Source organism: Tachyglossus aculeatus, chromosome 10 (assembly GCF_015852505.1).
Source record: "Tachyglossus aculeatus isolate mTacAcu1 chromosome 10, mTacAcu1.pri, whole genome shotgun sequence".
NCBI lineage: Eukaryota > Metazoa > Chordata > Mammalia > Monotremata > Tachyglossidae > Tachyglossus > Tachyglossus aculeatus.
Window position 1 is genome coordinate 11716408 of NC_052075.1, and position 72089 is coordinate 11788496.

A 72089-nucleotide genomic window follows, 5' to 3' on the forward strand; every position below is an offset into this window, starting at 1 on the left:
GATGCTGCTGTTTTTCACTGGACCCACCCAGGGTTCAGATTAAATCAAACTGGCCGTATCGTACCCATGGCCTGTGGTTTGGACAAGCCCGGAGAGAAGAACTTGGACCGTTCAGTATTGAAGCAAAAAGGCTTAGGGGCAGGTTAGTAGTAGAACCGAAGTAGCTGAAGCATCCCTTCAAGCTGATGTTGGTGGCCAGCTGTTCCTTTTCTTTCTTGAGGATGAAAACTTGGGAAAATTTGTGTTGGTTTAATCAACAACTTGAGAGATCAGCTGTGATACAAAGGAGACACTCCTGATGGGGAGAAGTACTAAACCCTGAAATGGAACCGTACGAGAGTGAGGAATTTCCTTTTTGGGTGCAGGGGGAGGTGGTTGGGAGGGAAATCTCTACAGTGGGATCATATTCTCATTAGCCCAGGTTGGGCTAGTTGTGAAAAACAGTGTGACCTAATGGAAAGAACACAGGCCTGGGAGCCAGGGGACCTCTTTTATTATTGAACTCTCCCAAGCACTTGGTACAGTGCTCTGCACACAGTAAGCACACAATAAACGTGATTGTATTTAATCCTGGCTCTGCAGCTTGCCTGTTGTATGACCCTGGGCAGGTCAATTACCCTTTTTGTGCCTCAGCTTCCTTATCCCTAAAATAGGGATAAAGGACTGATTCTCCATCCATCTTAGACTGTAAGTCTCCCACCATCTTAGATTGTGTACCACCCGATTATCGTGTATCTACCCCAGTTCTTAGTACAGTACTTGGCACATACTAAGTGCCTAACAAGTACCAAAGTTATGACATGGTCTTGCTTGAAGATGGTGGAAGAACTGGTAGTTGTCTACTTCCAGCCCTAAAATTCTCTAATTCTAGAAGAGCATTCCTTTCCCCCTCCCTACTTCCTCCAGAGAACAGTGGTTGTAATAAGAAATGAGTAGAATTGTTACCCCGGTAGCCAAGAACTAGGCAGGGAACATAATAATTCAGCAGAAACACAAAGGTCAGTCTGTTAGGCCCATTAAACGTGGTCTCCTGGAGATGAGTGAGTCTACTTACACGGCTGCTAATAGTTTGTCTAGAGTTAAGGACTCATTAGCATTTCCATTTGTGAGAGTTTGTTTTCTTAGTTCCTTGTACATAAGCACGGACTCCCCATTTAATGACACGGATAGCTTTCTGCGCTTTTCCCCCTTTCTCTCCTTCCCTCTTCTTGGCTCGGGAAAATTCGAATAGAGTCATTTAGCATTCCTTTTAGAAATTTCATCAGGAGAAGGGTTTTCACGAGGGAGGCACTTGAAAGAAATAAATGAACCCTTGGTACGTGGTGATGTAATCATTTTCTAATTCACATTTTGTGCAAACAGATGGAGGAGTGAAAAACCCTCCAACAGGAATGGATAAAGTTTACTCTGGAAACTGGGGTCATCTTTGTCCTTCTGGAGAAAGGATGTAGATGTCAGGATTTGCAGGTCAGAGCCTAGAGGGAGGTGATAGGTAGATGGGAATGGAATAGGATGGGATGAGATTCCTTAGGAAAGTTGTCCCTTGACATCTGTGGTGGGTGGGACTCTTGTGTATCAGTGGTTAGGGTGGCCAGGCATTAAACCAATCATGGGAAAGATCTTTGTGACTAGACTGTAAACTCATGATAGACAGGGAATGTGTCTGCCAACTCTGTTGTGTTGTACTCTCCCAAGCTCTTAGTACAGTGTTCTGTACACAGTAGGCGCTCGATAAATACCACTGTTTGATTGATTCCCTACTTCGGGATCTGTCCAAGGTCCAGTGTATTGACTGAGAACCTTCTGTGGGCGATGGTATTTATTGAGTTCTCACTGTGTGCAGAACACTGTACTAAGTGCTTGGGAGAGTACAATATGACAGATTTGGCAGGTGCATTCCCTGCCCACAAGGAGCTTACAGTCTAGAGTCTGAATGTGAGGGCATTCAGAAGAGGAAAGAGTCTTGGTTAATGCCTACAGGGAATTTACAATTCTCAATAGGGGAGACAGTTGACATAGATTTCCTCTAAACTGGGAGCCCCATGCCGGACGGGCACCTAATTAACTTTTATCTATAGAGCATTTGGTACAGTGTTTGACTCATAGTAAGGTTTTACAAATGCCATACTTATTATACTTTACGTGTGAGAGACTAGGTATAAATAATTGATACTAATGAACAAATAATAGGAGACGACACATGAGTGCTGAGGTAGTTGATGGACAACATGACTGGGAAAAACGGAGCTACTCTGAGATCTCTCATCCCTGCTTCTCTATATTTAAGAGCCTCAAAGCAGAAACGAGGGGGAAGGTGAGGTGGGAATAGGGGGTGCATGGGCAGAAAGGGTCTATTCCATGGGAGGGGTGAGCCTTTGGAAGCTCCTGAGCCAGCCTAGTGACAGACAGGAAATAGTATCTTCTTGCTCTACAGGGGATGGAATGGCCTATCCCACTGGTTAAGGGAATGCACCTTGGTTTTTGATTTCATAAATATCAACAGTGATAGTGTTCTGTCTCAGGGCTGGGCTGGGCTGAGAGGGTAGTGACTGAGGTGGGGCCCCCAGAAGTGACGTCCTGAAATCCTGAAGTGAAATCCTGTAGTCCCTGCCTCTGCCATGAGTTGGGCATTTTTTTCTTCCTCCCCGAGGACCCAGGCTCTCTGCTTCTACCCAGGCTTGGTTGTCACCAGCTGCTGCACAGCCTCCTTCCACCATTCCCTTCATCTGCTCAGCCACCATTACCATGGCTTGTCTGGGAGACTGCCCTGCAGGGAAGTGAGGGGATGGGGAAGGAGGAGCTGATCCTTCTTTGGAGTGGTGGGAGGAGACACAATGGCCATGACAACCGGTGCAACACTGTCAATGGATGAGACCAAGGCAATCCCACAATACTGTTCAGGGATAAAAAGTATCGGACCAAGGTTATGCTCCTTCCTCAGTGGATACCTGGATTGTGCCTGGATGAGAATGAAGGCAGTGTGATCTGGACAATCACTCCGGACAGCATGGTGACCTCCCCATAGTCCAGGACCACTCATCCTCCCCAATTAGGCCAGCCTGGCAGACCCATCGGTATGTAGGGCACAGCTTCTCCGTGTAATGTTTCTGCAATTGCATCAACATTGTATTTACACTTCCAGAGACTCAAATGCTACTTCAGCATATTGTTAATTAGGACACCACCCTAGGCGAGTGTAGAATAATCTCCTCAGATATGCTTACTGTATGTAGTAATCATGATTAATTAGTGCACAAGATTGGTTCAGATTGAGAGCATTTTGGGGAATTTCGTTTTGTTTGTCTCCCGTTGGGCATGCGATGCGGAGAATTCCAGCTGAGGCAACCTTTAGCACAGCTTCTACTAGCTCATCCTAATAGGTACTGGGCTGATAGGTGATCTAGGAATGATAAATGGACAGACCCTTTCAATTACCCTTGTAAAGCTGCTACTTATGGACCACTAGGGTACTGGATCAAAGCACCGCAGTAAAAACAGGCATGACTCCCGTCGAGCGGAGTCGGGCTACGGGAAGAAGGAAGAATAGGAATATGGTCTGGTGTCCTGGCCACTTGTTGCTCATGTAGACGTTTTCATTCCCTCTTTCCCAAGGGCTGCCTCAAGGTGACCTCTGGGGCAGCTTTCTAGAAATGTGGAGATGCGTATTTGCAACGGTGATCTTCCTCAGGCAGATCTGCTACCCTTTGGATAGTCCTTTTCAGTTTTTTGTTTGTCTTATGCTATTTAAGAGTTGACTATGTCCTAGGCACTGAACTAAGTATTGGTGTAGATATAAGTTAATCAGGTTGGACATGGTCCATGTCCCACATGGGGCTGATCCATGTATCAGACCATAAAGAACTGCAATCAGATGATTGGTTGCATCCCTCCCATCTAGCAATCAGTGGCATTAATTGATTAATTGAGTGGCTACCATGGAGCAACACTTGGGAAAGTACAGTACAACAGAATTGTAGACACGTTCTCTGCTCATACGGAGTTTACGGCCTAGTAGGAGATTACGGTCTGTATTCGTTCATTCAATCGTATTTATTGAGCACTTACTGTGTGCACAGCATTGTAGTAAGTGCTTGGGAAGTAAAAGTTGGCAACATATAGAGACGGTCCCTACCCAACAATGGGCTCACAGTCTAGAAGGGGGAGACAGACAACAAAACAAAACAAAATATATTAACAAAATAAAATAAATAGAACAGTAAATATGTGCAAGTAAAATAAATAGAGTAATAAATCTGTACAGGTGCTGTAGGGAGGGGAAGGAGGTAGGGCAGGGGGGATGGGGAGCGGGAGTATATAGGGAGTATATAGCCATGGCAAGAGGGAAGTTTATTGTGTCCACACAACCAGTGGATGGTACCTTGTAATAATAACAGTGACATTTATGTGTATACTATGTGCTATACACTATGCTCAAGACTATGAGAGAGGCAAAATAAACTTGTGTGTCTCTTATGCCTCAGAGTGTTCATTCAGTCATGCTCCTTCCATTGGCAGGGACTAGGGACTTTGGTGCAAAAACTCCTCCTCCCCATGCTCAACCAAGTAGTTTATTATTTGCGACCCTTCAGTATGACTGCAAAGAGCCTGGTTTCTCACCACAGCAGCCGTGGCGCTTGAGAGGTCACTGGCTCTAAAGGCGCGTTTCATTGGCCGCACGCAAGAGGGATGTAGAGGGGAGAATGAAGAAGACCTAACTCAGCAGGTGGATCAAAATAGATTTTCCGAAGTCAAAGATAGCTTTGGCTGAGCTAGCAGAACCCAGCAGGATCCAGCTTGGCTTTTCTTGGAAGAGCTCTAGAGAAGCAGAAAGCCGCCTTTGTGTGTAGGACTAAACCGGGGAAAAGAACTAAAGTCCATTGGGAAGGCTAAGAGCTCATTAGGCAGGAAGTAGAGCACACACACTGATCTCTGGGATGCTAAGATTTTAGGTGGTGGTGGTGACAGATGTCTATTAATGGGACCTTCTCGCCCCTCTGCAGAGCCAAGCCACCACTCCCACGTGAAGATGGCTGCGTTATTCCCCTGTTGGAGGTCATATCTACATATCTATTCTATTTATTTTATTTTGTTAGTATGTTTGGTTTTGTTCTCTGTCTCCCCCTTTTAGACTGTGAGCCCACTGTTGGGTCGGGACTGTCTCTATATGTTGCCAGTTTGTACTTCCCAAGTGCTTAGCACAGTGCTCTGCACATAGTAAGCGCTCAATAAATACGATTGATGATGATGATGATATGACTGCCCAAAGTCAGACAATCAGTCATATGTCTGGTAGCGGGACTGAACACCTATGGGCCCCACGCCCTGTAATGTGGCTGCTAAAAGAGGCACTGAGAGAGAGGCAGAATGCTTTAAGTAGCCCCAATATTCCCCTTTTTTTTGAGTCTTCCAAATTAGTGAGAGAATGATAAGCATAAAATAAAGAGGGCTGAGAAGGTTAGTCCGGGGAAGGCCAGGAAAGAATAGCTTGATTTAAAACCACCTTGAAAGTGTATGGTACCCTGGGCCCATGTAAAACTCTTTAAATTCCCACATATTTCTCCCTGTTCATGTATCTATTGTAAATTTCAGGACTTTGGTGGAATTATGGAGTCGTCAGTTCCCCCCCTTAATTTTGCTAATGAGGAAAACTATTTGAGCTCCCAGGTCAATAGATAGCTCCAAACTCAAAGAGTACTCAAACTTCGGGGAGCAGAGTGTTCTCTATTCGACCCTGAAACATCCCAGCCCAGATTTAAATGCAGGATCACCCTCATATTGGAGCGTCCTTCTGTTGGTGGAATTGTCTCGACCCAAAGAGAGAGTGATGGGGGTACCCAAGCCAAGAAACAGATACTAGAGAAGCAGCAGGGCTCAGTGGAAAAAGCACGGGCTTTGGAGTCAGAGGTCATGGGTTCAAATCCCAGCTCCGCCAATTGTCAGCTGTGCGACTTTGGACAAGTCACTTAACTTCCCTGTGCTTCAGTTACTTCATTTGTAAAATGGGGATTAAGACTGTGAACCCCCCGTAGGAAAACCTGATCACCTTGTAACCTCCCCAGTACTTAGAACAGTGCTTTGCACATAGTAAGCGCTTTTTAAATACCATCATTATTATTATTATATTACTAGCAGTTGCTATTTAATTTCCAGAAGGAAGCTAATGGTGGTGAGGGAAAATTGACCAGGTATCAATTTCTTTCCCAAACCTTGTGTTCCTATCACTTATCTTCTGTATAGAGCATCATATGAAGTGTTAGAGCATATAGTAAAAGTAGAGTAATAATAATAATAATAGTATTTGTTAAGCACTTAATAATAATAATGATGGCATTTGTTAAGTGCTTGCTATGTGCAAAGCACTGTTCTAAGCACTGGGGGGATACAAGGTGATCAAGTTGTCCCACGTGGAGCTCACAGTCTTAATCCCCATTTTACAGATAAGCTAACTGAGCCACAGAGAAGTTAAGTTACTTGCCCAAGGTCACACAGCAGACATGTGGTGGAGCCGGGAGCACTGTTTTAAGCCCTGGTGTAATTACAAGGTAATCAGGTTGTCCCATGTGGGGTTCACAGTCTTAATCTCCATTTTACAAATAAGGTAACTGAGGCACAGAGAAGTTAAGTCATTCACCCAAAGTCACACAGGTGGCAAGTGGCGGAGCTGGGTTTAGACCTCATGACCTCTGACTCCTAAGCCCGTGCTCTTTCTACTAAGCCTCACTGCTTCTCAAGACATCCTGTGCCCTCAGCTAACATTCTGATGGGGTTTACAGTCTAATTGAACAACTTTATGGGTTAATAATGATAATAATGATAATAATAATAATGACATTTATGAAGCACTTACTATGCGCAAAGCACTGTTCTAAGCGCTGGCGAGGTTACAAGGTGATCAGGTTGTCCCACGTGGGGCTCACAGCCTTAATCCACATTTTACAGATGAGCTAACTGAGGCAAAGAGAAGTGAAGTGACTTGCTCAAAGTCACACACAGCTGACAATTGGCGGAGCTGGGATTTGAACCCATGACCTTTGACTCCCAAGCCTGTGCTCTTTCCACTGAGCCGTGCTGCACTGGGTTGTGTAACTGAGGGTGTTTTGGAAAATTCTTTAAGGAGGATCTTTTGAAACAGAGTAGGCATTGGTTAGCGCTGAATCCCAGGCTCTGTGGAGAGGAAGAGAGCAGTTCCCAAGTGCTTAGTACAGTGCTCTGCACACAGTAAGCACTCAATAAATATGATTGATTGATTGATAGTTAACATCTCATTGGCCTTCTGGGACCTTGTAAAGGTAAAGGTACAGTCTGAATGGCTATTGGATATAAAATGGTGCCGTTCTTTCAGTAAATTGGTTTCTGAAGCCTGTAAACTGCTGCTAGATTGAAAGCTCCTCATGGGCAGGGAATGTGTCTCATTTCTCTCCCTCACAGGTGTTGCTTCCCAACTACTATTTTAGCACTTGGATATTCACACCAGGATATATATGTATCCACTTCGTCTTCCTCCTATCTATAAATGATTTTAGTGTCTGTCTCTACCAGCAGACTGAAAACTTCTTGAGGGCAGGGTTCACATCTTCTAACTCTGTTGGGCACTTCCAAGCACATAGAATTGTGCTCTGCCCACAGTAGGCGTGCAAGCGCTTAGTACGGTGCTTTGTACACAGTAAGTGCTCAATAAATACGATTGAATGAAAATGCTACTGATTGATTGAAGTTAGAGGCAGAAGATACCCCAAAACCCTGAACTGAGAAAACCACATAGTCCCAAATCAGCCAAAAGAGCAATACTTAGTACACTGACACCAGCCAGGACATTTTTCAAGTGCTTTGAAATTTAGAGCCAAAGTTGTAAGAAAGCTCATACCTCTGTCCCTGACATCTCACTAGGTTCAGCGTGGAGTTTTTCAGATGCACACCATTTAAAGATGGGCTCCTAATTTAGGATACAGAATAGGACCAGCACACAGATGTTTTGTTCCAAATGTCTTCCCCAAGGCTTGCTGGCTGTCGATGACACCTTGCCAAGTTTGTCTTTGAGCTGGATTTTTGGCTTTCCATAGAACAAGATACTGCTGGGCTGCCAACATCCCTGGACATATCCTAGCCGGAGTGCATCTTTGAGAAGAGAAGTAGCGTGTCTTAGGGGAAAGATCAGGCACCTGGCGGCCACAGAACCTGAGTTCTAATCCCAAATCTACTATTTCTTCTCTCCCTAAACTACTTTAATCTACCAACTCCTGCTATAGACTCTAAACCCCTTAAGAGCAGGGATTGCGTCTTCCGTCTCTCTTGCATTGTATTTTCCCAAGTGCTTAGTACAGTTCTCTGTGTGCAGTAAATGTTCAATAAGTACCACTGATTGATTGTGAGCCACACTTCTAGACTGTGAGCCCACAGTTGGGTAGGGACCGTCTCTATATGTTTCCAACTTGTACTTCCGAAGCGCTTAGTACAGTGCTCTGCACACAGTAAGTGCTCAATAAATACGATTGATTGACTGATTGATTAATTAATTGAGCTCTGTTGCTTGCCTGCTGTGTGATCATGAGCAAATCACTTAACTTCTTTGGTCTCATTTTTCTTGTCTGAAATGGAGATTCAATATTTATTCAATCTCCCTCTTAAACTAGGAGCCCCACGTGGGACAGCGACTGTATCTGACCTGATTATCTTGTATCTACTCGGTGCTTGGCACATAGTAAGTGCTTTTACAAGCCACAATTATTATTTTTTATTATTATTAAAGGCATTTCCCTCATACCAGCTGGATAGATCCGTTGTTCAGTCAGCATCCTCTTACCAACCCCTTTGTTCAAAGTTTTCACACAGTGCCCCTATCTGCTTTGTCACACCCCCTTCTAGACTGTAAACTCGTTGTGGGCAGGGAACATGTCTTCGTGGCTCAGTGGGAAGAGCACAGGCTTTGGAGTCAGAGGTCGTGGGTTCAAATCCTGACTCCGCCAATTGTCAGCTGTGAAACTTTGGGCAAGTCACTTAACTTCTCTGTGCCTCAGTTACCTCATCTGTAAAATGGGGATGAAGACTGTGAGCCCCCTGTGGGTCAACCTGATCACCTTGTAACCTCCCCAGCGCTTAGAACAGTGCTTTGCACATAGTAAGCGCTTAATAAATGCCATCATCATTATTATTATTATTCTAACTGTTATATTGTACTCACCCAAATACTTAGTACAGTACTCTGCACTCATGGTAAATGCCATTGATTGATTGATTCTCTCTTTTACTCTCTGAGTCCAGCCCTGCAGCGGTCATTTTAAAATTTGAGGTCAATAAACAAGGTTGTCAATCACACTGGGCCATCTGTGTTGGGAGATGTTGTTTTCTTGGGCCAGGGACTTCCAGGATGTGGGTACGTCATAAACTCAGGGCCTTCCTTATTTCACACCAAAAGATATCAGTAATTTGCCTCCTTGTTTTGTGTTAGTTGTCTGTCTCCCCCTTCTAGACCCCTTTTTTGGGTAGGGACCATCTCTATATGTTGACAATTTGTACTTTCCAAGCACTTAGTACTGTGCTCTGCACACAGTGAGTGCTCAATAAGGATGACTGAATGAATGAATTTGCCAAAGTAAATGATAGAGTAAAGAAGGAGAGCTAAGTGAGGTACAAAGCTAAATGAGGAATTGGTTTAATGCTACCTCCCAGCTTTGTGGGAAGGAAGCAAAGGAAATGAAATATGAAAAGTGGGTGCAAATTGAGGGGATAGGAAATCTTGCCAATGGATCTCAAATTGAGTGTCCTATTTGAGAAAGGCCCCTTCTCTTGAAAGACCATACAGTGCCCCGGTATTCCTCTCCCATACCTTCAAAGTCTTGGCAGGGGAGGCAAATGAGCTATAAAAGACCAGAGTTCAGGGAAGTGGTGTAGTCTGATGGAGAAAGCATTAGCCTGGGGTATCGGGGGCCTGGGTTCTAATTCCTGCTCCACTACTCATCTGCTCTGTGACCTTGGGCAAATCACTTCACTTCTCTGTGCCTCAGTTCCCTCACCTGCAAAATGGTGATTCAGTTCCTGTTCTCTCTTCTACTTGGACTGTGAGCCCCATGTGGCACCTGATTATCCTGTATCTACCCCAGCTCTTAGTACCGTGCTTGGCACCTAGCAAGCATTTAACAAATGCCACAATTATCATCATTATTATTGTTAAGGTACTGGGGGTATTTTGTTAACTATTTACTAGGTGCCAAGTCCTATACTAACCATTGAGGTGGATACAACACAATCAAATCCGACAGAGTCCCTGTTCCACATGGGGCTCACAGCCTATGAGGGAGGGAGAACGCAAATTTAATCCCCATTTTACAGATGAGGTAACTGAGGCACAGAGAAGTTGTGACTTCCCAAAGTTCACATGGCAGACCCAGGGTTAGAATCCGGGGCCCACTGAGTTCTTGGTCATGTTCTTTCCACTAGACCATGCAGCTTCGCTCAGAACATGAGCTCTCTCCAGCCCTCTTAGCCTCAGAACACTCATGTCAAACATGGTGTCCCATTTGGAGAAACATACCTATCCACAGGCCTCTCCACCTGGTATTTGCACATGTTCACAATGGGCTAATTTACTATTGTACTACTTTGGAGGACTGGGTTAGTGGATCCAAAAATTCCATCCTGTAAAAACTGAGCAGTGGAGAGATGGAGTCTTATCAGGATGGTTGGAAGGTCAAGAGAATATAATTATATTGCCAGGGGTTTGATGGTTGAAAGTTGACCTCGTTCAGGAAATAAGGTTGCTCTGTGGTTGTGGTTAACTTCTGGAGAACTAGAAGTCGGGAAGATTTCTTATTTCACCCTGAGGATGGCTAAGAGAAGAAATATTTCATTATCAGAACATCTCTAGCTGACTGATAATGTCAATAGAATAGACCGATATTAGAGGCTAATGGTCTCCTGCCGCTGGATTAGTATTGTGCTAAAGCCCAGATGATTGCTTTCAAAGCAGGGGGCATCGATCCTGGGACCACATCCTTTCTCAAGGATCATTGTGCCATTTTCTGAGATGGATGTTGTTGGGATTCTTTTGCCTAATGGATGTGGCTTGGTCAAGTGGAAGAGACATAAAAAGCCATTGTTCAATCCAGCATGGAAGCTTGGATTTCTTCCAAGAAATTGGTGCTTTTTCTTGCACTGAAATAACCCCAGATGCTGTCCAGAAACATGTCCCTTAAAGTTTTCTAGGCCACTTGAGCCCCTCAAAGTGAGGCTGAAGCAGAGAGGAGAGGTCACTGAGAGGGGACTTGGCCATAAACTTCTTTCCAAATTTAGAGGTCATGACTACCATCTTGACTAATCCCTCATTTCTGCTTCTCAGGTTCCTTTCTGTGTCACCTTTGCAGTTGGATATAAAGCACCTTCTAAGTGCTTTATATTCATCCCATCTTCAGCCCCACAGCGTTTATATACCTATCTGTAATTTATTTTAATGTCCGCCTCCCCGTCATGACTGTAAGATCCTTATGGGCAGGGAACCTGTCTACCAACTCTACCGGTTTGTACTCTTCCAGTACAAAGAGTACTCACAAACAGTGTTCTAAAGCAACTAAAGTGGTGCTTTTTATTTGGTGGACCCAAACTGTGATAGGTGTTTCTCAGTCTTCTTGTAAAAATAATAGTTCTTCAATTTTTGGATTATTAACCAGGTTATAGATTTTTTTGGTTTTACTACAACCCCACCCTCTAAAATTTCATTTGAAAATTCAGATTAAGCTAGAAGAAGTAAAGTTTTTTGTAATATATTGACTGCTAAATTAGAGTCAAGTCGATTTAAAAATCCATCCTACTTTTGTCCCAATTAAGTTAAATTGATTTAGCCCATTTGTGTGATGAACTGGCAGGCATCAACATTCTCCTTAACAAGTTATGTTGAGTGTCTACTGTGTGCAGAACTCTGTATTGGGCATGTCCTAAAGGCAGAGCATATGATATTCTCTCAAGCTCTTAGTACAGTGCTCTGCACACATTAAGCTGTTACCCGGGGATGGGATGGGGAATGTAGGGTGTCTCTGTTTGGAAAACAAAAGTTCCCAGTTGGGCGCACGTGTGTGTGTGTCTGCATGTACACATGTGTACTTGTGTGTACCTGAGTGCCTCAGTTGTGTGCCCCTGTGCATCAGCCCGTGTGCTGTCTGCTTGCGTGCTTATGTCCGCATGTATGTACCTGTGTATACGTTTGCCTGAGTGTGTACGTGTGCATGTGTTTGCATGCTCATGTATGCACACACGCGGGCGCCTGCACGGTCTGTGTGCACATGAATCCCCATCACCTCCTCCAGGAGGCCTTCCCAGACTGAACCCCCTTTTTCCTCTCCTCCTCCCCATCCCCCCAACTCTACCTCCTTCCTCTCCCCACAGCACTTGTATATATTTTCACAGATTTATTACTCTATTTATTTTACTTGTACATATTTACTATTCCATTTATTTTGTTAATGATGTGCATATAGCTATAATTCTATTTATTCTAATGATTTTGACACCAGTCTATATGTTTTGTTTTGTTATCTGTCTCCCCCTTCTAGACTGTGAGCCCATTGTTGGGCAGGGACTGTCTCTATACGTTGCCGATTTGTACTTCCCAAGCGCTTAGTACAGTGCTCTGCACTCAGTGCTCAAAAAATATGATTGAATGAATGAACGAATGAATTAAGCACTTAATAAATCCAACTGATTGATTGATTGAAACTCTGGGGAATCTACAAAATAAGTAGGCACTTTAAAACAGGAAGCTGTGAAGTGAGTTTGTTTTACCGTTTACAACATTCACAAAAGCCGGAAAGTTGTCTTACCAAAGAAATGCTTGCTATCCAGATACTGTATGAGAATCCTAAAAATGAAAGCTAAAATGAAACCCCAAATTAATACCATTTAAACATGATTTTTACATAGGCATTTCATAGAAATCAAGTGCAATAATTACACCCAAATCATAGCTGAATCACGATTAAAACCCAGTGCTCAGCTTTCAGTCTTTCTTGAGTTGACCCACTTAATTTTGAGATATTACCAATTATGAGCTTTTCCTTTGTCATTTTGAGAGTAATTAGAAGTCTAAAAGCATACTCCTGGTTGTTGGCATAATTGCCATTTTACTTTCAGGAGAAGGTTATGTAAACCATTTAAAGGTAAACAATAGCTCGATCCTGAAGAGGAAAAGAACATTTTATCATAAACACATTTCCCTTGCAATTCACCTAGTAAAACTCTCGTGGCCCCTTCCTTCCGGGTTTTTGAATTTTTTGAATGTGGTTATGATGATATGACTTTAACCAGCTTGTTTTGTCTTTTATTTTCAATCTTGGACAATTGAAGTTGGCCTACTTATGTTTTGTTCCCAGTGTAAGGAAGGAAAGCTCCACAGCATTTACATACATATCCATAAACAATCAATGGTATTTCAATCAATGGTATATATTGAGCACTTACCACTTGCAGAGCATTGTACTAAGCACTTGGGAGAATGCAATAAAGAAGGGTTGGTAGACACAATCTCTACCCATAATGAGTTTATGGTCTAGAGAGTTTTTTATTCATATTTATATCTGTCTCCCCCTATAGACTGTAAGCTCCTTATGGGCAGGGAATATATCTCCCATTTCTGTAGTACTGAACTCTCTTAAGTGCTCAATATGTGCTTAGTGCCCCCAGAAAACCCTCAAAAAATACCTTTTATTGATTGATTGGTAGAGGTGTCATGATTTTTGAGCATTAGTTAGTCAACCATCAGGTAGTTATTGAATGTGTCCAGTGTGTGTAATTGAGAGGTTTGTGTTTGTGGATTTAACGGGGAGAGAAAATCATAATGAGATGGCTCTTTGGATGTGGGGGTGAGAAAAAGGGAGATCAATTATCTTCTTCTCCTCTCCACTCCTTGTTCTTAATGCTTCTTCAGAATGTTTCGTCCTTCCAGGGACGTATTATGTAGTCCAGGTCATCACCTTCATCGTGGTCGATGTTATCACTGTTGTCGTCATCATGATCAATATTTATTGAACATTTTCTGTGTACAGAACTGTGTACTAGGTCCTTGGAAGCATAAGATAGAAATAGAAATCACATTCCTTTCCCCGAAGGAGCTAACATTCTAAAGGTTAAATTAAAATGAAAAATAAAAACCAATTCAAAGTAGTTTTTATCTCTTATTTTAAGGAATACGACTAGGAATCTGGCCACCTTAAATGAGATTGGTGGGGTATCTATTTACCAAGCACTCTACTAAGTCCAGGAGTAGATACAAGATAATTAGGTCCCCCATGGGGCTCACAGTCTAAGTAGGAGGGAGAGTAGGTATTGAATCCCCATTTTGCAGATGAGGGAAGTTAACTGATTTGCCCAAGATCACACAGCAGGTAAGAGGCAGGTCCTTTGACTTGCAGGCCTGTGCTCTTTCCACTAGGCAAAACTGATTTCTCTAGGAAGAGTAGCTCCCGCAGTGCCTCATGTTTCCTGTTTTAGGCAGTTCACAGAAGGTCAGAGGCACTTCTCGGGAATGACACTTAAAACTGTGTCCAGAAGGGGCTATATGTGAATCAGGATCCCTGCCAGCTCTCCCAATGCTTCATACCCACTATCATCAGCAGTGACAGGGAAAATAGTTTGAGTGGTGCAGGGTGATCTGCTCCTCCACTCCTTTGTTTCAAATTGCTGAAGCGAAGCATCACTGTTTCTATTTGAACTGCTCTCTCCGTACCTCAGTGGGAGAAGAGGGTTCAATGTGCACTGTACCTGCCCATCTGACTTCAGGAAAATCTGTAGTGAGAAGAGAGTTACTCTCCCACCCCATTGTATGAAAAAGACACCTCAGGTTCCCTTGCCTTGCAAATCTCCTGATAATTCCTATTCAGATTGGGTCTCTTCTTCGGTGGTTACCTCCACTGTTATTTGTCCTTAGTGGAGATTTTGGATTTCAAAATTAATGGGCTGAGTTACCAGTAAAGATAATCAGAATCATCCAATTTCTCTGAATCATATGTTGGAAGGAGATGCTAGTGACCGTAGCCTTAAAGAATGCTTTCTCTGCCCTCCTTGCTTTTGGTTTCCCTCTAGACTGAAAACTCATTGTGGGCAGGGAGTGTGTCTGTTGTACTGTTATATTACACTCTCCCAAATGCTTAGTACAGAGGTCTGTACACAGTATGAACTCAATGAATAAAATTGAATGGCTGTCTGACTTTCCCAACTCAGCCTTCCATACAGAAGTTGTTTGGATTGCTAGCAGTCGCTCATCCTTGTAACTGTGTTAAGCTGAGCTTAAGCCTCTAAATTGCAGGAGAGTGGTTGCCATTTTACCACCCCATAGGTAGGTGAAGGGCCTGGTGGTTGAGCTCTATCTAATATGCATGTTACCCCTGGGCATGATTGATTCAGTTCAACCCTGTTCAGTATCTCTCCGTATCAGGATTCATCACTAGGACTGTAAATCCCTAAAGAGTAGAAATAGTTGAGTGGAACGAGGGTTAACACAACTGATTCCAGCTTTCATCACCCTCAGTAGGGAGTACAAAATGAAGGTTGAAGGGACAAGAGGCAATTTCACATCTCAGGCTTCATCCCGGGCTTTCTGATTTAAAATGATTGTAATCAGGATGGCATCAACAGTTAACACAATGTGATAGCAATGATATCTCAAGCTAAGACATCTGACAAACTCTTTGTCCATCCATTCACTTGTTGATAATAAGTGAAGTGTACAATTAGATTAATTTTTTTGATGGTATTTGTTAAGCACTTACTATGTGTCAGGCACTGTAATAATAATAATAATAATAATAATAATGGCATTTTTAAGCACTTACTATGTGCAAAGCACTGTTCTAATAGCTGGGGAGGATACAAGGTGATCAGATTGTCCCACGTGGGGCTCACAGTCTTCATCCCCATTTTACAGATGAGGTAACTGAGGCCTAGAGTAGTTAAGTGACTTGCCCAAAGTCACACAGCTGACAATTGGTGGAGATGGAGATTTGAACCCATGACCGGTGAATCCCAAGCCCAAGCTCTTTCCATTGAGCCACACTGCTTCTCTGTACCAAGCATTGGGACAGAAAAAAGATTGTCAGGTTGGACAGTGTCCATGTCCCACACAGGCCTCAAAGTGTTAATCCCATTTTATATTTTACTGAGGCACAGAGAAATAAAGTTACTTGCTCAAGGTCACACAGTTGACATCCAGGTTCTCTGACTCCCATGCCCGTGGTCTTTCCACTAGGCCACAGTGCATCTCTAATTAGCGTAGAATTAGCTCGGTTTGTCTCCATGACTTGGGTCTGAGCACAGGTCTAGGAAAAGATTGACAGCATAAAATAAATGAGGATCCCCCTTTTTAAATTATTAATATATTATGGACCACAAAAAGATTAAGGACTCATTTACATAACCCAGGATGAAAGGAGGTGAAATATTATAATGATCTTTTCAAGCTAAATCTGCACTGCCATTTAAAATTAACCTATGCAAATGACAGGTTAAACCCAAGGAGAACTTCTGATCCATAAAAATCCACTCTCAATCTGAAGCATGTTTATAAACTGGTCAGTCCATTATCCATTTGCTCTAGAGGCACAGAACAACAAGTGGGAAGTCATGCTTGGCACCTGGGATCTTTCCAAAACTCTTCTTCCATGGTCATGTTCTCGGAAAGCATTTAATTCAGGTTTCAGGGAAAACTAAATGAGATTGCTTCGACTGATCCTGGTTAATCAGTTTTTTGTATTGTGTCAATTGCTAAAAAACCTAGGGCATTCTTATATCGGACAGATACAATTAGGTTAGTATTTAGCTGTACACCATGTCCATGAAAGCCAAAAGCAGTAGAGCATCTGAGAATGTGAAATGTGTAAATGAAAGAAAGTACTAATATTCACTGGGTACTTAGCATTGAAAGAAGACACTTTATTGACTTTATAAGAACTTCTCCCTCCCTTTATAGTTTGTTATAAAAATATTTCTGGGTCAGAAATGGACTGCATTAGGATGCTGAGAGGCAGAAATCAATCAATCAATCATATTTATTAAGTGCTTACTGTACGTAGAGCATTGTACTAAGTGCTGGGGAGAGACCTGTTCCCTGCCTATGATGAGCTTACACTCTAGAAGGGGAGAAAACCTGAACCTGACAATGATTTCAATAGAAAAGGAATCCAAAGGAAATGTGAAATATCCTTCCAGCTCACTGGAGAATTTCTTCAGTGAACTATACTGCACGTGCTTTCTCTCTGTAGTACCTGGGAAGAAAGAAAAATATTCCCAGGGCCCAGTGACACAGTGATGATAATAATAATAATAATAATAATAATAATAATAATAATAATAATAATAATAATAATAATAATAATTGTTAATCATGTATTGCTGGTAAGGTGAATGGATGAAGTCTATGGTCAAAGAAGAGAATATCAGCTGATACTACTGGGCTCTGGCCCATATGGTAAGCTACCATTGAGTCTGATGGAGAGGCCAGTAAGTGCTCAATAAATACGATTGAATGAATGAGGGAAATAAGAAAACAGCAGGAGCTTCAGGGCAGTGCATTGAGACTCAAATTAAAAGGAACCTTTCCATCCTGTCTCATGTTTCATTTTGTAGGCAAGAGTGTTTGTTTATTTTGTTTTATGGTATTTGTTAAAGCACTTATTATGTGCCAGGCACTGTTGTAAACATTAGGGCAGTTGCAAGGTAGTCAGGTTGGACACAGTCCATGTCTCACATAAAAATAATAATAATGATGGCATTTGTTAAGCACTTACTATGTGCAAAGCACTGTTCTAAGCGCTGGGGGGGATACAAGGTGATCAGGTTGTCCCACGGGGGACTCACATTCTTAATCCCCATCTTACAGATGAGGTAACTGAGGCACAGAGAAGTTAAGTGATTTGGGGAAAGTGCACACAGCTGACAAGTGGCAGAGCTGGGACTTGAACCCATGACCTCTGGTTCCCAAGCCCGTGCTCTTTCCTCTGAGCCACACTGGTTCTCTAAAGCAGCTCACAGTCTTAATCTTAAACATGGGTCTCACAGTCTTAATCTCCATTTTACAGTTGAGGTAACTGAGGCACAGAGAAGTTAAGTGACTTACCCATCACGTAACAGACAAGTGACACAGCCAGGACTAGAACCCAGGTTGTTCCAACTTCCAGGCCCATGCTCTATCCATTAGGCCACTCTGCTTGCAGTATTGATGACAGAACTGTTCCAAACCCACTGAATCAAAGGAGCACAAAAGAGGATGCCCAGGAGAGGAAAGGGTGACCTTGCTAAAAGTGGGTGAAGCCAGTATGAATCTGACTGGAAATCTAGAATTCTCACAGGCCTGGAGCAACTTGAAACTTAGTGGTAAGGCTGTATGATAGAGGAATCAAAGGGGTTCAAATCCCGGCTCTGCCAATTGTCAGCTGTGTGACTTTGGGCAAGTCACTCAACTTCTCCGTGCCTCAGTTCCCTCATCTGTAAAATGGGGATTAAGACTGTAAGCCCCATGTGGGACAACCTGATCACCTTGTAAACTCCCCAGCACTTAGAACGGTGCTTTGCACATAGCAAGCGCTTAATGAATGCCATTATTATTATTATTATCATTTCCGATTCACAGCCACTCTATAGTTATATTTTCTCCAGAACGTCCTGTCTTCTGCCATAATCTGTAACCTTGCTAATGGTTCTTTTGTTATTGCCATGGTTTCTGTCATTCTAGCTGCTGGTCTGCCTCTTCCAAGTTTTCCCTTAACTTTTCCTAGAGTTAGTGTCTTTTCCAGTGAGTAAGTCCTCCTGATTATGTGTCCAAAATATGCTAATCTAAGTTGAGTCATTTGGCCTTCCAAAGATCACTTTGGTTTAACTTGCTCCAAAATCCATTTGTTTGTTTTTTGGGTAGTCTGTGGTATTTGCAAAATCCTTCTTCAATGCCACATTTCAAAGGCATCAATAATAATAATAATGATGGCATTTATTAAGCACTTACTATATGCAAAGCACTGTTCTAAGCGCTGGGGAGGTTACAAGGCAATCAGGTTGTCCCACAGGGGGCTCACAGTCTTCATCCCCATTTTACAGATGAGGTAACTGAGGCCCAGAGAAGTTAAGTGACTTGCCCAAAGTCACACAGCTGACAATTGGTGGAGCTGGAATTTGAACCCATGATCTCTAACTCCAAAGCCCGTGCTCTTTCCACTGAGCCATGATGCTTCTCTCTTTCTCTTTATATCCTGGTTTTTCACTGTCCAGCTTTCATATCCATACACTGCCACAGGAAACACCGTAGAATTGACAACCGATGTTTGAATAGCAGGCGAGAAAAGGCAGAATGTGAATGGAGGGTGTTATTTCATGTTACAGGCTAGGAAGAAGTATTCACCATTAATCAGTCATATATATCAATCATATCTATTGAGAACTTACTGTGAGCAAAGCACTGTAGTGGGCTCTTGGGAGGGTACAATATAACAGATTTGGTAGACATTTGGTAGACCATGGAAGGTCTGACTTATTTTAAAGGGCTGTTGGCACCGTATCATTGTGAAATCAGTTGCAGCAGGATGACGTGCAGCCTTCCTTCCTGAGCCCCAACTAGGCTGCAAGCAAACTGGATGCAGGCGATCAACATGCTGAGAAATCACCCTCAGCAGCAGATGCTGCGATAAAAGCAACGTGGGTGATTGAAAGAATTTTCCCTCTAGGACTGGAAGCCAGCAGATCCAGGAAAAGCGTATTTCCTCAGCAATAGAACCGGTGGTAAAAGGATAATCACCAAACCATAGAAGGCTGATTTTCCAAAATGTTGGTTTAGCCACCACTTTATTTATTTTCTGCTTCTTTCCTGGGAATTGTTTCTGGTGATTTCTAGGTTATTAGAAAAGGGTAGGACTCGTTAAAACAGGAGTGCTCAAATAAGCAGTGAGCAGTACCCGTTTCTCTTGCGTTCTGGTGATGCTTCTTACAGTTAATTTTAATCGGTAGTAGTAACTGCCATTGCTTACTGACTCGGAAATCGGAAGCAATTTTCAATACATCAAGGGGAAGTAACATTTATGGGTGGTGGGTGAATGAATACTCTCTGGGTAGCATTTCAGTTCTTTCCCAGCTGAATGTCAGAGATTCAGAATTGATCGTTTTAGCTAAAGCAGAGGGTGCATGAGTGTTATGCTTCACAATTAATATAAAGGAGGCTCCAAATGAAAGATAATATGGTGTTTTATAGGAAAGACAATTAGCATTTTGTGGCTCCATATTTCTGCATTGGATATAATGAAGAGATCAGGTGTTTTTATTTTTTATTGCATCCGAGTCTGCAGTTGATTAATTAAGTTACCATCCAGCTGTAAACAACCCATCTCAGTTGCTACTCCTTTAATAAAGCTTTAAAATTGTATCAAAATATAGTCAACATTACCAGGATGATAGGTAATAACCAGGGAATAGAAGAAAAGAGGAGCAGAATTTCACGCTTGAGTCTCCATTTAGTTCAGTTATGCAAGGTGGGCCCTTCACATTAAAGAATCAGTCAGTCGGTCGATTAATCAATTGTATGTATTGAGCGCTTACGGTGTGCAGAGCACTGTACTAAGCACATGGGAGAGTACAATATAACAGAGTTAGTAGACTCATTCTCTGCCCACAAGGAGTTTATAGTCTAGAGGGAGAGATAGATGTTAATATAAATGAATAAATTATGGATATGGCCTTAGAGTCAGGAGGACCTGGCTTCTAATCCAAGGTCTGCCTCTTGTCTACTGTTTGACCTTGGACAAGTCACTTCACTTCTCTGGTCCTCAGTTACTTCATCTGTAAAATGGGGATTAAGACTGAGAGCCTTACGTGAGACAGGGACTGTGTCCAACTTGATTAACTTCTATCTGCCTCAGTACTTAGCAAACTGCCTGGCACATAGTAAGTGCTTAACTTCCATTAAAAAAAAGATGCTGTGACCTGAGGTGGGGGTAAGGTGTGAATAATGTCTATTTACTTGTTTTGATGTCTGTCTCTCCTGTTCTAGACTATAAACTCCCTGTGGGCAGAGAATGAGTCTACCAACTCTGTTATATAGTACTTAATGCAGATTTCTCTGAATAGGAACCTCTCAATTAATTTGATTGATTGATGTAAGCAGGGAAAATAGAACAAACTTTAAAAAATGTGACTGAACTGTAAACTCATTGTGGGAAGGGGTTGTATCTACCAACTCTATTATGGTGTACTCTCCATGTGCTTAGTACAGTGCTCTGCACACAGTCAGTGCTCAATAAATATGATTGAATGAATGAATGAATAAATAAAGGGTGCAAATCCAAATGCAAGGGTGACACAGAAGGAAATGGAAGAGGAGGAAATGAGGGTTTGGTCAGGGAATGCCTGTCAGAGGAGATGTGCTTTTAATACTTTGCCAACTTGTACTTCCCAAGCGCTTAGTACAGTGCTCTGCACACAGTAAGCGCTCAATAAATACGATTGAATGAATGAATGAATGGGGAGACAGCTTGGCCCATCAAAGATAAATCATTCACTCAATGTATTGAGTACTTAGGCTTGGAAGAATACAGTAGAGTCAGAAGACACAATGCCTGTCCCCAAGGAGCTTACATTTTATCAGGGGAGAAAGAACATGGAGAAGGAAGAGGGAAGCTGTGTGATCCTAGTAGATAGACCACAGGCCCGGAAGCCCAGATTCTGCAAGAGTTTAAACATATTGAGAAGGGCAGTGATTTGCAAAAATATAAGAGATGTATGGGGAGGAATTAGGTTTCATTGCTGTGCAAGAATGCTGTGTCTTTTACTGTTAAGGGCAGAACTCTAACAGCTAAATTGAAAAACCTGATGAAGAAAAAAAAAATCCTGTCCTGAATTCATTCAAAGAAACAATTTCACCCTTTTTCCAGTACAGATTTACTTCAGGAAAAAGAGATGAGCAAAAATATAATTACAAAGGTCATGGGTTCAAATTCTGGCTCTGCCAATTGCTAGCTGTGTGACTTTGGGCAAGTTGCTTCACTTCTCTGGGCCTCAGTTCCCTCATCTGTAAAATGGGGATGAAGACTGTGAACCCCCGTGAGACAACCTGATCTCCTTGTAACCTTCCCAGCACTTAGAACAGTGCTTTGCACACAGTAAGTGCTTAATAAATGCTATTATTATTATTATTATTTCATAAAGTTTATACAGTTTGGCATGGTTGGAGTTTAGTTTAATCAATCCATCAGTGGTATTTATAGAGCACTTACTGTGTTCAAAGTACTGTACTAATAAGCACATGGAGAGTACAGCATAACAGAGCTGGTAGGTACATTCCCTTCCCACAATGAGTTTACAGTTCAGTCACATTTTTTAAAGTTTGTTCTATTCTCCCTGCTCACATCAATCAATCAAATTAATTGAGAGCTTTCTATTAACAGACATCTGTATTGGAAGAGTTCACCATAACAGTATATGTATATATGTTTGTACGTATTTATTACTCTATTTATTTATTAATTTTACTTGTACATATTTATTTTATTTTGTTAATATATTTTGTTTTGTTCTCTGTCTCCTCCTTCTAGACTGTGATCCCACTGTTGGGTAGGGACCGTCCCTAGATGTTGCTAACTTGTACTTCCCAAGTGCTTAGTACAGTACTCTGCACACAGTAAGCGCTCAATAAATACGATTGAATGAAAGAATGAATGAATGAAATCGGTAGACCAAATTTAGAAATGAAATAGTTCTAAAGCAAGGTCTAAGCACATCTTGGCCCAATCCTCGGGTGGCTCTGGACTGAGAGCTTCCAACCTGGATCATTTTTGTACTGGGGGCCCTCTCAACCACTGCTCCAATGCTGATCTAGAGTTAATTCTAGAGAAATGGGAGTCTAATTGGATTTTGCTTTGTTCTGGGCCATCAGCCCCATGTGGGACAGGGACTGTATCTATCCTGATTACTTGTTTATACCCCAGCACTTAATACAGTGCTTGATATGTAGTAAGCTTAACAAATACCACAATTATTATTCCAATTTTTGTCAGTTTTGGACTGACGTGGGTTCTCATTTATTGTCTCACCTGGGGTCATCAATGCATCATCACCATCACCATTCTCTCAATCATGAAAGACAGCAATCATAGTCACTGTTATCCTCACCATCGATATCATCATCACCATCATCTTCAGCATGCCATCATCGTTATCATCATCACAATCTCTGCCACTATCATTGCTGTCTTCAGTGCCATTAGTAAATTTCATTAAATGCTAGCTGCTTTCAGAGCTGTGTATTAAGCCCCCTGGACTTAAATAGGAGAACATGGCTTTGTACCTGTTCTCATTAGGCTCCCATTTTTCAGAGAAAGCCAGGGTGGGTACCCTCAGCTCTGGTACATGACAAACAGTAACGGCTACGAACCTTAGCTTGTGTTCTTCAGCCAGAGAAATACACATTGCTGTTGGATGTGCTGGAGTGATTGGGATCAACAATGCCAGAAGGGATGCCAGGGAAGTCTTCCTGGTTCATTGAGAGTAGCGATGTAGCGGAGGAGAGGAGAGAGTCTGGAGTTTGGCAGAGAGGAGAGGGGAAGCTGGATGAAGGACATGACATATGAGATTGGAAGTCCAGAGGGAACAGGAAGGTCCCTGAGGCTGTGGCATCTCTCAAGCTATCATCTCCTGGCTTTCACTGCCTCATTTTCTTCTCATCTCTCCTCTCCCCATGCTCTTGTTATAATAATTGTGACATTAGTTTAGCACTTACTGTGTTCCCGGTGCCAGGGCAGATACAATATAAGCAAATTTGACACAGTCCCCATCCCATGCAGGGCTCACACTCTAAGGGGGGAGAGAGAACAGGGACTTAATCCTCATTTGAAAGATGAGGAAACTGAGGCACAGATAAATTAAGTGACTTGCCCAAGGTCACACAGCAACCCAATGACAGATCTGGGGTTACAACCCAGTTCCTCCGACTTCTAGATCTGTGCATTTTCCATGAGGGCAGGCTGCCTCTCATGCTTTTCTCTCCCCCAAATCCCTCCCTTGCAAGTCTTTCCCTTTGTTTTTATTCATTCATTCATTCAATCATATTTATTGAGCACTTACTGTGTGCAGAGCACTGTAGTAAGCAGAGTACTATAACAGTAAACAGCGTGGCTCAGTGAAAAGAGCACGGGCTTTGGAGTCAGAGGTCATGGGTTCAAATCCTGGCTCTGACAGTTGTCAGCTGTGTGACTTTGGGCAAGTCACTTCACTTCTCTGTGCCTCAGTTACCACATCTGTAAAATGAGGATTAGGACTGTGAGCCCCCCGTGGGACAACCTGATCACCTTGTAACCTCCCCAGCACGTAGAACAGTGCTTTGCACATAGTAAGCGCTTAATAAATGCCATCATCATCATTATTATTAAACAGATACATTCCCTGCCAATATCAACTGGTGCCCTTCCTCCTCCTTCCCATGCAGCAAAAAAGTCAATACACCACAGTGTTTGGACAGATGTCATTCTGTTTGTCATGTCCAGCCCTGCTGTAGAATTTGGCTTGTGTCTTTTGACTTCAAGAGGGTAAAAGTCTCTAGGGCTCATTTATTGACCGTATTCAGAGGTGACTACCGTATTCAGAGGTATTAGATTCCTGATACAGTGCTTTGGCCACAGTAAGCCCTCAATAAATGCCAGTGATGATGATAGTAAACCTGTCCCAAACTGTTCACATCCCTCCCTCCCGGTAATAATTGAAATCATCTTCATCAGCCACTTTTTCCTGGCCATGGGGACTGGCCCAGACTGAGCTTGGAGTCAAATTGGTTCAGCTCCCTTCCCCAGGTATGGAAAATCTATTTCCCCTCTCTTGATCATACGTCTGTATTTGAGGACAATAAGCAATAAGGAAACATGGCTGTCCAGGAAATGAAATTTCTTCATAGATGCCCAAAGGGAATCTGAACTCCCAGAATGTTATTTTCTTAAAAAAAAAAAAACCTATAGAAAAATCTACCTTATGCATTTTCTTTCAACTTTAGGGACTGCTTGCCTCCTCTTTGTTACAGTTGTTTTGTGGCAAATTTCTAGCCATCACTGGCTCCCACTAGAAATTGCAGTTCTGTGCCTTCAGGTTTCAGCCCACCCCTGCCCCCAACGCCACACCCCACTCCTCTTTAGGAGTGACTCAGATTAATTAAATGCAAAATGTCAACTGAAATTCACACAATTTGGCAGAGGAAGGAAGATGAAAAATGCTTATAAAAGGCCCGCACCTAATAGGCACCAAGAGGAGTGATGGTTTAATTATTCCAGGGTTGCCCCCACCCCCTGCCCCCCCAGTACACACACACACAAACACACAAACACACACACTATCTCTCTCTGTCTTTTTCTTTTCTCCATGGCCCAAAGAAGCCTTCCTGGCTGAAGAACCTTAACAAATTGTGTTTTCTATTTCGAGTTTGTGCCTGGGAGCTCTTATTTCGTGGGTGGTGTGTTGATCTGAAGCAAGCAGGGACCTTTTCATTGCCAAAGTATAGATGTTATCTGTTTACCATTCAGATGCAATTTGAAAGAGTCGGGCTCAGCACATTTGAATGGAAAATCCTATTAAGAAGGCAATAATACTCTGCCACCTCGTTGCCCACACAGACACACTGCGTCCCTTCCTCAAGTACAATTTTAAACCCGGATAACTGTTCAGGATGTTGTTATTTCTAGCCTTGAATTCTGAGTTACTGGGCAGCCTCCCTACCCCTGGCACAGAAGTCTGGTTTTCCCGATAATTTTTCCCCTACATTTATAAGATGTATTTTTAACCTTGCTATCTTGTAGTTGCGTCTTCAGTTCCAGTCTTCCTGTTTACCGTTTTGTCTCCTCCCATCTTATGGAAATCACAAGAATCGCTGAGGTCGGTGGTGGGGTGTATGTGCAAGATGCGAATCTGTTCCAAAGCTAAAAGTACTGACCCACTGGTTGAAGATTAGCATATCCAATTTGAAATCTTCCCTATCTATTGTAATGTCTAATTGCACAGTTAAATGAGGTGTAAGAGGTAGAAGCTTGCTGGCAGTTTCTAAACAATTTTACCTAGTTCTACAATGCTGGAGATAAGAAAGCTTTTCTCCTCCGCTAAACAGTCTGCTTTTTCAGAGGTTATGGTTTATTGAGCAAAAGCTGCTTTCTGTTTGGGAGGTGTTTATTTGGCAGTTGTCTGCCCACTGTCTAAGGAAGCAGATTGGGAATGAAATTGGTCTTGTGAACAACACCATGGGGTAGCAGATCAGGCCACTCTCATTGAAAGCTCTGGCACCCCCCACCCACTGACTTCCACCTCAGTGAAAGTACAATTTGATAAAGTCTATGTACAGGACTCAGGGTAGAGCTGGCTTCCAACATTTATTCCTTCTCAGCAGTTGTGTTTGTGGAGGTTGTGGTGGAGTGGGAACAGAAGGTCCCCTGGGCATTCTGGGATAATTGAACTACAAGTCCCAGAATTTATAGGGAACTAAAGTGACCACAGACTGAGCATACTCTACTGTGTACCCAGAAAACTAAGCAAAAAAGGAGCAACTGGGGGGGATCAGTCCAATCAGTAAATCAATCCATCAATCAGAGGTTTTTACTGAGCACTTACTTTGTGCAAGACACTGTATTAAATGCTTGGGAGAGTATAATACAACAAAATTAGCAGGCACATTCCCTGCCTACAACATGCTTGGAGTCTAGAGGGGGAAACAGGCATTAATATAAATGAATAATTCATAATATATAACTTAAAGATATGTCAATAAGTGCTGTGAAGTTGGGATGAATATCAAATGTCTAAAGGTCACAGATGCAAGGCTAGGCTGACCTTTTGAGTTTGACCAGTCCCAGATCTAGGGCATTTATATTTTGCTCTATAAATTGTCCCACACATTACGGAATATGGACAGACTATCTTGTCTTGACCTCTATCACTATATTCATCCTCATAGGTGGAGTAGCTAAGATTTCTAAACATAGTAGATGTAATTATTAATTGAAAAAGAAAACAAGATGTCTAGAGCCTTAGATTTTGGGTTAAAGTAAGTAGCTGGACCCAATAGCACAGGCTTAGTGTCCTGCACAAGTTGCTCCCAATGGCTGCTCAAGAAACAGTTTCACCTGATGGACACTCTTTAAGAGTAGTAAACATTTTGGCATGCAGTTTTTACTGACTGACCAGCCACTGTTTTCTGCAGTCTGGAGCTCATGGACTCAGTTCCTGTCTCTTTAATGACACTTGTGACCACCCCAGGCCCCTGGAGTTCCTGGAGCTCTTTTAGGAGTGGGTCAGGACTGGGGTGCTCTGGTATCTGTAGGTGGGGGTGAGGTTTGGCCCCTGAGGGCCCCTGAGGGGAGGGTGGAGAGGATCCTGAATATCTGGGGAATCACCCAGAAATTTGGGGGTGGATAAGGCCCAGAACAAGCACCTCCTGGACAGGGAACATGTGTGCCAAATCTATTGTATTGTACTCTCCTAAATGCCTAGCACACTGCTCTGTACACAGTAAGTGCTCAATAATTACCATTGATTGTTTATCTCAGGATAACCCATGATTCCAATCTCATAAGCTTGGGGAAGTACTGAGACTCTAAAAATATCTCCAGGATTCAGGAGTGGATTCCCACGACAATCCATGGCTACGCCATCAAGTGGGCTCCCCTGCCATCCCCATGGGATTTTCTCAGTGCTCAGAGACAAAAATGTTCAACTGAAGCTATTGTTTTTGTTTTTTTTTATTTCCAACACAGTTAACAAGTGTGACTAGTGGAGGTACTTTTATGGGATCTGAATTTTGTTTGCCCTGAGCGTGTGAAATCTTTTCCAGGCCACACTGATTTTTTTCAAGTCAACTCAACAGCTATAGAGACTCGAGACAAGCCTTGGGTAAGTTCTGTTTCACCCTGGAAATTCAAAATGGCCATCTGCGCAAGACCCTAAGTTTTGTCATTTGCAACAATGACATTTTTCAAGTGACAGCACTGTAAATACTGAATAATAATATATCCCAGGCAGAGCCCTCAGGGGACAAGAGAGGGAAATGAGAATGAAACAGAATTAAAACTGACATGAAAGATAGACTGTGCCTAAGATAAATTGCAGTGTAGTTCTGTCAAACCAGCCCAAGATTCAGAACTGTTGATTGCATGATTGATGGTATCTACACTGGAAATGTCCAGGAATAGAAGAGCAGATAACACACCATCATCATTATTAAGAACACTGCATAATTGTACCTGGTCCTGTCTCAACACTAATGTGGTTGAAAAGTCGGCAGACAACACTGCTACCGGGGAGGTCTGAAATAATCATCTGGTGATGGTCTGTTTAAGTCTTTAAGGAGAAAGTTGTCAAACGTGGAAAACTTTGGGATTCCTTGTTGTCACTTGCATCAGAATCAGAGTTGAAATTAGAATGTCACCAAGCTTCTTTTCAAATGGGGTGCTTAGTCTCAGGATGGCAGATCCTCAGGTGATTGATCTACTTCTGAGGCAATGATAAACATCTGATGGGATTTTTTTTCTGCATTCCCTCTAGCTATATCAAAAACTTTTGGGGAAAAAAAAGTCAGCACTCTGGGGTTTCTTCTTCATAGAATCATAGCATGAAGTAAAACCTGAGAGGGTCCCCTGGACCAGCCTTTTAAATCCGGGGGGAAGCAGCCAGAGTTCAAAGAAAAGAACATTCTACCATTCATTCAATCATATTTATTGAGCTCTTACTGTGTGCAGAGCACTGTACTAAACGCTTGGGAAGTCCAAGTTGGCAGCATATAGAGACAGTCCCTACCCAACAACGGGCTCACCATCATACCACTCATGCCACGGAGTACTTTTGGGGGGAATCCAGGCCCTAGAAGCAGCGTGGCTCAGTGGAAAAGAGCCTGGGCCTTGGAGTCAGAGGTCATAGGTTCAAATCCCTGCTCCTCCAATTGTCAGCTGTGTGACCCTGAGCAAGTCACTCAACCTCTCTGTGCCTCAGCCACCACATCTGCAAAATGGAGACCAAGACCGTGAGCCCCCCGTGGGACAACCTGATCACCCTGTAACCTTCCCAGCACCCAGAACAGTGCTTTGCACATAGTAAACACTTAATAAATGCCATTATAATAATAGGATCACCTCAACCACCTCAGATCCACTCCCTTCTCTCCTTCTACAGCCCAGCCTGCACACCTCTTCTGGAGCTAACCTTCTCACCGTGCCTCGATCTCGCCTCTCCTGCCATCAACTCCCTGGCCCACGTCCTACCTCTGGCCCGGAATGCCCTCCCTCCTCAATCCACCAAAAGATCACTCTTCCCCCCTTGAAAGTCCTACTGAAGACTTACCTCCTCCAAGAAGCCTTCCCAAACTAAGCCCCCCTTTTCCTCAGCTCCCCCTCCCATCTGCATCTCCTCAACTCACTCCCTTTGCTCTCCCCCCACCCCACAGCACTTATGTATATATGTATAATTCTATTTATTTATATTGAAGCCTGTATACTTGTTTTGATGTGTACGTACCAGTGAGAGTTGTTGATTCCTGGGTTGAATTCCCAAGAGACAGGTGGAATTAATTTCTCAAGAACTTCCAGGACCCAAGAAGGGATCTTAAGAAAGATTCCTAGACAAGAATCTTGTCCGGAACAAGAGAGTATTCCCTGGGCGCAATGCACTGTACCAGACACTGCACACAGTAAGCATTCAATAAATACAGCTAAGGGGTGATGATGAGGGTATTTATCAAGCACTCACTATGTGATAAGCTCTGGGATTGATACAAAATAGTCAGATCAGACACAATCTCTGTCCCACACAGAGCTCACAGTCTAGGAAGGAGGGAGAACCGGTATTTTCTCCCCATTTTACAGATGAGGAATTTGAAGCCCAAAGAGGTTAAGTGGCTCAAGTGGCCAAGAAAGGATCAGAACCCAGATCTCTGAATCCCAGGCCCGTGCTCTTTCCACAAGGCCGTGGCTTCCTATGTCTAGGTTTAGCAGTTGCCTGAGAGGGAAAGGGAAATGCTTTCCTACCCTTCCCCAAAGTGGGGCACAGCCCCATATGAAATAACATCGGGCATCAAAGGCGCAACAGCCACCTCTATTTCCTGCCTGTGGTGTTTTATTGTTCCTTGTTGTCTAATTAGTGTAGTCAGAAGCAGCATGCAGACATTAGGACACAAAAAAATAGCCCAACTTCCTTGCAGCTGGGTAGGCGCACACAGCTTAGGAAGATGAAAACTGGCAGCTCTTGGCAGAACCGAGCATAGTCTTGGAGCCCAGTGTTGGATTCCAGATGCTCCTCCTGATTCCCCTGATAAGCAGTGTCAAGCGATGTCAAACGCCACTGGAAGATCCAGCATAATGTACGTGGGGATGCTGGGTGCCAGGCCCTTCTCCTCTGATTACCGATTCTCAGCTGGGTGGCCTCTGTGCTGGGAACAATCTGAAAACCGGAGGGGAGATTGCTTTTTTTTTCACCTTTGACAAAGAAAATCAAAATCACTTGCCCCGCAGCTGCACAAATCTCATTTCCCCAGCATCCTGGCAGAAACAGGAGAAGTTGCCAAGCGGTACTTAACAAGGTCATATGGTTTCAGAGGCCATCTAGATAGCACAAGTCACGGGGACTCCAGTACCGGCAGGTTAGAGATTTTGCAGCGGACAAGCCGCAGGAGAAGTATGATCCAGGCAAGCTGAGGGCAAGAAACAAACAGACTAGGAAATATTGCCAAGCAATGAAAACAACACAAAGTTTGGAGAAGAGAGCAAGGGGGTGGGGTTTAATGACCTAGAGGGTTCAGAGTAAAAGCATCAGATCTTGGGGTACAGATAGGAGCCCCACTCAGAGAAGCTGTGTTGCTCGGGAATCAGGAAAACTGTGTTTTAATCTGCCATTTTTCCTGCCGGATGACTGTGGATAAGTCATAATAATAATAATGGCATTTGTTAAGTGCTTACTATGTGTGATGCACTGTTCTAAGTGCTGGGGGGGGGATACAAGGCGATCAGGTTGTCTCATGGGGGACTCACAGTCTTAATCCCCGTTTTACAGATGAGGTAACTGAGGCACAGAGAAATTAAGTGACTTGCCCAAAGTCACACAGCTGACAAGTGGCAGAGCCGGGATTAGAACCCATGACCTCTGAATCCCAAGCCCAGGCTCTTTCCACTGAGCCACGCTGCTTCTCAACTTAATGACTTCTCACTTAACAACTTGTCATGTGACTTCTCTATGCCTCAGTTTCCTCTTCTGCAAAATGGGGATTAAATACCCATTCTCCCATTCCCTTAGACTGTGAGTCCAATGTGGGACAGGGACGGCATTTGATAGACTTACATTAAATGTGCCCCAGGGCTTAGTTAAGTCACTGTGGCATCAAACGGCCACCCGATAATTCAATTTTTTAATGTTTTTTCTCGATGGAGAAATCATCTGCTAGAAGAGTCTGCAGACTATGTCTGTGATACTTTATCATTCTAGCCACTGACATGTGCTTTAATATTAATATGAAATGCAGTTTTTCAGTTTCTTGCCTACAGGATCGTTAGCCTTTTATATACATGTATTTTATTTTAGTGCTTGGCTTTTTGACACTTCATAATATAACTTACCTGATAAAACTCCGTATGGGAATCTTCGTTACTCAATTAAAATAATTAATGGATTTAATTTTGCCGAACTGTGCAGCAAAGCACCTGGTAACCCATCTAAGTAAAAGGATGGCGGCTAATTATGCTTCTTATTCAAATCGTGCTCACCGCTCTGCTCTGAGTTTCATGGTGGTGAAGGTCTAGTCAGCAATTTTCACCTCAGGCTCTGAGGGCATGAGGAGCAGTGAGGCTATTCCAGATTCTTGAGCCTTGCCTGACTGAATGCTCTTAAAGTTATTAAAAATCTTTACCTAATAAAGATGACTTTTACAGTCAGTCATATTTATTGAGCACTTACTAGGTGCAGAGCACTGTACTAAGCACTTGGGAGAGTACACTATAACACTCACTGTGGGCAGGGAATGTGTCTGATTATTGTTATACTGTATGCTTCCATGAGCTTAGTACAGTGCTCTGCACACAGTAAGTGTTCAATAAACGCGATTGAATGAACTAATGAACAATGAAACAGATACATTCCTTGCCCACAACGAACTTCACAGGTGCTTTTAGGGATAATAATAATAATAATGATAATGATGGCATTTGTTAAGCGCTTACTATGTGCAAAGCACTGTTCTAAGCACTGGGGGGATACAAGATGATCAGGTTTTCCCACGTGGGGCTCACAGTCTTAATCCCCATTTTACACATGAGGGAACTGAGGCACAGAGAAGTGAAGTGACTTACCCAAAGTCACACAGCTGCCAAGTGGTGAAGCCGGGATGCCTGGCATTCGCCGCTGGAGGTGACTAGACTGTGAGAATGGGACAGATTTGAAGCTGACGGGGCTCACATAGGATATATATATATATATATGTGTGTGTGTGTGTGTGAGAGAGAGAGAGAGAACAGGTCTTAAATTAACATAGACCTTCTGATTTCTAGAGTTTGAGAGCTGTCCATCCTGAACCCTTCGAATTCCCAGACTTGTTTTCACACCTTGGAAATGGTAGATGCAAAGCCTGGATGCTTTAAAAAAATTAATTCAGATTTCATTCCTTTCTTAAAGTAATATTGCCTGCACACTGACCCTCACTGAGCAACTTTTCTGGCAGTGGTTCTGCACTGAATCCCGGATCTCCCACTGCTTTATTACATGGTTTTTCCTAATTGCTTTTGGGTAATCAAGAGTAGCTGGGTTTAAAAAAAAATGGCTTGTCATATCTCAAGATTTGGCATCCTGGAAAGACCACGGGTATTCTTTTAGGATTATTTTAAGAATGGATTAGCTTTTCCTCCATTCTCATTACAATCTTTTCTCATTAGAATGGATTAATTCATCACATTTTCTCCTCTCTTCCTGGTTGTGGAAAAGGAATGAATTATCACACAATTTAGAGCTGTTTGGGAGCTTGGGAACTAGCCTTTGTTTTTCTCCTCCTCAGCCATTTGCTATTGTTGTTTTAATCTGGAAAGCACCAGGGGCTGATCTTCCTGGTGAAGGGATTGAATATTATTTGGGGTTGAGGAGGGGACATTCCCCTCCGCCACCCTCCCTTAGGGGGATGCTGGCTGACCAACTACTATGAATCGAGGAGGAACTGGAGAGCAGCTTGACATCTGAATGTGCTTAAAGGCCGATCCTCAACCCCCATCCATGCTGAGGTCATAATTTTCTCTGAGCCCAGAGCCTAATGGAGTGTGTGCGAGGATTCCCTTTGGCTAATTACATGGCCTTGGGTTTGTGACTTGGGTTCCAGATAGTGAGTGAGAATAGAGCTGGGCTTAGGGATGGGATGGATATAGCCTCAAAAATATCCCAAAGCACCAGTGAGAAGTCAGAAGCACAGAAAAGTTCAAGGACTTTTTCAAGGTCACTCCAGGGGCCAGGCCAATAGCCTTAAGATTGGGAGCTTTAATTCAATTGGTAATGTCAGTCATTAGGGACTGCAAAGCACAGGACTAAGCATTAAGAAGAACATTGCTTTGGCCTCTCCTCCTGTCAGCTGATTGTACAACAAGGATTTCCCGCTGAACTTTAATGGGGTGAACTTGTGGATGCATCATCTGCGACCACCTGCTGGCAACACCTGCAAAATAAACGCACTTTGAAAAGGGGATGAATGCCAGAAACTGACACAGGGTTGGCTTTATCCTCTCAAAGGATAAATCCTCTATTTTCGTTCAAGTCCCAATGATCCTGATTTGCTTGGCTGTGAGGTATTCCTTGGAAGGTAGCCATCTTGGAAGTTACATTAATTGGTCCAGGGCCTTGTGCCTGCACTATTTCGGTGTGGCCTTAGTTAGTGGGTAAGATGGCTTCTAGTGACATCTATCCTGCCTAGTCGCAGGAAATGGAGCTCTAACACCTTCTCAGCCTTGCTCAGGGTGTTGAGGCTGAGAAAAATCTCCTCCCTCTCCTCCTGGTTCCAACAGTCTGATTGCTTTGAGTGTGTCTTGCCCATTCGGCACTGGTGAGGAGTGACCCTCTCAGTCAGAAGAGTGGAACCTCTGCTTGCCCCCAAACCCTCTTCATCTTATTTTAATCTTGCAACTTCTGGCTAATAGGATCCTGGAACTCTAATACCTAGAGAGGGAGAGGGAAGGAGGAAGCAGCTAAATGTTGGAGTAGGTATTATACAGTCAGATAAGATCCAGTCCCAGTCCCACATGTGACTCACAGTCTAAAGGGAAGGAGAAAAGATATTTAATTCCCATTTTACGAATGAGGAAACTGGAGCACAGAGAAGTCAAGTGACTTAACCAAGGTAATCCAGGAGGCAAGTGGCAGAGCAGGGATAAGTAAGGAAGAACGAGCATGGCCGAGTAATGCGGAGCAGCGTGGTCTAGTGGAAAGAGCAAGGGTCTCGGAGTCAGAAGACCTTGGTCCTACATCTTCAATGTGCCTGCTGTGTGACCTTGGACAAGTCGCTTAACTTCTCTGTGTCTCCATTACCTCATCTGTAAAATGAAGATTCGGCACTCACTCTCCCTCCTATTTAGACTGTGAGCCCCATGTGGGACAGGGACTGTCTGATCTGATTATCTTGTATCTTCCCCAGTGCTTAGAATGCTGCTTGGCACAGAGTAAGTGTTTAAAAATTAGCACAGTTATTATTAAGGAGTAGGTGGCGGGGTGAGGGGAGAGAGAGGGGCGGGGGAGAGAAAGAGTGAATGAATTAAGGAGAGAGGAGCAGGTCTATACTTAGCTTCTTTTGCTTTGCCTTGTAACTAGAGTACGCTGTCCTCTGCCTGTCCTCTGCTCAGACCAGTTGCATCTGCTTCTCCACTCAATGGGGGCAGTGATCCAAGCTCCGTTTGAACTATTCCGGCCCCGACATTGCACGTAATTCCAAGGAATATGTTTTTCCGTAAATTCCTTCTGCAATTGAAGCTTTCTGTTTCTCTGCTGGTGATGGATGTCTGTGGCTCTATGGGATAGCTACACTCCTCAGATGGATTTCGTCTCCATGGGTGAAAGGACATCACACGTTACAGGGTGGTGTTTAATTCTCCCGGAAAAATATTTGCCTTAAATAGTGACAGATTTCCTGCAGCGAAAATATTTGTTTCCTAGTGAAAGAAACAGCTCTATCAGTTGGGACAATTTCATTTGTGAGCAAATCTTTCAGCAGGATGCCCGGGCCAGCCAATTTTATCGGCACATCCATAGACAGTCATTCAATTTACCAACTGTTCAGAAATGACGGGACGAAGCAGCCAGCATTAATCCTTTCCCAGTTACAAATGGGCCTTTTAACAGGGTCGTGACCCGGCGGAAAGATGAGGGAGAAACTGCTTTGTTCTGATCTACAATCACTTACTTTTCACCATGGTGGAGTAATTCTGCTCATCTTATTTGTAACTAATGGTTACTGCCGTTCAGGTCGGCTGATCTTAATCTACAAACTAGGCCATTAGCAGTTCTAGTCTGCGTGATGGCAAACCAATTAAAATTAGGAGATTAAAGAGCAATGTTCCTTGCTTGCTACCAGTTTGCATACTAATAACCATTTGCAGAGGAGTCGTATGAAGGGAGGTTTGAAAGGGTAGGGAACTTGTTATTGACTTTAGGGTGCCAGAGACACAGTGCAAAAGAAGTTCAATACCAAGGAGAGAAAACTGGCATGGGAACCCAGACCTGGATGGGAGACCTGGATCTTCTGCTGTGTGTCTCTGAATAAGTGGTTGAACCTCTCTGGACTTCACTTTCTCCCTCTGAAGAATGGAGATCACAGGATGCCCCCTCCCCCCAGCCCACTCCCACATCTTATTCCCTTCCTCTCACTGCAAAGGAATAAGATAACATTTGAGTATGTTCTAAGATCCTTGTGGGTAGGAATCATTTCTACCAACTCTTTTATAGTGAATCCAGTGCTTAGAACAGTGCTTTGAACATAGTAAGTGCTTAATAAATGTCACCATCATCATTATTATTATTATTATTACTCATCCAAGTTCTCGGTACATTGCTCTTCATAAGGTAAGCACTCACTATATGACATTGTTTGATTGACTGATTTTTTTAATAGGACCAGAAGGCTGCCCTTTCTGCTCCTGTTGGATCTGTTCTCAGAAGACTAAGGCCTTTCTTTGGGAATTGAGCCTCAAAGAGTAGCCTAATGGAACAAGCATAGCCAGGAAGTCATGGGACCTGGATTTTAATCCTGGCTCTGCCACACGTCTGCTATGTGACCTTGGGCAAGTCACTGCACTTCTCTGAGCCTCAGTTGCCTCATCTGTCAAATGGGAATTAAGAGTGTAGGCCCTATGTGGGACAGGGACTGCGTCCCATCAGATTCGCTTGAAGTTACCCCAGTGCTCACTACAGTGCCTGATACATAATAAGCGCTTAACAAATACTATATAAAAAGTCCCAAAACCCACCGGTGAGTACCCTCAGTGATCACTTGGGCCTTCATTTGATCTGTTTCCTTCAACTGTTTAGATGCTGTAGGGAAGACGGAATGTACTGTCTGTAGACAAGCAGTGTGGCTCAGTGGAAAGAGCCCGGGCTTGGGGTTCAGAGGTCCTGGGTTCAAATCCCAGCTCCGTAGCTTGTCATCTGTGTGACTTTGGGCAAGTCACTTAACTTCTCTGTGCCTCAGTTACCTCATCTGTAAAATGGGGATTAAGATTGTGAGCCCCACATGGGACAACCTGATCACTTTGTATCCACCCCAGCACTTAGAACAGTGCTTTGCACATAGTAGATGCTTAACAAATACCAAAATTATTATTATTATTACTGGCTGATGGTTGTATCCTTGGCAAGGCCTCCGGTTTGGGGAGTGGCAAGGAAGCAGAAAGGCTGTCTGCCACCTGAGTTCTGAATCAACTGCTGAAAGCAGGGAACTGGCCCTTGGTTCCCAACAGCATGGATACTAAGTTTGGAACTGGTTCCAATGAGCTGGCTGGCTGCCAGAAACAATGCTCAAACCTGATGGATCTACTGTTTCTTATTAAAAGCCTGGTTCTGAGCCCATATTGTTTTTCTCTGCTCTTTTCTACTTTTTTCCTCACAGGACTGATGAACTGTACCGTTTTTTCTTCACACTCCTTATCATGCCAGCCTGAAAAAACACTGAGTGAAGGGATGACCGTATGCAGATAACTGTTCAGGACATGTTTCCCCACTCCTCAAGAAATCCCAGTGGTTGACCATCTACCTCTGCATCAAACAAAAACACCTCACCATTGGTTTCAAAGCACTCAAACAATTTGACCCCTCCTACCTCCCTTCACTCCTCTCCTACTACAACTGAACTGACACACTTCACTCCTCTAACGCTAACCTTCTCACTGTCCTTCGAATCCCATCTATTTCACCACTGACCCCTTGCCCACATCCTGCCTCTGTCCTGGAATGCCCTCCCTCCCTCAAATTCAAAAGACGATTTACTCTCCCCACCTCAAAGCCCTTTTGAAGGCAAATATCCTCCCAGAGGCCTTGCCTGACTAAGCCCTCTTTTTCTCTTCTCCCACTCCCTTCTGTGTCTCTACGATTTGCTCCCTCTATTCATACCTCTCTCCCAGCCCCACTGCATTTATGTACATATCTGTGGTTTATTTTGTCTATCTATATTAATGTCTGTCTCCCCCTCTAGACTGTAAGCTCACTGTGGGTAGGGAATGTGTCTGCTTATTGTTGTACTGTACTCTCCCAAACACTTAGTACAGTGCTCTGCACACAGTAAGTGCTCAGTAAATGCCATTGAATGAGTGAATGAATTTTTTGAGTGAATGAGTGAAGTATTTTTGTGGGGAGAGGCTGGTTGGTTGAGGCCAGTGAAATATTCACAAGGATTTGGTGTCTTCTCCATTTCATTGTTCCTTTCTTAACTCTGTCACTTTCTTTAATGAGAATAATAATACCAATAATAATAACAATGAAGATAACTGTGCTATCTAAGTGCGTATTATGTGCCAAGCACTCTACTAAACCCTGGGGATGATGCAATGTAAGCAAATCAGATGCAGTCCCTGTCCCACCTGGGGATTACAACCTAAGTGGGAGGGAGAACAGGTATTTTATCCCCATTTTGCAGTAGATACAAGTTAGTCAGGTTGGACACAGTCCCTGTCCCACATGGGGGTCACAGTCTTAATCTCCATTTTACATATGAGGTAACCGAGGCACAGAGAAGTTAAGTGACTTGCCCTAGGTCACACAGACGACCAGTTGTAGAGCCGGGATTAAAACCCAGGTCCTTCTGACATTGAGGTCAGTGCTCTATCTACTAGGCTATGCTGCTTCTCTTGCTGAATGTTCAGAGCAGGCAGGGAGCAGCTTGGAGCCAGTTCAAACAGAGGGACAGAAGAAGTAGAAAAGTGTCCATTGCTCAAAACTCTCCTTCCAATTCCTTATTCCCTGCTCTCGAGTATTCTCCCTGAGATTTCCTAGTAAAGATTTCTGAGCCTGACTTCCTCTAATTGTTTCCACATGTTTGGTTTCTGGGTATCTGCAGTGTGGAGACAGTGTGGCCTTGTGGATGGGGCTGAAAGCCAGGAGACCCGGGTTTTAATTTTGGCTCTGTCACTTGCCTATTGTGTGACCTTGGGCAAGTCACTTAACTCGACTGATTTTTTGGGGACCTGCTTCCATGTCTGTAAAATGGTGGTACCCGTTGCCCTTTTTACCTAGATTGTGAGCCCCTCGTGGGAAAGGGACTGTGTCCAATCTGATCTAATTTCTACCCCAAGATTTAGCACACTGATTTTGCATGTAGTAAAGGGATTAATTAATAACATCATTGTTATTATTAGCATTGCTTGAGAGACAAATCTTTTGAGGACTCCTGTCAAATAGGTTTTTTTTTGCAGCGCTACCACAGGAGCCCACGGCCCTCCGATTCTGTCTGGACTGTCTGGTTCAAATGTTTAAGCTGGCTTTGTCCATAAAAATGATTAGCTCACATAATAACCATGAAAACCAAATTTTCAACTCCAGTTAATTGTGGCTTAGATAGGCATAAAATGCTAGTGACTGGAACATATGAGCATAGCCTCTAAAGATAGATGCTTGAACGTATAATGAACGAGCACTTTTCAAAGTTATTTCACATCAAATTCCTTCCCCCTCTCCCCCTGCCTCATCCACCTTGCTTATTTTCTGTTTTTAACCGTGCATGGAGACCTTCTCACATGCATCCTTGCTACGTGCTATTGGGGATGGTGCTTTCTTCTAAGCTGGGGGCAGCAGCTCCATTTCCCAGGAAAGAGCAAGTCAACATCGTTGAAGTTCAACATCCTGATTTTAATCTCCCATGTGCAGTGCAATCTGCATCCTGAAAAGTCAAATCCTTCACCACATTTGGAGTAAATGTGTAGCTCAGATCTTCTGTGGTATTGAACAGAGGGAGTAGTAGTAAGAGTAGTACAACTACCAAGGTCACACAGCACCTTGGGCAAGTCACTTCAGTCCTCCATGCCTCAGTTCCCTCATCTGTAAGATGAGGATTGAGACTGTGAGCCCCACATGGGACCGGGACTGTGTCCAACCCGATTTGCTTGTATCCACCCCAGCACTTAGTACAGTGGCTGGCACATGGTTAAGCACTTAACAAATGCCATAATAATAATAATAGTTTTCATAGAAGTAGTAGTGTTAATGTTAGTTGATGAGTGCCCACTGGTTGCACAGCAGTGTACTGAGGTCTTGGGAAAAGATAACAGATACATGAGGATTATATAGTCTAACAGCAAAGATAGACATAGGAATATTTACAAATTAAGTAATCAGAATAAATAGTAGGCTTTTATGATATTTGCTAAGTGCTTACTATGTGCCAAGCACTGTACCAAATGCTAGGGTAGGTGCAAGATAATCAGGTTGGCCACAGTCCCCGTCCCACATGGGGCTCAGAGTCTAAGTAGGAGGGGGAATAGACACAGAATCCCTATTTTGTAGATGAGGAAACTGAGGCACAGAGAAGTAAAGTGAGTTGCAGACCCACCTCCCTTCCCTTCTTCTACATCTCAGCCCATACACTATGCTCCTCTGCTACTAACCTCCTCACTGTGCCTCATTCTCGCCCGTCCTGCCATCTCCCCCGGCCCACGTCCTACCTCTGGCCTGGAATGCCCTCCCTCCTCACATCTACCAAACTAGCACACTTCCCCGCTTCAAAGCCCGACTGAAAGCTCACCTCCTACAGGAGGCCTTCCCAGACTAAGGCCCCCTTTTCCTCTGCTCCTCCTCACCTCCACATTGCCCCGACTCCCTCCCTCTGCTCTATCCCCCTTCCCTGCCCCACAGAACTTGTGTATATATATGTACATATTTATTATTCTATTGCTTTTATTAATGATGTGTATATATCTATAATTCTATTTATTTATATCAATGCTATTGATGTCTGTCTACTTGTTTTGTTTTCTTTTGTTGTCTGTCTCCCCCCTTCTAGACTGTGAGCCCGTTGTTGGGTAGTGATTGTCTCTATTTGTTGCTGAATTGTACCTTCCAAGTGCTTAGTACAGTGCTCTGTGCACAGCAAGTGCTCAATAAATACGATTGAATGAATGAATGAAAGTGGAGGAGATGGGATTAGGACCCAGGTCCTGTGCCTTTCAGGACCATGATCTTTCCTCTAGGCCATGCTGATGAGTCCTTGTCCTTGGTCTCATGATCCTTGACCCCACTAATCTCTTTTGGCTGTGAAATCAGTGGCCACTCTCTGTTCTCAGTGTAGAGAAGTACAGTTCCAGCTCACTCCAGTCCCACATCTCCTCCCTCTCTCGCTCTAGTACCTGAATCCTGAAGACCAACCGTTATCTGGATCACCTTAGTAACTATCAATCAGTGGTATTTATTGAGCATTGAATAATTAATAATAATAATTATGGTATTTATTAAGCTCTTACTGTGTGCCAGGCACTGTACTAAGCGCTGGGGGATACAAGCAAATTGGGTTGGACACAGTCCCTGTCCCACATGGGGCTCACAGTCTTAATTCTCATTTTACAGATGAGGTAACAAGCACAGAAAGTGAAGTGACTTGCTCAAGGTCACCCAGCAGACAAGTGGTGGAGCCGGAATTAGAACCCATATCCTTCTGAATCCCAGGCCCGTACTGTATCCATTAGGCCAAGTTACTTCTTATTTACTGTGTGGAGACCACCATGCTAAAGCACTTGGGAGAGTACAACACAATAGTTGGTAGATATAATCCCTGTCCTCAAGGAATTTACAATCCAGTGACACCACGTCTGATTTTGGTTCGGCTCTTTGGGGCAAATAGCCCTCAAATGAATGAGCAGTGAGGGGGCTTCATTCCAAATGAAGTAGCCAATGGCTAAACCATCAGGTGAAAAGTATTAAGTATTAAGCCAAGATTTCAATGTGTTATTATCATGTATGCTCTTGAAAGGCTCCCCCTACGCACATATTGCTTTTTCATCCAACAACACTAAAGGCAACACTAAAGTGCTTAGTAGTGGGATATTGAGTGTCAGAGACTTTAAACATTTTTCACCTTCCTGAGTATTGATAAATAAAATGAAATTTCAGCAGGAAGGAAACAGTATCTCTAAAAGCAGGGCACTTAGATGGATTTTTTTTGCTGTCCTGAAATGGGAACCCCTATCGAATATTGTGAGAAGACCAAATGCTTTTAACTGAAACAAGGAAATAAGCAAGGGAAGATCTCTAAAAATTTTCTCTGGAGGGAAGCCAGGAAATCTCCATGAGTTAATTCTCTTCCTGAAGCTAGCCCCACCAAGTTAAAAAACAAAAATCGCGAGAACAGGTTTAAGGACTTATCATCAGGGCATGGATGATACTTGCTTACTCTCATGAAAATAGGAACATTTTCAATATATTTCTGCTTCCTGGATTTTGTGTGTGTGTGTGTGTGTGTGTGTGTGTGTGTGTGTGTGTGTGTGTGTGTGTGTGTGTGTGTGCAATCAGAGAGTAGATGCTCATAGAAGAAAATTCCTGGAAATTCTTTTTCTGAAGATTTCAGTATTTTGGAGCTTGTTTATTCATTCTTCTCTCATTATAATAATTGCTCATTATCCACTGTGCAGTGTCTCTTGTTTAATGCTTTAGGGCTCAAGGTATTTGCTAATGGGTTTCTGTAGCTACATTAATCAGTGGTTATTTACTGAAATATGAAGTTGTTCCCAGGTATTAAGTAAAAAGAAAATAATGTTTTTGATGTTTTACCCTTAAATGGTTATTTTTAATTATATGAAACTGTTTGGATCCTGATTAATTATGAGAACTCTGTAAGGGTCAATCTGAAAGTAAGGTGGTGCTACTTTCCTTTTTCGATGTTCCTTTTACAAAGCAGACTGGATTTGGATGAATGGAAGGAAACCGGAAAAAATAGGTTCTGAATCTGTTGGCGAATGCTGGGTTTACCCTCACTCTTACAGAGTAAGGGGAACAGAAAAATTGAAAGTGTAATTTATGAGGTGGTTGTCAATAGGGTGGACGTTTAAATACTGACTCTGAGCTTTCTATTGCTCCAAAAAGCAGATGAATGAGGTCGTTTGCTTTATACATCCAAGTAGCAATCTTTTATCTGAAACCTCCAACAGAAACTAATGCTTCTGCAGCTTGTCAGTTTGTTTTACCTCTCGGAACCCTAAATACACACATGGTGTTTGCTGTTGATAACCTCAGTGGGAAATGCCGGAAAACTGCTTGGAAGCAATTGTCCTCACCACAAGTTATCTTTTGGAGAGATGGGAAACCTGGACCAGACACAACCAAAATCCATCAGGTTTAATAAACCCGAAATCCAAGGTTTTCTTGATTAGTTGAGAGTCTCTGTGATCTGTCTGTGTTCTGATGAGGGTCAGGAAAGAAAGTAGATATTCTGTGAAGAACTGAGTGCCTCAGAATTTATATTTCCAACCACACTGTGGCCTAGTGGAAAGAGTACGGGCCAGAGAGTTAGAGACCCAAGTTCTAATCCTGGTTCCTCCACTCTTCAGCTATGTGACCATGGTCTAAACTTCTCTGTTCCTTAATAACCTCATTTGTAAAATGAGGATTAAGGTTGTGAACCCTACGTGGGACAGGACTCTGTCCAACCTGATTATCTTGCAACTACCCCAGCATTTAGCACAGTGCCGGACAAATAGTAAGTATTTAACAAGTACTATAAAAAAGTACTGTTCCAACTAATGAAAGATAAACAATCAATCAATAGCACTGATTGAGTGCCTACTGTATGGAGAGTGATTAACTAAGTGCTTGGGAGAATACAATAGTCTGTAGACCTAGAAGAGCAGTTTTTTGAGCAACCTTCAATTTTCCATTTTCAATGCAGGAGAGAAAAGAGGGCAGGGATTTTAGGTAGGTTGGGAACTGAGGTTCAAAGAACTACCTGGCCAGAAAGACACCTTTTCAAGTCTTGTCAGCTCTGATTGGAACCTCTCAGACCTTATCAAAGACCTGGGATGAGCAAGCTGGGGAATCTGTCTGAGACAGCAGTGGGGGCAATTACACCCATGGCCCCCATGGAGTGGGCATTTATAGTTTTGCAGGACCTTACTCACTGACTCATTCGTTCTTTTCCTTAATGACACTCGTTAAGTACTTACTATGTGCTAGGCAGTGTACTAAGTGCTGGGGTTGATACAAGATAATCAAGCTGGACACAGTCAGTGTCCCACATGAGGCTCACGGTTTTAACTCCCACTTTATAGATGAGGTAACCGAGGCACAGAGAAGTTAAGTGACTTGCCCAAGGTCAGCAGACAAGTGACAGAGCTGGGATTAGAACCCACATGCTTCCCACTCCCAGGTATGTTCTCTAGGCCATGCTGCTTTTCTGTTAACTCTCAGATTCCTTGGACACTTTATTGCTCAAGGAGGCACTCCTGTATCAGGGGAGAAAAAAGAAGTATAAGAAAGTATGACATGCCCTGTGGGAAGTGCAGAAGGTGAAGGGAAAGCCCTCACCATTTCTGTCCCAATGTCCAGGAAACCATCTTTCCCATCATCCCTCACTGCCCATGGAGTGCATGCCTACAATGCCTCTATGAAACACCCCTTCTAATTAAGTGGATGAAATAAAAGCTTGCTATTTATTGTGTTTGAGGAATGCAGGCTTTATTTTCCAAGTGAATATCAAATATCGAAATATCGGATATCAAAAAGTCTGTTCAAATGGATTTTCCATTTTTTTGGCTCAAGACAGTTAAATCATCTAGTGATGGCAAACGATATGAGCTGTCTGCTCATTGTGGCAACAACTATTGAATCTCCGGGGACCCATGATGAATACATTTCCATACAAAGATTAATCAGCAGAGCTCTTTCAATTATCTGGTGGCAGCCACCCTGAGTTTAAGTACATATCACTGTAGTCATCCCAGCATTTGTAATTGCAAACACATCTCCAAGGTTTGATGCAGGTAAGACAGTCTTGTCTCATTCATTTGGAGTGACCTTAACAAGTCAGTATAGTCTTTATAAACTCTCTTGGTGCTTTATATGTGATGAGCTTGAGCCCAGGGTACAAGGTCAAAGATGAGACGTTAAGCACCTGGGCTGAACATCACAGAATTTTCCAAGTTTAACCAGGAATAAATTCCTAAATTCAAGTTTAGTTGTAACACATAGGATAAAAGAATATATCACCCAAAGCTTTGCTTGTATGCTTTGGACAACTGGATTAGGGTGGATACCTAAGCTTGGGCTTGGGAGTCAGAAGGACCTGGATTCTAAGCCCGGCTCCACCATTTGACTGCTGTGTGACCTTGGACAAGTCATTTCACTTCTCTGGATCTGAGTTACCTCATCTGTAAAATGGGGATTGAGATGGGTAGCCCTGTGTGAGACAGAGACTGTGTCCAAATCAATTATCTTGTAACAATCCCAGCACTTAGTACAGTGCCTGGCACATAGTAAGCATTTAACAAATACCACAATCGTTACTATTATTATTATTACCTTTAGAAAAAAGAAAAATAACACACTTTACTTTTCTTTATTTTGCAAGGAAGTGTGGCAAAAGCTAAGAAATGCCATCTTTGGGCCATGCATCCCAGGATCCTGCCTCTGACAGTAGCAACAAGATGATGCTTAGAGTATGTTCTATGCCTCTAGACTTCAATCCTGTTGTGGTTGGGGAATGTGTCCATCAACCATTGTCCTTTCCCAAGACCTTAGTACAGTGCTCTGCCTGCGGTAAGAACTCAATAAATATGATGGATGATGATAATGATGATGATGATTGCTTTTCTTGACCTCCATCCCTTTTAGTGATAGATGCTCTAACACCCCAAGACATGCCCCTCTACATCCTGTATGTGTTCTCTATTAAGCCATTTGGGTTTCTCAGTCATTAATTTATCCAAACCTGATGCCCCACCTCTGCAACCGCAAACCTATTGGTTTGTCTTTCCCAAACAAGTTTTTGTATTTTAAAGAATACATAGGCATGCTAAGCATGAGGATGGATATCTTGGAGATCAACCATCACTCTGTTGCTGCAGAGTGGTGGAGGTGGAGGGATAATGATTTTACCCAGTTGTGACATTGCTTATGACCTCATTTTTTTTCTCTTTGCTCCTTTGAATTTTGTAGTCCCTAAATTCCCAAGAGCAGAGCAGGTGCCCTGAGTCCCTCTGAAAAATAACAGAGGAAGGTACAGTTTCAATTTAGAGGCTGGGGACCAGATCCTGATTCTAGCTTTAAGAGGACTCTAATTAAGGCAAAGCAGGACATTGTAGTTGTGATTTGCTATGTGGAGTTACAAAACTCCACCCTTTTTTAAGATTTCAGCTACTTGGGCAGTTCCATTCAAATTTGGTGTGAAGGGTTTACTGGGACAGTTGAAAATGGCGGTGAGAGCTCTAATTCAGGAAAATGGATGAGGAACTTTCTGTACTGTAGCGGAAGATTGATACTCATAATGCTTTTATTTAAATCATGTTATTGTTGAAAGGATTTATATACACACCTGGGCACCACATTCAGAAGCGGTGCCCTATAAAATAAAAATTGATACCATGATTTAATAAATAGAGACATTTGTTGGTTCCAACTCAGGTTTAATTGCTCTTTGAAAAAAAATGGACTCAAAGTAATTCGTTTTTCAGGATTCCTATATACAACACCTCTGCTGGCTTTTCTGCCATGCTGGTGCTATTTTATGCGAGTTTTCACTAGATGAACACCCTGGAATTAATGTTGATGTCTCACTCATTGATATCTGGCATTTTTCCTTAGACAGACTATAAAAAAGAAGTCAGTTATAGCTATTAGACATCTTTTAGAAAAATTTTTTGATGAAAATATCCCTGTGGATTATTAAATTTAAATCATGGCTGCGATCAGTTTGAATACTAATGATGTATTCTGCCAGATGGAAACCTGTCATAAATTTTCCCTCTTCTCTTAACAGTCGGTTGTAAATCTCAAGTAAATGACTCCTTAAGTGAACTGTGTTGATGTCAGCTTTAATGCCTTCAGTCCACACTGGTTTCAATGTCATCAGAATCTGGAAGGCCAGGAACTCTTAATTAAATGCCATTTACTTTCTCTTTTATTGAGCTGGATTAGGAAGTAACGTGGCTTACTGGATAGAGCATGGGCCCGAGAGTCGGGAGGACCTGAGTTCTAATCCTGGCTCTGCCACTCATCTACTGTGTGACCTTGGGCAAGTCACTTCACTCTCTGGTCCTCAGTCACCTCATCTGTAAAATGGGGATTAAGACTGTGAGCCCCATGTGGGACAGGCACTATGTCAAACCTGATTAGTCCGTATCTACCCCAGTGCTTAGAACAGTGCTTGAAATATAGTAAGCACTTAACAAATACTATCATTATTATTATTACAGACCTCATGCCCCTTGCTTGATCTGCAGTTCAGCCTGGACTATTTCTGTGCCTTAACTTTGTCAAATGTGGATTCTTTCTGAGCCATTTAACTACCTCCATGTCATGCTGCTCTTCGTCTCAGCTCAGATCATCTCTGTGTGTCTTTTGGATAGGCAGTGCTGTTTCTTCAGTTCTTTGCTCTTTGCTTTGACAAATCACATTTGCTGGACTCCTGCCTTATTGAAGCAGATTTTCCTCTGCTAACATCCCTTCTGTTCTTCTGCCAGCTTGCTAATTTTGGGCCGGGACTCCTCTGGTTCAACCATCTTTCCCCCTTGAGAATACATCGTTATTCAGACTAGGGTTTCCTAAACTGCTTTCTTCCCAATTCTGAAATGCTTCTGACAATCTTTGTTGCTCTCACTCAGCTTTCCTGGGGAAATTTTGTTTGACAAACAAAGAAATATGCACATTTCTGTCACTTGTAAAAGAAAGTGTAAATACTGGACATAGAAGAAAATGAAATCAAAGAGTAATTCAACTTTCTGCTCCTTGGAGATCTAAAAGAAACAAGAATAAGGAGGGAAACCAAAATACCTCTGTGAGTCTATAAGCATTCCCCGTAGAAATCTCAGAGATCCTACAGGTAGAACAACTTTTTTTCCAGTTATTGAATTATTTTCTCACCAGTTGTTTCACTTATTGATTTGTTTTGCCATTAAACCTAAAAACCAACTGATAAATGTCCTTCCTCTGTTGTTCCAGGGCAGTGCACACTGTGCCTTCTGTGGACCATTAAATCCTATCTAGAGCACCGCTTATGAGAAAATGATTAATCATGGACAAACCCAGGGCAAGTATTTTGTGGGGCTTGCGCTTTGCTCATCAGCGCTCGGCTTTGTTCTCTGATTTTCTCAGAGAAAGACAGGATAACGCCCAGCAAAACACCCCACAATGAGAGGCCCCGCTCCCCAGCAGTGAAGGCCCCGACACAACATTTCAAACCGTTTCAAGAACTTTTCCGACACCCGTAATGGCAATTAGTGTATTTCAGTTTCAACAACTGTAATTAAACCTGACCTTTAAGCTAATTATGTCTTGACATTTATTATTTTAAGCTAGCTTTCCCTGTGGTGATAGTGTGTTATATATACAGATGCTAATCAGTAGCTTCTGTAATATTTACCCAGTGTCAGAAGGTCGGCTTTGTGGCTTGGAAGGGAACGCTCCATCCAGCACATTGTGTATTCTCTGACACCACGGCACCATTGTCGAGGAGCCTTTCGAACATATTGGGTTTTTGAAATCATGTTTTGATATAATTATTGGTGCAACACCATCCCTGCTGAAACTATTAGAAGGTTTGACCAAAGATGGATAGAAAGTTCTATCACATTTGCTGTGTGTTTCCAGTGGAAAAGCTGGTAGTAGTTACGGTAAGGACAACTCTGTAACAGCTTTGGAGAAATGTTAGGGCAGAGGGGTTTGGGATCTTGGTCTTGGAGGGAAAGTAATAATAATAATGGTATTTGTTAAGCACATACTATGCGGCAGGCACTGTACCAAGGGCTGGGGTGGATTAAAGCAAATAGAGTTGGGCACAGTCCCTGACCCATATAGAGTTCACCATTTCAATTCCTATTTTACAGATGCAATAACTGAGTCCCAGAGAAGTGAAGTGACTTGCCCAAAGTCACACAGCAGACTAGTGGCTTCAGCGGGATTGGAACCCATTGCCTTCTCACTCCCAGGCCCCGGGCTCTATCCACAATGCCATACTGCTTCTCGAAACATTAGGCTGATTCTAAATGCGTTTGATCTTTAGCTTGAGGAAATTGTGGTACATTGTGATGGAAGGAAGAGCTTATTTTAACCATGCCAACTGGGAGTGGGAGAAGGGAAGCATGGTGTTAGGAAAGTTAGTGAAGTGAGTTGAAAATGGATGGATCTCCAAGTAGAAGGTACGACTTACCCAAGCCTGAATTCCAGCCTTCTGTGAGTTTCTCCTGTTAAACAGATCCTAGGAAGTCATGACTGAGAGAAATCTGAAACGTGCAGCATCCAGGGAGGTTTTTTTTTTGGGGTCTTGGACTAAATTTATCTGTGGGCAAACTTTACTGGGGTGAGGGGTGGCAACATAAAATCATTCTATTCTTTGGACAATTCAACACTAGATTCTGTCTCCACCAGGTTGGCCTTTACCCAGAATTTGTGTGAGCTCCCTGACTCGCAAACAGTGGCCTCATTTTTCACTAAAAACTTCATTGGGTGAGGTGACTCTGGAGTCGAAGTCCTGCTCTTCCATTTCATCAAGTTCAAGCAAATTTGGGATTGAAGATGGGGGCATGGTCCTAAATCCTGTGAGAGCTTTGAAATGAATTAACATGGGAATAGTGAATTACCCAGCCCTGTTGCAGGAAGTTAGAGGTGACATTAGCAGGTACATTTCTCTGGGGGAGTAGAGGGAAGAAATGTTGAAGACTGGTCCAAGTAATCCCACTCACGGGGAGAAGGGTGGACTTTTTTTATTTGAGACTGTAGATTATAAACTCCTGGAGAGCAGGGATCATATCTACTGTACTCTCTCAAAGTCCTCAAAGTGTTCTTCACACAGAAAGCACTCAGTGAATTCCACTCATTGATTGATTGATCGGTTGATTGATTTGCTAGTTGCTCTGTATTCCCCATGGATGTCCAGTGGGTACAGAACTTACTGTCCAGTCCCACAGAGACAGAAGACAGTCTGAGTGATAAATCTGGGTCAAATTTCAAGCCTGCTTGTCTCTGACTTTTGCTCTTTGTGGATTTATTATTGGGTGTTGCAGTTCTACTTGTCATCTTGACGCCCTTAACACGTAAAATATGTGGTGGGAAAAAGAGCCTGCCAGTTTGCCATCACTGGGTTATTATTGTCCTATAACTCTGCCAAGAGCACTCAGACAGTAATAAATCTGATCTGAATTTATAGCGGCAGACTGAAGTGGAGCAGATGACAAGTTGTCCACACCGTTTACTCATCCGCATCCCCTGGCTGGGAGAAATGGGTGGCCAGAGTTTGGTACATCACTAGTTAAAAGCGATACTAACATAAATCCCATTTAAACCAGCACAACTGTTGAGTTGAGGCTGCTGCAAATTTATTTACTTTCAAAACTTGAAGCCTCCCCTGACCCAGATCTTTACTTTTCCATGCTAATGGTTCATTTTTTATCAGTAATGATCTTCCCTGAGCCATTTGCTTTGACTGTGCAGTGACACGGATAAACCAAAGATTTGTTTACGGATCCGATTTTGCATAGAGTTCGATGACACATCTCACAAGAGGATTGCCTGCGACGAGGAAGAGGTCAGCCCAAAGCTGTTCCAACAGAATGACCCACTCTCGTTCGGATGATCCGCACCCCGGTTCCCGACCTATTCATTGACCGTGTTTGCTAATTGGGTCGTCAGTACTGTACAAGCAACAATGCACAATTCTGCTAACGGTTTGTTTAGCCGGAACACGGAAATCAATCTCCTAGTGACTAAAAGGGCACAGAAAACACCCTCCCCAAAGAGGCTTACGTCTCTGGCCTCAGCATTCAGCAGATGTAGCCTCTGAGCTTTTGCGACTGAATGTGGTGGATGCATTTCAAATAATTAATGGGCTCTTGTTGTTTTTGCACCGGTTGCTCAAATAAAAAATACCATCCCTGGGTCAGATCAAGCCCAGGATTCTGTCTCCAACAGTGGCAATGGGAAACTTGGAGGAAGCACGTAATGGATGCCTACCTTGGCATTCATTCTAATGGCTAGGGATGGACCTCCTAACCACCTTTCCTTTCCATATCCTTAAGATTTTGGCTAAAGACCCACCATGGACCACTCATCCATGAATTCATCTAACCTCTTTTTGAACCTACTGATATTTTCAGCCTGTTCAGTGTACCAGGAGATCAAATTCCATATGGTTACCAGCCAAACAATTAATCAATCAATGGTGAGCATTTACTGGGTGTAGAGTTCTGACCCAACTGCCTGGGAGTGTAAAATAGAGTTAGGTAGACATGATCCCTGCCCTCAAAGAGCTACTGAGGAGGAACAGCATGGCTTAGCGAATAGAGCACAGGCCCGGGAGTCAGGAGGTCATGGATTCTAATCCCGGCTCCGCCAGTTGTCTGTTGCATGACCTTAGACAAGTCTCTTCACTTTCAGTGCCTCAGTTACCTCATATGTAAAATGGGGATTGAGACTGTGAGCCCCACGTGGGTCAGGGACTGTGTCCAACCTGTTTTACTTGTATCCACCCCAGCTCCTGGGTCAGTGCCTGGCACATAGTAAGCGCTTAATAAATACCATGATTATTAATATTATTATCACCAATCTGGGAGGGGAGACAGGTATTAAAATAAATTACAGGTAGAGTATTAGGATATGTTCATAATGCCTGTCTCCTTGTTTTGTTTTGTTGTCTGTCTCCCCCACTTCTAGGCTGTCAGCCCATTGATGGGTAGGGATTGTCTCTATCTGTTGCCCAAATTGTACTTTACAAGCGCTTAGTACAGTGCTCTGCACACAGTAAGCACTCAATAAATACGATTGAATGAATGAATGAATGAAAGTGCTATCAGAGTGGCTGAGGGGTGAATATCAAAGTACTTGCAGGGTAATAATAATAATAATGATGGCATTTGTTAAGCACTTACTATGTGCAGAGCATTGCTCTAAGCACTGGGGAGGAATACAAGGTGATTAAGTTGTCCCATGTGTGGCTCACAATCTTAATACCCATTTTCCATATGAGGGAACTGAGGCTCAGAGAAGTGAAGTGACTTGCTCAAGGTCACAAAGCAGACATGTGGCAGAGCTGGGATTTGAACCCTTGACCTCTGACTCCAAAGCCCGGGCTCTTTCCACTGAGCCACACTTAGGGTAGGGGCCTAAGTCAGTTTGTGATGTAGAAGGGAGGGAGACTAGAGTGAGGAAGTTAGTCAGTGAAGGCTTCCTGGGGAGATACCATTTTAGTCAGGCTTTAGAAGATGGGAAGAGCAGTGGTCTGTTAGAGAAGAAGAAGGAGGGAGTTTAGGCAGGAGAGAGGGTATGAGAAAAGTTGAGAAAGAGATGAGCTGGAGGCCCGGTAAGTAGATTACCACTTGCTGTGTGAATAAATGCTTCTTTTTGTTTGTTTCAAAATCACCAACCCCAATCTTTAGTGGGGAGTCCTCTCTTTCATTCATTCATTCATTCTTTCAATCGTATTTATTGAGTGCTCACTGTGTGCAGAGCACTGTACTGAGCGCTTGGGAAATACAAGTTGGCAACATATAGAGACGGTCCCTACCCAACAATGGGCTCACAGTTTAGAAGGGGGAGACAGAAGACAACAAAACAAGACATGTGGACAGGTGTCAAGTCATCAGAATTTCCTGATACTCTGGCATTTGGTGAAAGACAATTCCATACCTACCCCACTCCCCATTCTCTGTGATTTGGGAAACTCTGATCATTTCCACTTGGCGGCAAATTTTTATGATGAAAGTGTTCTATTTATCATCAGGGTTCATCCTTCAGTGGAAGTTTCCCATCCCCCTATTAATGGTGGATGTTTTACTCTAAATCGTCATATCATTTTTGGGGCTGAAGATAAATCAAAAATAAGATCTGGAACACTCATGACTGATGGAGGACACATGGATGTGGATCTCTTGAAATGGATTAGAATCATAGGCCTCTTGATCTGATTTGCCATAATCCTTCCTGCATGATTGAAGTTTGAAGAGTCATATATCTTGTGAATGAACAACCCCACACCAAACAAACTCCTCAGTAAAACTTTAAGGGGATAATACGGAGGTACTGCCTCCACGATCTATGAAAGAGCAGTCGGCCGTGTAACAGGAATAAAGAAACTTAACTCTATTTCCCAAATTTCCCTCCAGCTATGCCTTTCTTGGCATTTGAGAAAAATAAAACAGTTGATCTCATCTGAAAACTGCGTGAAAACCAAGAAGGCTTTTGTCAAATGGAAAATGAAAAAAATAAGCTTGACTTCTCTGTACTTAAGTATGTTGGCAAGTGGAAATTAGACCAGAGTGTACGTGGCATTAGGAATTTGGTTCTAGCAATCTGTTAGATGTTATCCCGATAAAGTGTGGAGTCAGAGATGTAAGTTCTAGTTTTGGCTCCACTACTTGCCTGCTGTGTGGCCAGAGGCAAGTCACTTGACCTCTTTTTTGCCTCAGTTTCCCCATTTTTAAATGGGGGCAAGAGTTCTGTTCTTCCTCCCTCTTATATTGTGTGGTACAATAATTGTATTTGATGTGATTACTTTGTAACTACGCTGCGGCTTGCCACCAAGTTTTCACATAGTAAATATTATTATTATTACTGTTATTATTGCAACATGCTCACCCCTCTGACTTTATTGGCAGAATGATGATTTATTTTTCTTTCTTGACTCCGGGACCGTGCCCAAACCAATTTGCTTATATCTACCCCAGTGTATAGTGCAGTTCCTAGCACATAGTAAGCACTTATGAAGCAGCATGGCTTGGTGGAAAGAGTCTGGGCTTGGGAGTCAGAGGTTGTGGGTTCAAATGCCAGCTCTGCCAATTGTCAGCTGTGTGACTTTGGGCAAGTCACTTAACTTCTCTGTGCCTCAGTTACCTCATCTGTAAAATGGGGATTAAGACTGTGAGCCCCACGTGGGACAACCAGATCACCTTATATCCTCCCCAGTGCTTAGAACAGTGCTTTACACATAGTAAGAACTTAACAAATGCCATTATTATTATTATAACAAAGGCTACAATTATTTTTATTATTGTATCTGCTTTCCCTCCTTCTTAGACTGTTAGCCCCATGTGGGATGGAGCTGTGTCTGACCCTGATTTTCCTATGTCTACCCCAGTGCTTACTACAGTGCTTAACACATACGTGCTTCACAAATGCCGTTATTATTATGCAGAAGCATCAGAAAGGCATGCTGAGCTTTTACAGCATAACATGGGTTTAGGTGGCAAAAGTATTCCTTCATCTCAAAGAAAACACGTGAACATGTCTTGATCACATATTTCTGATATGATGATCAACCTTTCAGGGATCCATTCTCATGGATATTGATGGATCATTCAACCTTCCAAACTTTTCTTCTCATGGACCACTCATCCATGATATCTGAATTTTCTGATATTTTCTGCCTGCACACTCTCCTGCTCTTTGTTCTCATTCAAATGTATTCTCTCTCTCTTTCTTTCATTTGTAGGAAAACTGCAACCAAATGTGGCAATGTTTGTTGTCATGCTGAGAATGCAGAGAACATATCATCTCTTTGGCTTTAGATAATACCTGGCAGACCAATTGCCTATGGCAATGCACAGAAATAGGTACTGATGATGATTGTCTGGGTATTTTCTTCCTCCCATAGTATGTGCCTGTATCTCTCAGCTATAGTGCATACAGAATTGATCTGAGATCTTTTCCAATTCTCTGTATGCAAAGATATTTTCCCACATTCAGACAGAAGCTATTTTTCCTTACTTGCACCAAGTTTTACAGTTGCAACTTCAAGTGAATATTCAGCAAGACACACAGACTGTGGACTTTGGTAGTTTAGAATGTTAGCCAAGATTATAAGGCTCTAGATATTTTTAAATAAAACAGAGCTCTCCACAACTAGCCTCTACAGCACCATTTCAGATTACATAATAATAATAATAATAATAATGGTATTTGTTAAGTGCTTACTATGTGCCAAGCACTTTTCTAAGTGCCACGATAGATACAAGATTATCAGGTTGTCCCACATGGGGCTCACAGTCTTAATCTCCATTTTACAGATGAGGTAACTGAGGCACAGAGAAGGTAAGTGGCTTGGCCAAAGCCAAACAGCTGACGAATGGTGGAACCGGGATTAGAACCCACAACCTCTGATTCCCAAGCCCGGGTTTTTTTTTAAATGGCATTTATTAAGCTCTTACTATGTGCAAAGCACTGTTCTAAGCACTGTATTCCTTCCACTAAGCCAGGCTGCTTCCTGGAAGTATGTTAATTTTCTCCTTCATCCATGACTTTTTCTGCAGTAAAAGAAGTGGAGCTAAGAGGTGGGGAAGCAGTGGGGCAACAGTTTTAAAGATGAGAAAAATCTTACTGCATGGAACATCCCTTCATGTATATTTGTGGCAGAACACTGCAGCTTAGTGTTCTTAAAATATGCTATGTCTCATACATACCTGGCTGAAATATTTATAAGGTTGATTCATCTGGTTTGCAAATAGACTGTTTATTGGAAAAATGCTGGAAGGTCCAGAGCAGGTTGTTAGTGGATCAGCCAGCAGATTCTAGAGGATAGCAGTGCAGTGCGGGGGGATAGGGAGGGAGGCAGGGGGGATGGGGAGGATGCTCATGATGAAGTGGGTGAATTTTTTTTATGGTATTCGTTAAGCACTTACTATATGCCAGGCACCGTTCTAAAAGCTGGGCTAGATACAAGCCATCAGGCTGGACACAGTCCACGTCCCACATGGGGTTCACAGTCTTAATCCCCATTTTGCAGATGAAGTAACCAAGGCCCAGAGAAATGAAGTGACCTGCCCAAGATCACACATTAGGCAAGTGGTGGAGTCGGATTAGAACCCAGGTCCTTCTGGTTCCCAGGACCGTGCTCTATCCTGTAGACTATGCTGCTTTTGTGTTCCACAGAACATGGCAGAATGATGTCATGGGAGAAGAGTGTGGCAGGAAAGGAATGATCGTTGGGAGTGCAAGGGACAGGGGTGAAGGGATAAACAGATTTTTGAGGGATAAAAAGGCAGTGGGGGGGTGGGAAGTACAATGGGGTGTAGAAAAAAGAGGGTAAGTAGTTGGATGCATAATTCATTCAATCGTATTTATTGAGCACTTGCTACGTGCAGAGCACTGTAGTAAGTGCTTACCACTGTACTAAGTGCTTAGCACTGTACTAAGCGCTTCTTTATTATTCATTCATATTTATTGAGTACTTACTATGTGCAGACCACTGTACCAAGTGCTTGGGAGAGAGCAATGCAACAGAATTACCAGACACATTCCCTGCCCATATGAGTTTACAGTCTAGAAGGGGAGACAGTTATTTATATGAATAAATAAGTCATTTATAACATATAATTTTTAAATATTCACGAAGTACAACGCGCAGCTGGGACACCTTTAAGACCAGCAGCCTCTTACAGTTCTAAAATCCACGAGGTTTTCTCCACCCCGCCCTCCATTCACAGGTGAGGCCCATTCAATCAGTTGGAAACCGGACAAAGGGCACGAGGTTTTTTTTTTTTTTAACAGCTCTCGGAAACAGTATGGGGATTGGAGATGCTAGAGGCAACAACGGGAAACAGAGAGAAGATTAGCGTAGATGTTACTGAGAGGAACAGATAAATAAAACGGAGAAAGCAGATGAGAGGCTTGACGACAATGGTAAGGAGCTTTCCTTTGATGTGGAGGGAGGTGATAAGGTAATTTAAGTGCTTATCGTTAAATGCTTGTGTAGATACCATGCACTCAGCTATGTAGCCTAAGTAGGAGGGATAGTAGGAATTTAATCCCCATTTCCTTGATGGGGAAACCAGGACACGGATAAATTAATTGGCTTGCCAGGGTCAAAAGACAGGGAAGCGTTGGAGTGGGAATTAGAATTCTGGTTTTCTGACTCTCAGTCCTGTACTATTTCCACTAAACCCTGTTGCTCCTCTAGGTGAGTAAGATTTGAAGGTTTTGAGACATTGTGCCAAATGACTTTTCCAGAAAATAATCTGTGTGAGAGATGGAGGTGGGGAGGTAGAACAGTGCTTTGCACATAGTAAGTGCTTATCAAACACCAACATTATTATTATTATTTTTATTATAGGGAAGCTGATAAAATACTTGAACTATGTGATAAGAACTTGGAGCAGGTCGGTAATAGTTTAGGTGGTGAGAAGAGGCCTGTCTGGATATTTGGTTTATGGTATTTGTTATGCCCTTGGTATATGTCAAACACTTTTTCTAAGTGCTGGGGTAGATAAAAATTCATTTGGACATAGTTTCTATCCCACATGGGGCTAACAATCTAAGGATATGGCAGTCAACCTCTCTCTTCTCCCACCCCCCTGCAGCTACTAGGTACTGCTATCTACTTCCTTATGCATTTTTCTATGGCATTTAAGTGCTTACTATATGTCAAACACTATTCTAAGCACTGGGTCAGATACAAGTTAGGTTGGACATGATCCTTATCCCACATGGGGCTCACAGGCTGAAGAGCAGCATACTCCAACAGAAAGAGCACATTCCTGGGAGTCAGAGGACTGGGATTCTAATCTTGGTTCTGCCATTGAGGTTGTAAGATCTTGGGTAAGTCACTGAATTTCCCTGTGCCTCAATTTCCTCATCTGTGAAATGGGTGATTTAAAGCCTTTTCTCCCTCCTATATAGACTGTGAGCCCTATATGGGACAGGGACCGTGTCCAACTTGATTAACTTGTATTTACCCTGTTGCTCAGGACAGTGCTTGGCACATAGCACTTGAGAAACATTATTATTGTTATTTTGTCTCAAATTAGAACCCAAGTCCTCTGACTCCTAGGCCTGTGCTTTTTCCATCGGGCCACCGTGTTTCCTAATTTGAGTTGGACTGGGAGATGGTGTTACTGGCAGAAACTGGAAATTTAGGAGTGGGTTTAAGTAGGACAATGGAATTTCAGTTTGAGACATTGAATTTGGGTTTAGATATTTCTTTTGTCCAATCTGGTTTTGATTGTTCCATTTTAGCTCAACTCCAGAGCAGCTGTTCCCTTTTGTCTCTCATTTCCCCTCCATTCCCCACCCAGTGCAGGTGTGATGTCTTGAGATAATGATGTGTAGTAATACAATTCAGTGCTCTGGTCTAAAGAGTCAAAGCAAAAAGGCTATTAGGACTCAATTGCCTACAGTTTTGGCCAACAGATCCAATTTGACTTTTCCAGAAAATGCAGGCAAACAAAGCTTACTTACATAATTGCCTCCACACTTGGGGCCAGAGCCTTGTTTATGATGAAAAACTGTCTGGTAAAGTTTGCTAGCAGTCTTATTTAGTCTACAGTTCACCCCATTCCTCATTCTCCTCTGGGCCTTTTTTTGACTGGAATAACTTAGGTCACAGACTTCCTACTGGCCTGGTTTTGGGAAAAGAAAAAATCCCTGGGCAAGAAATAAAGGTTTCAGTTTGTACTTACAGTTCTGGAACTTCTCTCTGGAGGCCTAAGTTTCTTTTGTGAGCTCATCAGTTGTGAGTCATTAAAATATCTATCCACTCTCCTGGGATGAGTTTGTGTCTTGGAAGGTGTAAGAACATGATGTGTTGAATTGTTGTAAGATGGATGGGAACATTTAACAGACTCCTGTGACAGAATATTTTCTTACTGTGCAAGGAGGGCTGAGCTACTGTAACTTTGAGAGAGACTTCCCAGGAATGCCACTCTACTGGGATAGAGTAACTTTAATTTTAGTTTGCCTCTTTGGTCTTAGAGAACTGTGTTGCTCTTGAGAAAATCAAGAGGATTTTGGAATATGGCATTGTCATCCTACAGTTCCTCCCCTAGTAGCTACTCTCTTTCCTGTGGTAATTTCTCCACCTTCATGACTGGAGACTCAAAATGGTGTCTCACTTGTTAAAAAAAAAAACCAAAAAAACCTCTCAGGGCAAAGGGGAGCAGGGGAAATGGCAGAGGAGGGGCAGGAGAGTGTGAGAGTGAAGCTTTGGGTGTTCTTTTGTGAAGTGCCATAGATAAATTGAGGCAAATGAATGAAAATATATAAATATGAGGAAGGTGTAAGAGTAGCTACACTGGTAAACAAAAAGTAAAAAAACACAGAAAAAGTACACAGAATTATCGCAGTTCCTGGCCCTCAGCCTGAGCAAGCTAAAGGGTGCTGTGTGACACACACACACTCACTCACTCGCGCACACTCTCTCTCTGCTTCGGGTTTGGGGTCTTCCTGGGAATTGCCTCCTGTCCCCTATTTTGTGCTTGGCCCTGCCAGTGACAATCTATCATAATACCTTTTACCTTCATAACATCTCTAAAATCCCCACTTTCCTCTCCATCCATACTACTATTAGGCTGATCCAAGCACTCGTCAAATCGCACCTTGATTACTGCATCAGTATCCTCTCTGCCCTTCTAGCCTTCTGTCTCTCTAGTCTTTACTTGACCCTGCTGCCTGGATCATTCTTTTTTTCTTAATCCACATCTTCCCCCTCCTAAAAAATGCCCAGTGGTTGCCCTTCCACTTCTGCATCAAACAGAAACTCCTTACTGTCAGTCAATAGTATTTATTGAGCAGTTACTGTGTGCGCAGTGCATAGTACTAAGTACTTGGGAAAGTACAATATAATAGTTGGTACATATGTTCCTTGCCCCATTGAGTTTAATCATCTCTCCTATCCTACCTTAGCTCTCTGAATTCCCAACCCATACACTTCTCTTCTCTATTGTCAACCTACTGACTATATCTCTAACTCACCACCAATCTACTGCCCACACCCTCATTTATTCAATTCATTCAATCACATTTATTGAGCACTTACTGTGTGCAGAGGACTGTATTAAGTACTTGGGAAGTACCTTCTGTCCTGGAACTCCCTTCCATCATCATATCCAACAGATCACCACTCTCTCCACCTTCAAAGCCTTCCTATACTCACATCTCCTTCAAGAGGCCTTCTCTGACTAAGCCCTTATTTTTCACTCCTCCTCCCACCTGCATCATCTATGCATTTGGATCTGTACTCTTTAGGCATTTATTTGCCCTGTAGCACTTATGTACATATCTGAAATTTAATTTAATATCTGTTTCACCCTCTAGATTGTAAGCTCCCTATGGGCAGGGAATATGTCTACCAGCTACATTGTACTCTCTCCCAGGTGCTTAGTACCATGCTCTGCATACAGTAAGCGCTCTCTAAATTACATTGATTCATTTATTTTGACTACACTAGCTGTAAATATTTTTAGGTCTGCCTTCCACATTACAATGTAAGCATGTTATGCACATGGAAGATGTCATTATTTTTTCCAGTATTTCACAAGTTCCCAGTACAGTGCATTGCACCAAGTGTGAACTTAATAAATATTACTGTTTCTACACAAATGTCTTGAAAGGACTGATACGGTTGTCAGAAAGGTGGGGGATTAATTAGGGAATACCTACCAGAGGAGATGACTTTCTCGGGGGGCTTGGCATATAGGAGGATGGAGGTATGAGGGAGGAAGTTGGATACAGCCAGACTTGTGGGGAATGTGAAAGTTGATAAAAGGGATACTGGCCCCTTTTCCTTGTGAGGGAAGTGAGTAGGAAATACTGTCGAGTTGCCGTATCTTGTGGGGACAAGATCAGTCTGCCCCAAGGCTGGTTTAAGCATTTCTCTGGAACTCATTAAGTAACTGGAATATCCCCTTGTGACAAAAAACTTCAAATATTTGAAATTTGTAACAATCCAGTGGCATAGGAGGATCACAATACCTACAATGTTAATGTGTTTATCCCGTCTTTCCTTCTTGAGCCTGATTTTCTTCCTTCCTCACCTTCTTCTGACTCCAACAACCTTGCATCCAGATTTATTGATCTCAAGCTGTTATGGCTCAGTAGGCTTATAATAAAGCCCAGGGCCCGTGAAGATGCAGTTTGCATGTTTTCAGTTTAATAGCATGAATTCCTATGGGGAAGGTTGACCAGCAATCCACTCTTGCCCCCTCTCTAAGCTTAGCTTTTGTTTCCAGCAAAAATCCCCAAATATAGTGGACTATAGGTTGCCTGTGGGCTACCAGGTCAAACTAAACCTGATTTGTCCTAATTGAAATTCTACTCAGTTCAAGCCTCTGAAGAGATGGCAGTGGATGATTTTTAACTCTGATCGAAGGTCCGTGCTCGCCAGCCTGACCACGAGGATATTTTTCATCCTGATAGCGTGGTGAGAATCAGGACTCTGAGCTAGGCTGACAGCCTGATGCTTGTCAAAATGTCAATAGGAAAGGGGCCTGGTCTTGCTAACCTAACCCCTGGCCGCGGCACACGCATACCAGAGCTGATTCCCTCATGGTCAAGTGGTTCATTTCCACATGCACCCCTTGTTAAGGCTGTTGCCACATTTGAAAAATAATGAGGGCAAATCTGAAGTGAGCGGTTGGGTGAGCAGGCTGTCCTGGCTGGCTCGATATGCTTGATTTTCAGAAATCAGGACCCGGTGTGTCTCAAGTTTTTGCTTTCAGGATTTAATTCAGACTGGCTGGCTGTAAGAACTGAAAAATGGGCCAAAACAAAAATACACATAGTTGAGCAGAGATTCCAGGAACTGGAAGTCCACAGCATGGTTGTCTAAGTTGCTGGACAGTTCTGCTGGCCAAGGCTTCCCCAAAGGTTGGCTATTTGGGGGACTGGTCAATATTAGGTAAGCCAGAGGGGATGTCAATGTAGATACAGTAATCAGATCCAGTTATCATGAGGGTGTTTAGGGCAGAGGAGGAACAAATCCAAACTATCCCGGCAACTTCAAAGTTCCAAAACAACTTTTTTTCTTGAAGGCTTTATATCACATTGTTGTTTTGTGTCTAGGAAAGAGATTTCCTTTCCTCGGACATGCTTGCCTACTCCTGCCCTAATGACTCTCTAGATGACTTCTCTTTTCAGATTCAGCACTAGATGGTATGTGACTCTTAGGGTGGAATATTAAGCACTTAAGCAGTTACATTTATACACATATAAAGCTGTCCATTGTTTTCAAAGATGGTGTTATGGACTATAAGATCCTCTCTGGTGATGAGTATGGCTGACACATTTGAAGCAAGATTTAAAAAGGCTGTTGGATTGTTGACACTTCAGGATAGATCCCCGCTACACTAATAGATTGACCCATAGGGCCTGTCTCTAGATCTTTAGGTCTGCCTCTTGGTATCCTAATCTTCAGGAAGACTTTGGTCAAAGACAGCAACCTGTACTGCTGTTTGTCTGTCTGGTCTTTCTGTTGCAATAGTGCCCCTGCTAATGCTCTGTCACATTGCTTGAGATTATGCCTCACTGTCTTCATATCTTTATTCTCCCCTAGCCATGTATGTGTATACATGCATTCATTCATTGTCATATTTATTGAGCACTTACTGTGTGCAGAGCACTGTACTAAGAGCTTGGGAAGTACAATTTGGCAACATATAGAGATGGTCCCTACCCAACAACGGGCTCACAGTCTAGAAGTAGTAGTTTTCATTTCACTAGTAATGGAAGCTAGTAGAGAGCCAGTAAAAAATGGGATCACCCCCACCCCTTGTTTTTGGTTTTATTTTAACTTTGTCCATGGGGGTCAGGAGGACAACTGATGCACAGATCCCCTAAGTGCCTTGGTGCTACTGTCAGACAAAGGACTGGAGTAAATGACCATTGTTCCCAATGGTATTGAGCACTCCTTGTGTGCAAGAGTGCTATTCTAAGTGCATGGGAGACTGTAAGCTCCTCAAGTAGCTATTGCAATGTAGTCTACTGGCCCAATAATGGCATTGCTCATAGCATTGTGTGTGTGTCTATGTGAAAGTCTGGGTGAATGCACTTTTATATACATATAATAATAATAGCATGTATTAAGCACTTACTATGTGCAAAGCACTGTTCTAAGCGCTAGGGAGGTTACAAGGTGATCAGGATGTCACATGGGGGGCTCACAGTCTCCATCCCCATTTTACAGATGAGGTAACTGAGGCCCAGAGAAGTGAAGTGACTTGCCCAAAGTCACACAGCTGACAAGTGGTGGAGCCGGGATTTGAACCCATGACCTCTGATTCCAAAGCCCAGGCTCTTTCCACTGAGCCACGCTGCTTCGCTAATATATCTATCTATCTACATATCTACATATCTATCTATCTATCTATCTATCTATCTATCTATATATATATATATACACATATATCTCTGTGTGTCCATGTGTTTATATAAGATTTTGCCTGTTGGCATATAGATTTGTTTTTGTTAACATTTCTGTGCATCCATTTGGATTTGTGTGTGGTAGGTGGATGCATATATCCTCTTCCAGGTGTATTTTGGCCTTCCATGTCTGTCATATTGTACTCCCCCAAGTATTTGGTACAGTTCTCTGAACACAGTAAGTGCTCAATAACTATGATTGGCTGACCAACTGACTGACTGCTCACTCCCCCTGCCCTGTCAGGGGGGGATTTAGCTCCTTTTAACTCTTTTCCTATCTCTGGGTTTTTTTTAATGATATCCATTAAGCATTTACTATTTGCCAGGTACTGTACTAAGCACTGCAGTAGGTACGAGCTACTCAGGTTGGACGCAGTCTATGTCCTACGTGGGGCTCACGCTCTTAATCCCCATTTTACAGATGAGGTAACTGAGGCCCAGAGAAGCAAAGTGATTTGCTCAATGTCTGCACACAGTAGACAATTGGCAAAGATGGGTTTAGAACCCAGGTCCTTCTGACATGCTCTAACCACTAGGCCACACCGCTTCTCCCTCAATTTTCTCTCTTCTCCCCTCAGTTTCCTTCTCTGCCCCCCAAGAAAATTAGCAGTCTTTGCAGATCTGTCAGGCTTCAGCCTGGCCCCTACTCTGAACTCCACAGAGGTGACTCCTGCTCTACTGGGTCTGTCTCACCTATTATCATCCAGTCTTTTATCTCTCCTCACCCTCCACCCTGTACAACTCCTTGTGACCACCCCCTCCTCAGGCCCTCCGTGTCTGCTCAGCCACATCTGGTGGGTTCTGGGGCTGAATCCACCACTCTTCATGAAGATGCATGTTAGAGGGGATTCCATCATGAATCAGTAACACATTATATTGTGAAACGTGACCCAGTATCAGGCAAATTCCAAGTCAAGGAATTGCAGCATCTGGCTCCGTGAAAACACTTCTGCGCGCCTCTAGAGATACAAAACTCATGCCTGCTTGGTTGTGTGCACTGTATTGAGGGTGAGAGGGAAAGGCTTTAAGTTCTCTGGCCCGAGAGTTTATCTTTGATAAATAATTTAGTTAAAAACAACAACAAAAAAATCCAGCTCTGTGGGGTAAAAAGCTCCTTTCACAGTACTGTATTTGCTCCGAGAATTTTGTGGACTGGAGGTCACAGGACCCAACTTGGGCCTGGGACCTTAAATAGCCAGAGGGCTAGTGGCGTGATCAGACTGGTAAGACTTCAAGGTGGGGATCAAAATTGTAGTAATTGTAGTAGTGCTGTAATTGTAGTTGTAATGGTAGTAAATGAGGGCCCACTCAGTGTGATGCCCTGTGCTAAGTGACTGGTAAAGTTTGTGAGCAGGGAACATGTCTACCAACTCTGTTATATCGTTATCTTGTACTCTCCTTAACAATTAGTACAGTGCTCTGCACAGAGTAAGTGCTCAATAAATACAGCTGATTACCACTGATGCACAAGGCATGTTTTCCGCCCACAAAGAGCTTGCACTCTAATAGAGGAAGATGAGTAAACAAATAGTTACCTGACTGTAGAATTGTTGAAAAATATAAACACAAGTGCTGGGGCTGGGTATGAATAAATACCTAAATGCTAGAGGTGGCTGGATGGAGAAACAAAGGAATAATTAGCAATTCCTCTGAATTTTTGCTCTCAAAGACCAGATCACCAACAGAGATCTCTGCTGAGATGGTGCTTTCCCAAGTGACCTGGGCCCCGAAGACCAGACAGTCACCCAGACCAAATTTATTTGATGTCAGACCCTGACTTTAAGCCAGTAAGGGCTTCTGGCAGGATTGGAACTGTGAATGACATTGTCGAGAAGCTTAACACTTCTTTCAGCTCCCGGGTCCCCTTAGGGATTATATTTTTTTTTAAACAGTTTCTAAATGTCCTGTTGTCTGGCTCTGTTAATCTCTCTCCTTCTCGTTTTCTGGGAGGGGGAGGAAAAAACCTTGGGGAAAATATGAAGTCATTCCATATTGGTGAGATTCTCTAGGAGAGTAAGGGTTAAACTCCATGAATTCTGGCCTTGCTCAAATTTCTGTTGTCCTCGTCATGAAATTTTAATAAATCAATGAACAAATGAGGTTGGTGTGATAGTCATAACCTGCAAATCTTTTCCTGTCAGTTCCATGCTTGGATGATTATTAACGATGGCGATTTAATGCATTCATGCAGAAAGAGTCTAATTTACCACAGGGAAGGAGTACCTCATGCTTACCTATGGTTCAACTGTCATATTGGCATGGAAGTGGGTGTCTGCTAATTGTTTATCATGGACCGAAATCGGAAATATGCTTTTTAACTATATCCTGCCTTGTTCTACCTTCTACTTAAACTGTGAGCCCCTGTGGGACAAAAGCTGTTTCCAATCTGATTAACTTCAAGCTACATCCAGCACTTATAACAGTGCTTCACACATACTGATGATGAACAAATATAGTAGTAATTCTAATACTAAAAAATGGAACTAACACCCTAGAACTGGAGCACATAGGAAGATATGGTCCTTTAATGGTCTAATAACTTTCTCTGATTAATATGCCATATGCAACCTTTTTGATTATTACAAAGCCAGCAGAGACTTGCAAAAGGGATGGTCTCTAACCAGGTTATGTTTAGTGGAGGGAGGGGAGGGGTGGGCAGGAGCCAAGAGCAGATTTTATGAGTAAAGTGTATGCAAAGTCAGATTCGACATCCAAAAATCTTGTTCTCCTGGCATCCACATTCTGAACTTGCAAGAATGATAGGTACTGTGGCAGAGAGCAGAATTCATCTTATTTTTGAGTCACACCATATTCTTTCCAGATTAAAACTAATTGAGGAAAAACTTGACTTTCCATGCGAATTGCATTCTTATTTATTCCTACAGTACTGTGAGTGATCCTAAGTCACAGCCCAAGTATTAAGGTCTCTAACTGGATCCTTATATATGGGAAGGCATGGATGAGGGCTGAAATCTCTGCAGGTTTTTACTTGAATGGCAATTTTAGATTTAATTTTGAAAGATTGATTATGGGGAAGATAAATGTACACTTTAGAGGCAGGGGATGTGTCTACCAACTCTGTACTCTAAATTCTTTTTTAATTCAGTGCTCTGTATGGAATAAGTGCTCAAAAAATACCATTTATTGATTTGCATCTGTTATGAAGGAGTTGATGCCATTAGATGGCACATGTGAATATTTCACCAGGAAAGATTAGAGTTCCTAATCTGAGTGGGTAAAAATTCTTGGATTTAACTGGCCACTTTCCTTGGGTTTCCTAAATAATCCAGTTAAGCAAATAACCTGACCATTTGACCATTCACTCAGCCATGCCATTCCTGGCAGCGTGGTTTAGTGGAAAGAGCACAGGCTTGGGAGTCAGAGGTCGTGGGTTCTAATTCTGGCTCTATCACTTATCAGCTGTGTGACTTTGGGAAAATCACTTCACTTCTCTAGGCCTCAGTTACCTCATCTGTAAAATGGGGATTAAGACTGTGAGCCCCACGTGGAACAACCTGATTACCTTGTATCTACTCCAGCGCTTAGAACAGTGCTTGGCACACAGTAAGCGCTTAACAAAAACCATAATTATTATTATTATGTGAATGATCCATCCAGTCTAGTGTTCTGCCTCCAACAGAATGACTGGAGGGACCGTGTGATGATTGCCCTCCTTGATACCTAAGCAAATATTAAGGAGGGGACAAGTGACTTTTCCAATCAATTGTATTACTGAATGCAGAGCTTGGGAGAGTAATAATAATAATAATGTTGGTATTTGTTTAAGCGCTTACTATGTGCCAAGCACTGTTCTAAGTGCTGGAGTAGATACAAGGTGATCAGGTTGTCCCATGTGGGGCTCAGTCTTAATCCCCATTTTACAGATGAGGGAACTCAGGCACGGAGAAGTTAAGTGAGTTGCCTGGGGTCACAAAGCTGACAGTTGGTGGAGCTGGGACTAGAACTCATGACCTCTGATTCCCAAGCCAGGGCTCTTGCCGGAGAGTACATATAACAGAATAGGTAGACCTGTCTCCTGCCTGTAATGAGTTTACAGTTAATAGGGGGAGACAGACATTAATATAAATAATAATAATAGCATTTATTAAGCGCTTACTGTGTGCAAAGCACTGTTCTAAGCACTGGGGAGGTTACATGGTGATCAGGTTGTCCCACAGGGGGCTCACAGTATTCATCCCCATTTTCCAGATGAGGTGGGATTTGAACCCATGACCTCTGACTCCAATGCCCATGCTCTTTCCACTGAGCCATGCTGCTTCTCTAAATAGATGAATCTCTATAGTACTAACACAACATGCAGTAGGTACAATACTCCGAAGCATTAGAGAAACAGAAGTTTATTCTTGAGATGGGGAGGGGGGAAGGCAGACATAAAACTATTGTGCATTTGTGTAGCTATCTGAGACATGTCCATGTTTGTCTTGGAGTTGTATTTCCCTGTCATGGAAAAGAAGTTGATTGCATAGCTTCTTTCCAGGTTTTTCAGGGTGGTCTGCTAAAATAGGAGGGACACTGCCAAGGAAAAGACTAGCAAATAAAGGGATGTAATCAATCAATCAGTGGTATTTACTGGTATGCAAATAGTATGTAAATAACGATGCAAATAGCAATCTTCACGCAATGGGGAAGTCAACTTGAAGTAACAATGGGATTCAAATGATAAATGTCCAAATATTTCAAATCGGGCATTCAGTGGTTATATTTTTTGCTCTGTTGGGTGTATATTTAGCCAAGACATGCTAAAATACAAGGAAGCATTATGGGATATTAGTGATCGGGACCAAATGATAATTCTAGCCCAAGATGCTGTGGGGAGGACCCTCCTACAGCTTTCCCCATGCAACAGAAACGAGTGATTCAAATTTATCAGTTATTTATAACTGGGAGGACAGAATCAGTGATATAAAGACACGCTAATTACCAGTCTCACACAATGAGAGAGATTTAAGGGACAGTGCAAGCAGATGGACCAGCCTAATGGGCAGGAAAAGGAGACGGGGCTGGCTGCTCTCCCCAAAATGATCCGATCACGGAGACATACTCTAAAGGAGCCAGCCCAACGTGGAAGTGGTGATCTTAATGTTATCCATGGTGGAAAAAGCAGACTTCAACTTTTTTTTATTCAGCCAGGTCCCCACACTTGGATAAGATCTCATTGTCCACTGTCATCTTCACTCATCATAATTGTATTTAATTCCTCATTATGTGTCACCACTCACTGGCAGAGATACATTATAAGGAGATGGGACACAGTCCCTGTCCCACGTGGGTTCACAGTTTAGGAGGGAGAACAAGGTCTTTGATCCACATTTTACAGATGAGAAGCAGTATGATCTAATGGGCCAGTCTGGGCCTGGGAAGTCAGAGAACCTGGGATGCTTGGCTCTGCCACTTTTTTTTCAATCGTATTTGAGCGCTTACTGTGTGCAGAGCACTGTACTAAGCGCTTGGGAAGTACAAGTTGGCAGCATATAGAGACTGTCCCTACCCAACAGCGGGCTCACAGTCTAGAAGGGGGAGACAGACAACAACTTGTCTGCTGAGGGACCTTGGGCAAGTCACTGACCTTCCCTGTGCCTGTTTCCTCAAATGTAGTGTGGGGATTCAATACGAGTTCTCCCTGTTCTGTAGACTGTGCGCCTCATGTAGGACAGGGACTCTGTCCAACCTGATCAACATGTATGTTCCCCCGCACTCAGAACAGTAGTTGACATACAATAAGATCTGACGGAAGGTAGCCAGTTTGGGCTTTCTCTGCTTCAGGCGGAAAAAAATTATTATCAGATGAAGGACATGTCTTCCCTCCTATTCTCCCCTTGTCTTCCTTCTTTCCCTGGCCCTTCTCAGCCAACCCCTAACCTGAATGGTAACATCAGGTGGTCTCACCTAAGGCAGCCTCAGTGGGTCAGGTGAAAATCAGGAAGGGAGCTTTTTGCCTTCATAACCATGCACTAGCATGATCTTTAAACTTTCTGAACCATTAGCAAGGAGGCAGAGTGTAGATAATCTGAATTCTTGGACACCCAGAATTGAACTTTTCATGACCCCAGCTCACTTGGAGGGCATGAGATTGATTGGTAGGTCTCTGGTGTAAACACTTGGATCCAAGAACTGTAAACTAACATCTATGCATATAGCCTTTTCTCTATTGCTTTGTCTCTACAGAGAGCCTTAAAAGGGGCTGGTCTTTTGGAGAAAGGTGAGCGGAGGAATCGATCAAGTTTCTGGCAGAGAGGGGCAGTTCATTCAATCAATTGTATATATTGAGTGCTTTCTGTGTGCAGAGCACTGTACTAAGTGCTTGGGAAATACAAGTTGGCAACATATAGAGGTGGTCCCTTTTATCCAAAGAAAACTGGGTTAAGCCAGGCTAAGCCATGTGGTTTGTTCAGAGTCAGCGGTGCATTATTGCCCAGGCCTGTAAGTTGCTTCCCCAATATATAATTTATTTTAATTTCTGTCTCCCCGACTAGATTAGCTTCCTGAAGGCCATGTCTGCCAACTCCATTATAGTGTACTCTCCTAAGCATTTAGTACGGTACTCTGCACACAGTAAGTGGCCCAATAACCTTCAGTGACTGACTGAAATTAACACTGAGTCCTGTACAGACCTATGAGACCTGTTCCACGATGGAGTTATCCTGGGCTTTCCTGCTTGTTCTCAGGTACTCAGTGCAGGGTATTGTCCAACCAGTGGTCCAAGCCATGGCCAGTCATCACCTGAGGTCAGGGTATCTGAATAGCAGGAGAGAGATGAAAAGGATTCTGACCCAACTCAGGATTACTGTCAGGAAAACTGATTCTTTAGTGTGCGTAGTTTATTATTAATAGCAGTATTTAAGCACTTACTGTGTGCCAAGCTTTTGGGGTAGATACAAGAAAGTCAGGCTGGACACAGTCCCTGTTCCAGTTGGGGCTCACAGGCTTATATGGGAGGGAGATCGGATATCACTCCCATTTTACAGATGAGGTAATAAGGCACAGAGAAATAAAGCGACTTGCCCAAGGTCACACAGCAGAGCCAGGGTCGGCCTCCCAGGACCCTAATGTTTTCAAAAGGCCAATATGTTTAATTTGTTTGCCGTCTCAAAGAAGGGAGTTTATTTCTGTTGGATCAGGGAAGAGAAAATGTTTCTGCTTTGTTTCCCACCCGGCTCACAACCCAGGTGCTAGAGGGTATGAGGCAACAACTAGCGGGAAACTTGGAAACACGGTTTTAGCCAGGTAAATTGATGCAGATTTCTGTCAGGATGTTGCGAGAGTGGGGGACGGTGGTCTATCATGTAGAGTGTGAAATCACACTTGCCAAATTGCATTAGATGGGTTGTATTGAGGCTATCAGCCACTACCAGCTTCCTGTCTTGACACTGTTTTCAGGTGGCTTTTCATCACTGTCAGGATGCACTCATACCTCTGTTCTCTCCAACTAAATGCACACCCAACTCTGAGGATTCAAAGGAGGACGACTTTAAACTGCTAAGCATACGTTGGCAGCCGATTCTAAGAAGCCGGACTCGGCTCCTCCTCCCCTCCATAATTGATAGCATCTCTGCTGTGGTATCTTGGATTGTAGGTGCCTGAGGTGAGGCGAGTGTTGAATAAATGCATGCATGTCTGTCCCCATCCAACCTCCACACATACACCTGGGAATGAGAAATCAGAAGCAAAACCATATGATAATGAATGGAATGCACAAACTGGAGAGAAAGAACAAGCAGCCATAATGATGAGATTTAGGTCAGTTCCGTGTTTTCTGCAGAAATCTGAAAATGAATTGACGTCGCTTAAGAAAAGCTGTCTCCTTATGAATTGTCCACAGCTGTGGAGATGCTGATTATCTTTCCCTTCTGCAGGCAGTTTGGGGAAATGAGCAAGGAAGTGAGATGAAACTAAATGTGAGAAACACTTCATTTGGGGTGCTTCATGTTTCTGCAGGGCTATTCAACCACAGGCATTTTGTGAGTAGTTAATTTAAATATTTTGTCTGCCTACCTGCAGCAGGAATCTCAAAATTAGACTCCCGCACAGTAAACTGGTCAACCTTTTATTGAATCTCAACCACCAGCCCAAGTGGGGGGAAATTTGATTACTTTTGCTTAGATTTGGTTTGATATTAGAGAGAAGGCATAACCCAGGAAGGGCAGTGGGACCTATTGCTAATATTTTAAACTCCAAAAGTCTTAATGTCATCAACCAAAAGTTTGGGAGCATTCTGCTGCTTGAGGATATAGAAAGGAATCTCAGGTTATTGTTATATTGTACTTTCCCAGGGGGCTCAGTACAATGCTCTGCTTACAGTTAAGTGCTCAGTAAATCCGATTGAATGAATGAGTATATTTTTCCTATCATTTGAAAGCAATAAAAAGGGAAAGCTAAAACAGCAGCAGGGCCTCAAACTTTATCAAATGCATGATGGAGTGCAAATGAAATTATAACCCGTGACAGTTTACCACTGTCCGAAGATGCCACTTTTTGTAATGCTCACTCCCTTCCGTATAAAAGATAGGGGAATGCTTTGTATATTCCGATGGGAATTACAGAGGGAGATCAGTGGCCAGAGGGCTGAAGTGATAGGCAGGTTCAGCCCAGTTTGGTAACCCTGAGTGGTGGTCGAGGAGAGGGGAGGGTTGGGACTGACTGGAGGAAGGATGTTTTCTATTAGACTCTGGATAAAAGGGACTCTACCTCCTCTGCGTATACCGGTTCACCTGGCTTTATCAACTAGATTTCTTCTAGACTGTGAGCCCGCTGTTGGGTAGGGACCGTCTCTATATGTTGCCAACTTGTACTTCCCAAGCGCTTACTACAGTGCTCTGCACACAGTAAGCACTCAATAAATACGATTGAATGAATGAACTACCTTAGAACTTGTCATTTTGACAGTAGGCCATGTTGATCCAGAAAGGTTAGCTCTGAAGCTGTGTTTGTTTAGGTCTGGTGATGTTATCTGCAGACCTGCAGGCTCCCACTCTTCCTTGTCTGACTCGCTGAGAGTACCACCACATGCATCCCTTGCCTGGTGATCTTTTCAATGATCTCTGTGTTGTGTATTTGTTGACTAATTCATGTCAACAACATTAATTGAGTGCCAGCTGGGTTTAGATAGTGCCCTGACTGAGAGCCTAAAATGCAGATGTATAATGTTTCAACAGTTCCTTTTGTGGTGGGCTTATGGATTCAGCTTTCCAATGCTGAAGCAGCGTGGCTCAGTGGAAAGAGCATGTGATTGGGAGTCAGAGGTCATGGGTTCTAATCCTGACTCTGCCACTTGTCAGATGTGTGACTATGGGCAA